This window comes from Pinus tabuliformis, chromosome 9 (assembly GCF_031772625.1).
Source record: "Pinus tabuliformis cultivar Carrire ecotype Pingquan chromosome 9, CPIR1, whole genome shotgun sequence".
Taxonomy (NCBI): domain Eukaryota; kingdom Viridiplantae; phylum Streptophyta; class Pinopsida; order Pinales; family Pinaceae; genus Pinus; species Pinus tabuliformis.
Window position 1 is genome coordinate 1,659,639,700 of NC_142307.1, and position 72,089 is coordinate 1,659,711,788.

Genomic DNA, 72,089 nt, shown 5'->3' on the forward strand with positions numbered 1-72,089 from the left:
TTACGGCTCGAAGTTAGCTTTAGCCAAAAAACTAGAATTTAAAAAAAAATCTCAAAGTTAGCTTTTAACCGAAAAACTAAATATTTTTCTCAATGTTTCTGATTTTCCAAGATCACACTAAGGTGCAGGGAAAAGAGCATACGCATGAGAAAAATCCTTTCTTTCTGTTTCTGATTTGCCCAGATCGCACAGAGTCGCAGGGCAAAGAGCATACGCAGAAATGAAAGGTATAGATCCGGGAAAAAAAAGGCTAAATAAACCGAAACCGAAATAAGCAGAGAGAAAATGACAGTAAACTGCAAAAAAAAAACTGTATACCTCCCGATCTGAAAAATGACGCAGCTAGGGCTACCGGAAACCTTTTCGCGTGAAACGAAAGGGGTTCCTCACTGAAACAGATGCTCCGAACGCAACAGAGCAGTCCTCTCGGCCCGAAAGCAGTCAGAAACAACAGATCTAGGAAACGACAGCCGCATGCAGTTCTACCGGCTTCAGATTTGGATCACCAACGGACGCGGCCCTCAAATAGCTCTGATACCATGTAGGAATTTACAGGGTAAGTTCCTCAGAAAGAATACCAAAAGGACACCGCTCACAACCAGATCTCAAATCAATACACCAGTATTTTTGACGTGGTTAAAACCCTCAGAGTGCAAGGAGGGAAACAGTCCACGGCCTGTCCCAACGTGGGTACAGACAATTTATTAATCAAAGAATGAAAATTTACATAAGCTTCTCTCATGCACGGATTACCCGAACAATGACCCTCCATGCGCTTTAAATAGAACTCATGGACCAATCGGGTGTCAAGCCACGGATCAAGTGTCGGTAATACCGAGGTGAGAGTGAACCGTCGGATCACTACATATCGTGACCGTCGGATTGTAAGTTACAAAATGTACAACGGTAAAGAAACACACTTTACCTAACTCTAACCTAACTCTATACTAGACCAAGTTGAACTTAACTATATCCTATGTGTCGGAATATCCTAACAGTCCTATCTTCTATATGTAGCAACTGGAGCTCATATCTATTCTCGCTGTTGAGGAAGTGGATGAGTCTATTTGCATGTTTTGGCTTATGTCCCAACTCCTCTTTCACTTTCTGGATAGCTTCTGTAGCAATCTTTACCAACTCTATTTTTTCAAAAGTAACATGGATTGATGGCCAAATATCATTGATAGAGTCAGTGATATTGGCCCATAGAATGTCCTTGGCTTGTCGAAGTGGTTTCTCCACTGTTAAATCCTTCTCTAGGATTTGAATCTTTCACCCATTCTTTGGGCCTTTTGTGTTTCTTCTTTCTACTTCACTGGGGCAATTTTGCAGTCTGTTTCCAAAATTGCAACTTTTTCTCTTAACCTGTTCATTTTAGTGGTCTAGATAGACATTTATTCCATGGATTTGACTACTTTTGTTGCTTTCTCTCGTGATGCACCTCCTGCAGATGTAGACTTTGTTGTTGTTGGCAAGGCTTTTGCAAGTGGAGTTGTGGGTGCCAAAAATGCTGCTAGTGTGGATGGCAATGTTGTGGACACTGTGGTGATAACATTTGTTGAAGAAGTGACCACATATGCTTGTTTTAACTGGATCAAAGCATCCAATTCCTTTTCTATCGCTTTTAGTTGGTCATTCAATTTTAGGACCAAGTCCATGAGTTCTTCATGCCCCTGTTGGGCTTCTAGGACTTCCAATGTTTGTGGATGTTGTAGCTGAGGTATTTTTAGTTGTTTCTTCAATGCAACTATGTCATCATTTTTCTTCTTAATAAGCTATTTTGTGGCTTTTATATCCTTGGGATCGTGTCCCAATTCAATCACCAAGACCTATAAGGACTTGATCCTGGTATCCTTGGCCTGTGAGGAGGCCTTCTCTAACTAGAGTTGAGGTGAAATTTTGTTCAGAGAGTTCTGTAGTTGATGGGAAGCTACAGATTTACCTGCTAGGCTGGACTATATCGTCTCCTCACCCTATTTGTGTAGTTCAATATGGTCTATGGGATGAATATCCCTTTCCAACACTCCAAAATCTACCCTTTTGAAATATGATGCTGTCTTTGGCTACTGGGTTGTAGGCTTGACAAAGGTCATCTACAGCTTCACCTATTTAATGTCAAAGGCTAACGTTATCCTTGTTTGATTGGTAGGAGTTAGCTTTAGGTACTGAGCATATGTTTGGGTCATAAGCCTCTCATTTCAAGCTTTGATTTGTATATATCTCTCCTAGATATCTTGGTCTTTGTCAGCAGACACTTTGAAAGAAGACACTTCAGCACTAAGCTACCTTTACAACATCCGAGTCTATGATGTAGAAGGCTCTTGCATGCCTCCAGATGGAGTGGTAGGCCTACTTCTTCCTGCTTCTATATTTGTGACCTTAGGTGAGCCTTCAGTATACTCTTGCTCAGAGGTTGGATTTAGCCTTTTCCTCTTGTTTGATTCTTGTTACAAATCAAAGGTGACCATTCTTGAAGTGGAAGCACCTTCTATATTTCTTTTTTGGATCTTCTCCTTATTCTGAGGAGTCTGCATAACTGCAGGGGTACTCATGGTTCTTTTTGGTTCATCCGGTACCTATAGAAAAGAGTCGTCATCAAGCTTCTTTTCTAAATCAATTAGAGCATTCTCTACATCTACTTTGGTGTTGTCTTGATCTACTAGGGTACCCTCCACCCATTCTGTCTTATTTGCATATGCTTCTATTTCAGGTATAGGATGGTGAATGAAAGTTCCTAGCTTGAACTTTTGTCTCTTCTTTGTGATGAATTCCAAAGGATCATTTATCCAAAAAAAACTTCTTTGCAACTTCATATTCTATAATATCAAGTCTACCTCTTTGCCAAGCTTTCTAGAGTTGCATATGAAGGAGCCTACCTAGTCTTTTATTTTGAAACTGGCCTTCTTCTTGGCATTGTTGAAGTTTACTTCACCTGCATTGACAATTTTCCTATAGTATTCTAATAAAAACAACCTCATTGGGAGGTATCTTGGTAGCTTGTATGGTGCCAACGTGCAACAATAAATCCTGATTATTGTATGGTTATGGTAAAGGTACCAGTCACCAACTTTTTTCTGCTTAGACAATTGAAGGACTATCTTTATATTTGGACTGATTCTAGGAGGAGGGCAACTAGTCAACATTGCTATGATTGGATGTAAAAACACATCAATGAAATCAGAGTAAGGGTATGGAGAATGGTATTGGTGGATCAATGGGGTCCAAAAAATGACTGACCTAGGCTGAACCTTGGTGTCAAGCTTTTGAAGGGTGAATGGGAACTTCTCTAATTGATAATATAAGAAGATATGGTATAAAACTGAGTACCTAAAAACCATTTCATTGTTTATTCTAAGGAATTTCTCATGCATCTTATAAGCTACAAATTGGGAATAGTCATAAACAGTAGTATGAGCCTACCCTGAAGTGTAGATGGACATGAAGGTAAGGATTATTTCATCAATGTACTCACTAGTGGAGTAACCCGAAACACAAGATATCATGGCCAAAATATTCTGGCCCCATGGACAGAAAATGACTAATACATATGGAGGAGAGTCCTTAGGGGTTTGTTTCTCTTCTCTGATGAAGGTTTGGAATAGTTGGTCCATCTTTGCAGAGCTAAGTTTAGGATACAAGTCCAACAAGTCTCCAATTGAGATTGAACTTATGTTTGCTCCTGGTTGGAGCTGCAACATTCCGTTTATGGACATAGCAATGATGGTGAAAAGTATGGTTTGGTTTGGGAACATGGTTTTTGTCTGACTGGGAATGTAATTGGCATGACAGTAATGTACAATCTCTAGGAAAATGTGGACTTGGGGGAACTAGTATTTGGGTAATTTTGACTCCCAAAGGCCATTCTCATCAGCATGGTTTAGGAACTTGTCCCTACTTTGGGAAGGTACTTTGAGTAGGGGTTCTAGGGTAGTGGTATCTTTTATTTAGAAATATTTATCCACCAAAGGAAAGTGGTCTAGGTCTAAATGACGTGTAGTGATAGGACTTACATCCATTGCAATTGGGGTAGCCATACTCAGTTCTTGTGGATTTGAGTGTGGGGGTTGATTTAGAGTTTTTAGGGCAACAAAGGTTTCGCAATTATTTATGGCTCACAGTGTTAAAATTTAAGTAAATTAGATCCTTTTGTTAACTAATAGTGTTACGAGGGTGAATTGACTCTGAATTTGACAATGGAGTAGGAACTCCACGAGTAAAAAGTTGGAATTGGGTGGAATTGACTGTAAATGGTGGTTGAAGGTGGTTGCAGAGGTTCGTACGGTACTAGTATGGACTAATGAATGACTTGGGTTGTCTGCAACATCTGTAGAGCAATGGCAGAGGTTTGTGAGAAATTTGGCTATTTGTAGCAATCGCAATGACTTTCTGATTTCTCAAAGGCAAAATGTGCGAAAAGAGTGAAAATAGGGGTAATCGGGGTTTTATAGGAAAATGGATAATTTTGGCAGGTTCACCAATTGATGAATAGTGACAGTTTTTAGTTGGAAGGGGGAAGTGGTTTGGGAGGTCCATCACACCTATTTTGTGGTGCAGGCAGTATTTGGGAGGGGTTTCCTGATTCCGTTCAGTGTTGGCCATGTAGTGTTCGAGGTCAGGGGGAAAATTGTCTTATCATGTGGGTAAATGGCGAACGTCAGGTTGGCCCGATATGCTTGTGGGGCATTGGATGTGGAGGGGGGATGATCAATGGTGATTGGGAGATGGGAGTTGTGTGGGAATGAATGATGGGACTTAATGGGGGCCCTATGGATTTAATTGCATTGGTTTTGGGATTAGTTTAAGGACTAATCTAGGTTTAGGGGATCGGGCCAGACTGTAATGAGGTATTAGGGACTAAGTGTTACACAGTAATTTGTCACCATTGGTCACTGTCCCTGTTACCCCTGTTTCTGTACATTGGAGGACGCATTCTAGGACCTGTGAGCAGTGACATAGCCTAAAAACACTTGCATTATGTTCCCCTGAGTATGTACTTCATGTTCCCTGAAGACACCTTCTGCAAATTATCCCTGAAAAGTGCCCTTTTTCCATTGGCGCGGGTCCACAGTGTCTTACCCGCGCCAATCACTGAGATCCTCAAAAGGGGGTGCGACCATTGGTGCTCTGTCTTATAACAACACCCGCGCCAACCAAGTTTGGTAATGATTTTTGACAAATGCGCACCCATATGTTTTTTCCCTTCAGATCACGAAGTCTTTTGAGGATAAAATCAATCTGATAGAGGTCGAGAGTCATCATCTATCCTTGACATCTATCCATAGTGGCTTTTCAGAGATAATGTCAATCCACAATGGGTGTCCTGGTGCATTGTATCTTCCTCCCTTCTCCATCTATAAAAGACTGTCCTCATGCATTAGACAAGCTAGTTTTTGAGTAATGCTAGTTGTGATTATGCTTGTCTTGAGTGATAGTAACAGTCTTGAAGCATAGGGAGGTTATGCTGCCGGAATCCTGAGAGAGAGAAGGTCTTTTGCAAGACATACATAGCTGCTCGCCCAACCAGAGGATAGGTTCAACGTCAGAACCTTGGTTGTATCTTTCTCTGCTTATTATTCATTAATAAATGACTACTGTTATGGTTCCAATCTCATTGTTCATCATGATAATGTTTGGTTTATTTCCTTTCTGACTGAAATATAGTTGTATGTTAGTGGATTTTATGCTTGTTCTCGTTTCGTTCTTTGCATGTGCAGGTATCCATACGCGGGGATCGCAAGGATTGTGACCTGCCAGGGCAAGGGAACGGGAGTATCAACTCTTCTTCGACATTAGCGTTGGAATCCAGGTTGGTTCTCGTAATCCACTTTTAATATGCAACTAGGAACTTACATAGTAGCGCGATTTGATTGTTGCTAGTCCCATTTTGGGCTAGTGGGATCGCCTCTGTCCGCAGAGGGGATTTACCTCACAACAATTTGGCGACTCCGCTGGGGAGGAGCTATTTGTTGTTTGATTCATAAACCTTGGACGAAGTCTAAAGCATGGCCAGGCAGCCTTTGAAACGCTATTGCTTTGCATTAGTGGAGTAGATCAATGCCACTTCAGTCGATCTCCGGTTTGGTTTATGAACCGAACGGCTTGGAGTTTGTCTTGCATGTTAGTTTTCTCTTGCTTGTTTGTATAAATGAGCTTTTTGGGTCAGCTTTGAAGTTGTTTTTCTTCTCTTAAGACCTGTCTCAGTACTGTTGACCAGACCCTGGGCTGTTGTATTTATTTTTTGGGTCAGCAAACGCGGTTGGCGCGTTTTTTCCTCTGAAAGTCGCGCCAGTTGGCGCATGTTGCACAACAGCAACTCGCGCCAATTCCTGGATAGCACAAGTTGCAGGCTGACAGTCGCGCCAGCTCTGTGAATTTTGCCAGTGTGTTAGTTGAAAGCTCCTTAAACTCAGATTTTTGTTTTTGTATATCTTTTGCAGCTTCTGGAAGTGTGTTGGACCTCTGTTTGACTGGTTGTTACCTTTATCCTTCAGTTGTTTGCTTATTTCTATCGATTTTGTATCCCATCCCTAGAGTATCTAGTGGCTTTACATGTCGATCCTTTTGTGGGAAGTTGTGGTTTGATTATTCAGTCAACTTTTTGGTTGTTTTCCGCACCTATCTAGTAGTTGTTAAAGTTTGTTATTCCGTGCTTCTGGGCAATTCACTTCTAGCTTGTTTGGATTTTGCTTGAATTCATTTGAACTTAGATCACATGGTTCATTGAAGGTCTCTGCGCTTTTCGTTTTTTTGACAGTTCATCTTGGTATTTCAAATTTGGTTCTCCTTGCATTGAGTGAATTTTGTTTGTTTATGCTTGTTAATATCTCTTGAAATTTGTTTAAATGCATTATGCCATCTTAAAAAGAGAAAAAACAAAAGATCTTTTTGCATTCTGTTAGTTAGCATTTATTGTTATTTGTTGCTTTTAAAAAGAAAAGAAAAGAAAAAGTTTCATTTCTTGTTATTAGCTGCATTAGGATCTTTGTTGTTTGTTTATTGTTCGTTTTGTTTGTTTGAAAATCTCAACTCTCCTGTAGTTAGAATTCATTGAACGAAATGATATAATTTTGGCATATAGTGTGCATTTAGGAAATTTTGAGATATCACATACGGTAGGACCAAAAAACTGAAACTTAATTGAAGATCAACTGTAAAATAAACCGAATGAACCTAACAACGCATTGGAACCTAACACACATATTCTAGAGGTCTAGGCTAGAGACGTGTTCCGGTGTCGTTAAACCTGGTAACTATTGCCTCGCTGATGGTTGGGTGATTCCTCCTGAGAGAAAATAAGTACAAGTACGGACTGAGCTCCCACGTACCATCGCGTATATACGGGAGACCCCACTAGGCTATCATCCTTTATCCCTAGGAAGCCGAGTTTGCCGCCTTACAAGCTGTAATGCACTGAACACAGCATTCGGGAAGATTGACTGCAGTACGGGAAGTCCTTGGTTTTCATCTGATTGCCGAGGTGTATAAGTAGTTTTACGGATTGTTTGGTAAACCTTTTGCCTAGAGTCTCCAGAGTAGTCACTTTTGATCCTTTTCGGACTCCTTAAAAGAAAAGGTGCCTGTGAGCGTCTTGTCACTTCGTGCTCATTAAACATTCGAAGGAGACTAGAGTCATCTTTTGTCCTTTTCTCGACTCTTAAAACATGAAAAGGTCAAGTTGTGTCTTTGCGTCCTAAAATTTATTCGGCCATGATAACATTTACCCAATTAGATTTTGTTTGCGTTAGTTTGAGTAGGGGTTTTGTCTCGGTAGATTCCTTAGGTTTTGTGAAGTTTCATCCTGGCGGAATTACCAATTTCGTCTTCTGCCGAGATACCGGTTGTGAGTCTTCCTGTGGTTCCGAGTATACAACCACTTAGTTCTCGTGCCCAAGGCGACGAGACTTACCAGTTTCATTGGAACCCTACTTGGGAACCTTCTGAGGATAGTGTCCCTTTTTGGGACTATACTTCTCCTAATGTGTCAGTCCCACCTTCTTCCTCTGACATGGAGGATTTGTCCCCTACAACGACTGATGAGTCCGTTGCAACGAGCGGTGAAATTCCCACCGCAACGGACCCTATACTTGTCAGTAGTACTCCCACTACTACAAACCTACCACCAGGTTATAAAGCATTAAGGGATACCTTGCCCTCTGGAACTCCTTTCACGGGTTCTATTTGGTCACCACTCACTTTTCCTACTACGAAGCCTTTTACTCCGCAAAGTCATAGTACATCTGTTACCTCAATCACAACCGCTCCAACGGTCTGTGCAACCTCTTCGACTCCTATTTTTAGTCACCCTTCAGCTTCCTTATTCGGAGTCTTTGATCCCATGACAAATGTCCCAATACAGGGGCCATACGATCTGTTTTTGTCATCTCAACCGGTTGTTGAGGTATCAGTTCCATTGTCAATTGAATGGGGCCCCACCTCTTTTCACGGTGGTCAAGTTTCATCTGCGCAGTCTCCAAGACAACCTCCTCAAGACCAACAAGGGAAATTCTTTCATGGAAACCCTTTCGCTTCTGGTGGTCCTTTTTTCTCTTCTTATGTTCAACCTTCTGGTAACTCAGGTCAGTCTTCTGTTCAACAAGCCCAACCTGGTCTCCAGCAAAGTTATCCTACTCGACAAATTGGTCAATCAATTGTTAACCCAAAGCAACCCAATGTCTAGTATGGTTCAATATCTGGACGAGCTGTTCAACCACATGGCCAGCCTATCGTCTAGTATAGTCAACCTTCTGGGCAAGTTGGTCAGCCTCAAATCCAATTAGGCCAACCAACTGCCCAGCCCACTCAGCCATCTGGTCCGTTAGGACAACCTTCAATTGTGCAACAACAACAACTCCATTCCTAGCAGGTACAATCTTCTGGGTAGGGAGGTCAATCCCAATATCAACAAGGTTATCCTTCCGGCCAGATAGCCCAACCTACAGGACATCTTTCTGGTACTTCTCAACCTGGTTTTTCACCCCAGGTTGGACCCCAGCCCCCGTCTAGTTTCCAAATGCAAGCTGGGGTTCCATCCCAACCACTCTATCAACCTCCGCCTACTCCTCAAACTCAGTTTGGAGTCCAGCCACCCTATGGTTACCAGCAACCTCAAGGGAAACCTTTGTTTGCCCCGTACCAAAATTACCAACAACTGCAGACTAATCCTTATTATTCGCAACCATATGGTGCTTCTACAGGACCGATTGGTAATCCATGGAGCACTGGGGGGAAAAACCAAAATCCTTACGGATAAAACCCTATGGGGCCAAATCTGTCCGGACCAAGCCCTTGGGGGCAACCGCCTGCTGGTTGGAACCCTGGTGCTCCATCCCAACAGTATCCCCAGATGTACTTTAATCCTCAATTACCTTTCTTAGCAACTTTAGAATTACCGGATGTGTCTAAATTGACTAATGATCCTATTCTACATAATCCATATTGGCCTCCGGTTCCAACGAAAATTCCCGGTGACTGTCCAAAATTCGATGGTAAGCCTAATGAGGATCCACAAGCTCATGTCATGACTTATCACCTATGGTGCTCATCCAATTCATGGCTTGATGATTCAATTCGGCTTCGCCTTTTTCAAAGGACTCTCACCGGCTCTGCCGCTAAGTGGTATATTGAGCTCAATCGCGGATCCTTTCAGGATTTTAACTCCTTGGCTATGGCATTCCTCACTCATTTTCAGTTGCCCGTTCGATATGAAACGGGCACACACCTCCTCACGTCTTTAAGACAAACGACGGCTACGCATATCTCTGATCATATCCATGAATGGAGACGGCGTAGACGTATGATCAAATTTTGGATTCCCGACCAGCTTCTTACTGATTGGTTTACGACTTCGTTCGTTCCTCCAATAGCTCGGGACATCGCCATGGGAGCGTGTGTTACTGAAGAGCAAGCTATCGCGCGAGCTCAGTACCTTGACTTGGTTTATTCTCAGTCAGGTACATTGTATGATTATCTGCCTGATGCCCCTAGACCAGGAACATCCAAAGCCCCGCCAACACCAACTGTTGACGGTATTATTGGTACTGTTAGTTCATCCTCAAAGAAAAATTCCGCGAACCCTGCGAAGAAAAAACCACCTGTTTCGAATGAACCCACCTCCCAGGTAATACCCACTTCAAATGTTACTTCCGAGGTCAATGTCGTCCAATCCACCACAGTAGACAAAGCCTCGAAAGCAAAGAAGAAAGGGAAAGCAAAGAATAAGCCAGATCAACCCAAGCAGGAATCCCCTAAACCTCCGCCCGAGGACGGTGCCAAACGCAAACCCAAGTATCCTTGTCTTATCTGTGATGAGGATCACTATACCAAAGACTGCCCGAGGCGGTCCGAAGTTAGTCGTTTGTTGAAAGGCGCTCGCGGGACTCCTGCGGTGCTTAAAGAACCCTTTCCCTCACAGCAAACTCAAAAAACTCAAATGGTGGCTGACCCATCTCAACCTCCCTCTTCCTTCGGTTCTCAAGTGTTTATGGCTGGAACGATACCTATCAATATCAATACTCGCACAAAAGATTACCCGCCATCTACTGGGAAGGAGCCTGAGATACCTTCTAGTGCTCCTCCATTCAGTTTGGGTCCTCTCCACATTGAGAGACCTACAACTGAGACGCCTCTTCGACCCCCTCCAAAAGGAGTACTCCAGAAATCTTCTTACAACCCAAATGCTCGTGCTGCACAGCACTACAATATCGTTGAGGACTTGGCACAGACTCCATCGGCTATGTCCGCCTTAGAAGTTCTCTAGAGCTGCCCTTCTCAGAGGAAGTCCTTGCTATCCGCTATTGGTGGCATAGACCCGGCAGATTCGGATTTAATTACTTTTGACTTGGAACGCCATACCCGGAGACTGCCTCCTCAAATCGCATTCCTTATACAGGTTATCATTGACTCCAAAATGATTCATCGTACAGTCATCGATGAAGGTGCTTCAACTTGCATCATGTCTGTCGCCTGTTGGAAAGCTATTAGATCTCCTACGCTGAGTCAGTCTCCCACAACCTTGGAAGCCTTTGGTGAAAGAGCCTCTCGTCCTTATGGTATACTCCAATGTTTGCCCATCACTTTAGAAGGGAAGACGATCGAAATGGAAGTTGAAGTCGTTGATGCTACTCTTACCTACAACATCCTTCTCAGACGTAGCTGGATATACGCGATGAAAGCTGTTGTTTCATCTCTGTTTCGTATCATCCGTTTCCGTCATCAAGGGAAGATTGTTACTGTAGACTAGCTGTCTTTCTTCACTTCTTCTTCTAAAGGTAACATCCCTTTTGTGGAGCATACTGTTAGGATATTCCGACACATAGGATATAGTTAAGTTCAACTTGGTCTAGTATAGAGTTAGGTTAGAGTTAGGTAAAGTGTGTTTCTTTACCGTTGTACATTTTGTAACTTACAATCCGACGGTCACGATATGTAGTGATCCGACGGTTCACTCTCACCTCGGTATTACCGACACTTGATCCGTGGCTTGACACCCGATTGGTCCATGAGTTCTATTTAAAGCGCATGGAGGGTCATTGTTCGGGTAATCCGTGCATGAGAGAAGCTTATGTAAATTTTCATTCTTTGATTAATAAATTGCCTGTAGTACCCACGTTGGGACAGGCCGTGGACTGTTTCCCTCCTTGCACTCTGAGGGTTTTAACCACGTCAAAAATACTGGTGTATTGATTTGAGATCTGGTTGTGAGCGGTGTCCTTTTGGTATTCTTTCTGTGGAACTTACCCTGTAAATTCCTACATGGTATCAGAGCTATTTGAGGGCCGCGTCCGTTGGTGATCCAAATCTGAAGCCGGTAGAACTGCATGCGGCTGTCGTTTCCTAGATCTGCTGTTTCTGACTGCTTTCGGGCCGAGAGGACTGCTCTGTTGCGTTCGGAGCATCTGTTCCAGTGAGGAACCCCTTTCGTTTCACGCGAAAAGGTTTCCGGTAGCCCTAGCTGCGTCATTTTTCAGATCGGGAGGTATACAGTGTTTCTTTTGCAGTTTACTGTTATTTTCTCTCTGCTTATTTCGGTCTCAGTTTATTTAGCCTTTTTTTTAACCGGATCTATACCTTTCATTTCTGCGTATGCTCTTTGCCCTGCGACTCTGTGCGATCTGGGCAAATCAGAAACAGAAAGGAAGGATTTTTCTCATGCGTATGCTCTTTTCCCTGCACCTTAGTGTGATCTCGGAAAATCAGAAACATTGAGAAAAATATTTAGTTTTTCGGCTAAAGCTAACTTTGAGATTTTTTTTTAAAATTTCTAGTTTTTTGGCTAAAGCTAACTTCGAGCCGCAAGGTTCGTTTTTCTTTGCATATTCGTGTTGGGTTTTGTGTTTTGTGTTTTGTAGGGAAAAAGAGCTTTCTCAAGGCAAGCACGCAAACCAAGGCCCCCCCCCCCCCTCTCTCTCTCTCTCTCTCTCTCTCAAATTTTTTGTATAGATCAATTGGTTCAAAGCTATTTTAAGAGAGTAGAGGTCTTGGGTTCAAGTCTCCATTTTGTGGGGGCGGATTTTTTCATTCCCGCACATTCGCGCACTTTGCCGGCAACGTCAACAATTTTTTTTCAAAAAGCCATAACTTCTTCATCCGGAAGCCTTTTTCAGAGCCGTTTTTTTTAAAACCGCCTATTTTTTCGAGATCTATCCATTGGAACACTTACTTTCAGCATCTTCAGCTTCAGTTTTTTTTTAAAATGGAAAGTCCATGCCAAGTCATTCTTGACAGCACTAACTACTTCCAATGGGTAGCCTACATGGAAGATTTACTTAGAAGTAAAGGTCTCTTCAGAATAGCCACAGACCAAGAGAAGAAACCAAAAGATGAAGACAAGGCGGAAAAATGGGAAAATAGACAAGATCAAGCACGTGGTTTGATAGGGATGTCTATTTCTCCTGATCTTAGATTCCACATTGCAGAACTTGAGACTCCTCATGAAGCATTAGAAAAACTTGCTAAAGTTTTTGGGATTAAAAATGAAATTAGAGCCCATCAACTTGAAAATGAGCTGCTTACTTTGGATCCTAATAATTTTTCTTGCATTGAAGATTTCTTGTCCAAATTCAAGACCCTTAGATATCTCTTGGAAGGTGTTAAAGTTAAGAAAGAAGATGGTAACCTTATTTATTCCATCCTTACTAAGTTGGGACCAGCCTACTCTGTATTTGTTTCCACTTTCCATTCTACAAGGGAAGCTTTCATTTGTCAAGGACAAGACTACAAGGCCCCTTCCTTTGACTCCTTTTGTGATTCCTTAATAAGAGAACAAGAAAAACTCTTACACCTTGGTCTTCTTAATCTTGGAAACTCTTCCACGAAAGCGTTAGCCGCCCAGCAGCAACCAAATTCAAAGAATCCTAAGAAGTCATATCCTCAAAAGAATGGTCCTAAACCATCTCAGCCTCAAAATGAAAGATCATTTCAGCAAAATGATAAGACCAATAAAAACAAATGGAAGAAGACTGATAGACATTGTAACTTTTGTAATCGAGATGGCCACTTAGAATCTAAATGCTTTAAGAAGATGGAAGCCTTGGAAGCCGCAATGAAGAAACATAACATCCATGTGGAGCCTACTTCAACTTCAACTTCCGGAATGGCACTTTCTGCATGTCATTGTCAATCATCTCAGTCTGGTTATGCATTAAATGTATCTTCTTCTTCTTCTCATTCTCATGAGTGGCTCATTGATTCTGGAGCCTCTTGTCACATGGCCAAAAACCAAGCCATGTTTTCTTCTTTAAATGATTGTAACACCAAAAATATATATGTTGGTGATGATAGATCTCTTAATGTTGTAGGGACTGGAACTGTTCATCTAGACAATGGTCAGTTTAATGATGTATTATGTGTTCCAACCTTATCCTGCAACCTTCTATCTGTCTATCAGATAACTCATTCAGGTGAAGGTAAAATTGTTGAATTTTCACCTCATGATGTTGTAATCAAGGATCTAAAAGATCCTAAACAGATTCTAGCTACTGGTCTTGCTGATGATTCCAAAAGGTTGTATAAGTTTCACAACTTTGGGTCATCCAATCTTCCCTCAGTATTTGTTGCTCATAATGATGAAGTGAGCAAACTTTGGCATGAGCGATTTGGTCACTTAAACTATCGCTCCCTTCAGCATCTATGTAAAGAAAATATGGTGACAGGTCTTCCTATGGTATCTTGCAGAGATGGTGTTTGTTCCGGATGTGTACTCGGAAAACATCATCGGGACAGTTTTGACAAACGTGCCTCTTGGCACGCCTCAGCCCCTTTACAGCTTGTGCACAGTGATTTATGTGGTCCTCTTCCTGTTGCTTCATTCTCTGGCTGCAAGTACTTCTTAACTTTCATTGATGATTTCTCCAGACGCACTTGGGTATACTTCTTAAAACTCAAGAGCGAAGTATTTAACACTTTTTTGGCCTTCAAAGCCTTTGTTGAAAAACAATCTGGACATCAAATTCTTAAGCTAAGAACTGATAATGGTGGAGAATATGTTAAAAACACATTCATCAACTTTTGCACCGAAAATGGAATTCAAATGCAACATACTGTTCCATACACTCCACAACAAAATGGTGTAGCTGAAAGGAAAAATCGCACCTTAAAGGAAATGGCTAATTGTATGCTGCAATCTAAAGGACTCAGTCTTAGTTTTTGGGCCGAAGCAATTAATTGTGCAAATTATATAATCAATCGCACTCCTACTAAGGTTCTAGAGAATATCACTCCAGAAGAAGCTTGGAGTTCCATTAAACCAGATGTAAGTCACTTTCGTGTGTTTGGAAGTGAAGCATGGGCCCATATTCCAGATGAAAAGCATAAAGCTTTAGAACCTAAGAGTGAGAAATGTACTTTTGTTGGATATTCTGAAGATGTAAAAGGTTATAGACTTATTCCATTTAAGTCCAAAAATGTTATCATTAGAAGAGATGTAAAATTTGATGAAAATAAATCGGCCTGCGAGCCTAGTCCGGCGGATGTGCCACCTCTTCCTATCTCTTCTACTTTTGAAAACATTTCTTCTTCAGATGATGAAAGCGAGGATGATAATCCTCCCCCACCTTCTCAGGATCCTCAACTTCCAAGATGGGTCCGTGCTACTCGGGATGCAGCAGGTGATCTTGCCGGTGATCCTACAGATCAGCGACGTACACGTTCTCAGTTTGAAAGAGCCTCTTCTTTACTGGCTCAAGCTCCAGTAAATCATGATCCTGACACTTTTGCAGAAGCTTCAGGCCATCCACATTGGGAAGCAGCTATGAATGAAGAATATCATTCATTGATGACAAATGATACATGGGATCTTGTTCCTCTACCAAAGGGACGCAAACTTGTTAGATGTAAATGGGTTTACAGAACCAAGTATGGACCAGATGGGAAAGTTGATAAACATAAAGCTCGTCTCGTTGCTAAGGGCTTTTCACAGGTTGAAGGCATTGACTACACTGAAACCTTCTCCCCTGTTGCCAAAATGAACTCTATCCGCCTTGTTCTTTCCCTTGCTGCCTCTTTAAAATGGGAAGTCCATCAGATGGATGTTAAATCTGCCTTCTTGCATGGGGACTTGCAGGAAGAAATCTATATGGAACAACCCATTGGCTTCATACAAACAGACTCCAGCCTTGTTTGTCGACTTAAGAAATCCCTTTATGGCCTCAAGCAAGCTCCTCGGGCTTGGTATGCCAAAATGGATAGCTTTCTTTTAGAATCTGGCTTTTCTAGGTGTCATTCTGACAATACTGTCTACACCAAGAAAGTGGGCAACTCTCTTATCATCCTTGTTCTTTATGTTGATGATCTTATTCTTACTGGTAGTGATCCCAACCTTATAAACCATGTGAAGTCCAGCCTTAAAAAGAAATTTGAAATGACAGACTTAGGACACTTACACTATTTTCTCGGTCTTCAAGTCTTGCAATCCCAAGAGGGTATTTTCCTTTCCCAGTCCAAGTATGCTTGTGATATTCTTCGTCATTTTCACATGGAAGACTGTAAGCCAGCCCCTTCTCCCTTTCAGTCTGGAGTCAAACTTTCAGTCTCTTGTACTTCTCCTGAAGTTGATGCTACCTTATACCGTCAACTTGTCGGAAAACTCTTGTATTTAACCCATACTCGTCCTGATCTTTCCTTTGCTGTTGGCCTTGTTGCTCGTTTTATGCAAAACCCCCGTGAAAGTCATTGGAAAGCAGCTAAAAGAATACTTCGTTATGTTCGAGGTACAGTACAGTTTGGGATTCATTACAGTGCCAAAGCAGCTCCTCTGTTAGTTGGTTTCACTGATTCTGATTGGGCTGGTGACCCTGATGATCGGAAGTCTACTGCCGGTTATGTCTTCACTCTTGGTTCAGGACCTATTACATGGGCTTGTAAGAAACAGGCTGCCATTTCTCTTTCGTCAGCAGAAGCAGAGTATCGTGGTGCCGTGGAAGCTAGTAAGGAAGCCTTGTGGCTTCGTCAGATCCTATCAGAGTTTGGCTTTGAGCAGCAGCATCCAACCACACTTTGGTGTGATAATCAAAGTGCCATTCAGCTATGCAAAGATCCAGTCCAGCATCAGCGCAGCAAACACATTGAACTACACATGCACTTCATCAGAAAGCTCATTCATGACCATGTTCTTGAAGTGCAATATTGTCCAACAGATGATCAGGTTGCAGACATCTTCACAAAGGCTCTCACAGAGGCGAAGTTCACTAAACTTCGATATATGCTTGGAGTTCAGGAAGTTGTCACTAAGGGGGGATAGGCTCTAGTGCCTCCTTCCTTCTCCTATTGTGTCATATTTGTAAATCCTTCAATCCTATCCCAAGTTGTTCTTAAGGGGGGATGTTAGGATATTCCGACACATAGGATATAGTTAAGTTCAACTTGGTCTAGTATAGAGTTAGGTTAGAGTTAGGTAAAGTGTGTTTCTTTACCGTTGTACATTTTGTAACTTACAATCCGACGGTCACGATATGTAGTGATCCGACGGTTCACTCTCACCTCGGTATTACCGACACTTGATCCGTGGCTTGACACCCGATTGGTCCATGAGTTCTATTTAAAGCGCATGGAGGGTCATTGTTCGGGTAATCCGTGCATGAGAGAAGCTTATGTAAATTTTCATTCTTTGATTAATAAATTGCCTGTAGTACCCACGTTGGGACAGGCCGTGGACTGTTTCCCTCCTTGCACTCTGAGGGTTTTAACCACGTCAAAAATACTGGTGTATTGATTTGAGATCTGGTTGTGAGCGGTGTCCTTTTGGTATTCTTTCTGTGGAACTTACCCTGTAAATTCCTACACATACCTCGAAAATATCTGAGAGTTTGGGAGCCGGACTTTTCAAAGATCCCGCCCTTATCGGTGTTTTTCCGCTCCCGCCTCCTAACATCGCCTCTGTTAATATGATCACTACTTGTTCTGATCCGTGGATCATTCCTCCCACCGAACAAGTAGATTCTTGGGGCGACAAGATGCCGTTGAGTTCTGCCGAACTCAACTACGTCGAAATTATTGCTGCATCGGCTCCCTCTCCCGAACTCGCTCTTTCGAGCACAGTTCTCCATTCATTCGATCCATCCTCAGGGCTTGTAGATGAGACTTCTTTGGATCCTTTGCAAGAAACATTGTCGTCCGATGAAGCCATTATTGAGACTATGTCTCTCGAGGAACTTCCTTGTCATGATTCCCACCATCGTTCCTCGTTTCTCCCTGCACTTCAGGATATTCTAACTTGCCTTGAGCGGTTTTCTCCTTGTCTCCCACTGCAAACACCTGTTCAGATTTATCAAGTGTCTTCTGAAGGGAATATGGAAAATATTACGCAAACCCAGCCCATCGACATCTCTGTCAATCCAGGGGTTGTCTAGCATCTTCATATTGGAGTCACTTGCACTCCCGAGGAGATTCAACTTTATTCTAACCTTTTTCGCGAATTTCGTGACGTTTTTGCATGGTCTTACGAAGAAATGCCCAACATTGATCCTAGCATAGTGGTGCATGAGATAATCACGTACCCAGGTGCTAAGCATGTTCGTCAACGTTTACGCCCTGTACACCCCCGAAAGGCTGCAGCGATTAAGGCCGAGGTAGAGAAGCTTCTTAAAGCCGGTTTCATTTATCCTATTCAACTCACAGATTGGGTTTCGAATATCGTACCTGTGACTAAAAAACAAGGTACAATCCGGGTTTGTGTTGATTATCGGGATATAAATCGAGCCTGTCCTAAAGATAATTTTCCCACACCATTCATTGATCAGATTATTGACGAGTGTGCCGGAAGTGAAATGTATTCTTTCATCGACGGTTTTTCTAACTATAACCAAATCAATATTGCTCCCGCTGATCAACACAAAAATGCCTTTATCTGCCCGTGGGGCACTTTTGGCTATAAGAAGCTCCCTTTTGGTCTTAAAAATGCTGGTGCTACCTTCCAGCGTGCAATGTCCTATGCGTTCCATGACCTTCGACACATTGTACAGCCGTACCTGGATGATCTCCCTACTCATTCAGCTAAATGTCAGGACCACCCTAAGCACCTTCGCGAAATCTTTCTTCGCTGTCGATAGTACCGAATCAGGCTTAATCCTCACAAGTGTGTCTTCTGCGTTGAATCTGGCCGACTTCTCGGGTTTGTTGTTTCCCGAGAGGGCATCCGTTTGGATCCCCTTAAAGTCGAGGCTATAGTGAATCTTCCTGCCCCTGCATCTTTGCAACAATTGCAGAGTTTGCAGGGTAAAGCCAACTTTTTATGTCGTTTCGTTCCAAACTATGCCGAGGTGGCCAAATGTTTTACACGATTACTAAAGCGCGATGTCCCTTTCCATTGGGATTGCACAGCTCAGGAATCTTTTGAGCGTCTCAAGGGCCTCGTTGTTTTTGCCCCATTGCTCCGTTCTCCGAATTATTATCGTGACTACACCTTGTATTTGGTCGCCGCTGACACCACCATCGGCATGGTTCTTGCCCAAACTGACGATGATGACACTGAGCATGTTATCTATTATCTCAGCCGCAACCTTTTAGACACGGAAACTCGATATGCTCATGTCGAGATGTTGGCATTGGGCGTTATTTGTGCTGTCCAACGCTTCCGTCATTATATTCTGCTGCGTACTACTACTGTGATTTCTGATTGCAACCCCATGACGTATATATTGTCACGCCAGTTTCTGGGGGGCAAGTACTCAAAGTGGATTGTTATCCTCCAACAGTTTGACTTGGAATTTACCACTGCCAAGTCCAAGAAATCCCTTGTATTTGCTGAGTTAATTTGCTCTTTGCCATCTTCTTCCCCGACCTCTCACATCGAGGATCAAATTCTGGATGAGACCCTATTCCTCATTAGCACCCTCGATCCATGGTTCGGAGATATAATCACATATCTACAAACGTCCTCCTTTTGCCCGGGCGTGTCCAAAGACGCTCGGCGAAGGATTCGTCATCAATCTCAACCATACCGTATCATTGGCGATACATTATATCGTCTTGGCGCAGACTCTGTTCTCTGCCGTTGTCTTACTCTCGAGGAAGCTGAGAGGGTCTTGAATGACTGCCACTCTGGTGCCTGTGGCAGTCACATGTCCGGATATGCTACTGCCCAAAAAATCCTCCGTTCTGGTTACTTTTGGCCCTCTATCTTTAAAGATTGCATTCTTGCCGTCCGCTCTTGTCATGAGTGCCAGATATACCAACAGAAGATGCGAGCGCCTCCTGCTCCGTTGCACCCTGTTGTCGCCGTCGGCCCTTTTTCCAAATGGGGCATTGATTATATGACCTCTAACCCTCGCTCGGTCGAGGGGCATGGGTTCATTATCGTTGCCATCGATTACTTTACTAAATGGGCCGAGGCGATGCCTACATTAACTGAAGACGGCCACACAGCGGCGCAATTTTTATTTAATCATGTTATTTCGCGATTCGGCGTCCCTCAAGCCATCGTTACTGATCACGGGAAGCATTTCCGTAATCATATGATGTCGGAATTAACAACCCAGCTAGGCTTGCAGCACGATAGTTCAACTCCGTACTACCCACAGTCCAATGGCCAAGTTGAAGCTATCAATAAGGTTTTGGTTACAATGCTTCAACGTACTGTTGGCATGCATAAGTCTAACTGGCATTTGATGTTGTTTCCTGCCTTGTGGGCCAACCGAACCTTTGTGAAGGATGCCACTGGTTTCACTCCATTCCAGCTAGTTTATGGACTAGAGGCTACCCTTCCGATTGAATGTGAAATCCCTTCATTAAAGTTAGCTGTCGAGCTACTTCCCAACACCACTCCGTTAGAAGAACGCCTTCTTTACTTAGAACGGCTGGATGAAACTCGTCGCCTGGCCTCCTTGGCCATCGAAACGCAAAAGAAGCGAGTCAAGACTCACTTCGATCAGACCGTACGTCCACGTTCTTTTGTTGAGGGAGACTTAGTCCTGCTCTATGATCAGGCAAAAGATAAGCTAGGAGCAGGAAAGCTCGAGTCTATGTGGCTAGGCCCTTACATTGTCAAGAAAGTTCTGCAGAAAGGGGCCTACGAGCTGATTGATTATGAAGGAAACCCTCTTGGGAAGCCCCGAAACGGGCTATATCTGAAAAAATACTATCCGTAATGCTGGTACATTTTATTTTGTACATAGATGTACTCTAGCTAGTGTGTTGTGTGTGTGTGTGGCAGTTTTAAAGGTGTAACTGCCACTGATTGTGTTTCTCACTTCTTGTGCAGATGTCGAATACACCTTATGTTGGTTTCGCTGATGGTGCCTGCCGCAGTACTCGCAACTTGTCCTCTGCGGCGTGGGTGATCTACGATCCTCATGGCGAACTGATAGACTGTCAGGGTGTGTGTTTGGGTCATACTACTAACAATGTCGCCGAATACTGTGCTGTAATTGAGCTACTTGCTGAAGCAATTAATCTCGGCATTCGTGCATTGGTAGTGAACCTGGACTCTCAACTTGTCGTCCACCAGCTCAACGGGCAATATTCCGTCAGAGACCATCGTATCCTAAGGTTGTATTTACGTGTGAGATTGTTAGAAAGGAACTTTGATTTTATCACATATCAACATATTCCACGACAATTAAACACATTATCTGATGCATTGGCCAATCATGTATTAGATAGACATTTGCGTAATTTGTAACTAAAACATTATACAAGCAAGCACATGAAAAACACAATAATAAACCATAGGCATATGTATATATATACGTGTGTGTCATAATGTTTGCGCCCTGCGCATTACATAATCCAAAAAATAATACATGTCCAAAACTCATACAGCCGCTGACAACATGTCTCTCAAAAACGTGCAAAAATGAAACCTAGGCGTCTAATCAGGGTGATGCTCATGATAGCATGTCACCGCTCGCACCAAATGTCTCAACAGACGATGGACGCGAGTAGATACTCCCACCGTGTGCCTCTGGTATGCTCTAGGCACATCTGCCAATCTGGCATAATCTGGAATCCCTCGAGTAAGTGCCTCAAGGTTCTGTACTAGATCGTCACCCGCATCACCCTTTGCCTGAGGGTCGGCTGCAGGTTGTGCTCTCCGTGCATTATGAGGCAAGTCAGCTGGTCGCTCTACACCAACATCTGCATACATATATATAGAGGTTGTCAGAGACAGACATGTATTACAAAAAAAAAATAAAAAAATTAAATACATAAAAACGTTAAAAACATAAAGAGTTCTTACCTAGCTCTTTGTCCCAGTCCTCTCCTGCAGGCAATGGGAAATCTGGATCTCCAGTAAAATCCATGCCTGCATAGGGTCAGTCCTCGCTGACAATCATCTGGTGATGGAGCCAGATAAAGAACTCGGGCCTCCAGGCCATCTGCTGGCCCCCTCCTCCTCTGGGCATAAGTTCTGCCCATCGATTCAATCTCGGCTCTCGTGGCACTGGATCTGCCACTATACCCCCCTGTACCTGGAATATCGGCAGTCGCTCCAGGAAGAATGATACTACAATAGATCCATAGCCGAACTGTTTGTTCCCATCACGCTTACACTTGGTAAGCTGCCTTTTGATGTTTGTCGTCACTGCCGTGGCCCAATCAAACAGTGTAGGTTGGAGACACTCAGTTGCCAGCAGCAAATGATTTTTGCTGGCCTCGTGGGGCGCCTGTACCCCAGCTGTCCGTGTAATAGTGAATAAAATCACTCGTAGCACCAGGTCGGGAACCGTGATAATGTCTACTTTGGCACTGTTTGATCCAAACTGTGCCCCAGGACAAACTCTTTCCATTACCTCTCCCATCTTCTCTCCGGAGGGCCTGCTACCAGTCAAGATGGGCCGTGCACCTCGCCGCGATAGACCAGTAATAAAGTAGACATCGGAAACATCTAACTCCAATGTCTGGTCTTTCAGGTGAAATACCTGATCCTCCGTATCCCAAGCATCCACGATGAATCGCAGCAACTCAGGTTGTGCACGTAAGTATGAGGTGAGGAAGAACTTTCTCAAGCCACAGTCTCTCAGAGCATCCATGCATGCATCATCCTCCATTGCCATGGCATCCATGGCATCATGCTCTCTTTCTCTCCATTCTATAGCCATTCTGACGAATCCCTGCAACCACAAAGTTGAAATTTTCATCATTAGATCATTGGTGAAACCAAAACTGAAGAAAATTTGCAATTTCAACGGTCAAATTTGTGGCAATTTTAGGTCGCGCAGTTGGCGCGACTGTTTCCAAAACAGTCGCGCCAAGGTCGCGACCCCTTTGGGTAGAAAATCCCATTGGCGCGATCCCGAGCGGGAAACTCGCGCCAATGGCGCAACCCTATGAAATTGCAAATCCTCTTACAGAGGACTGATCTATGGATGAAAAACTGAAAGAATGGAATGAAAACAAAGCTAAGGATGAGGCCTCTTACCTGCTTCAGACGGCGGCTCGAATGATCTCCTGGATTGATCGCAATCAGCAGTTGAAATTTGCACCCAAAACCCTCCAATGATAAACTCACAAGGTAAAAAGTGAAAAGTAAATTTATTTTTTACCATTTCACTATTTATACCATTTTTTGACCTAACAATACATTAGAAATGATATTTTTTGAGTATTTTTGGAATATTTTTATGTCAAAGTGGGTTTTACGTTGTTTTTTATATGATGACAGGGGTTGGTGCAACTCAAAGCAATGAAACGAGCTCCTTTTCGACTTTTTCAAGCTCGGTAAAACATGAGAAAAGGTTACTTTAAGGTCCACTTTCAGCTCTTTTCTGACCATTTAAAGAGGAAAAAATTGCCGAGTTACTCCTCTTGACTCGTTAAACATTAATAAGGGGCGGTCGTTTTAAGTTCTTTTTGTCGACCGTTAAAACATAAAAAGATTACCGGGTTTTTGTCGTTTCAAACTCGTTAATGGTTACGAAACGACGTGGTTTTGATCGCTTTTTTACTCTTTCAGGTTGAAATCACTATTTATGAAAAGTACTCCTCGATCGTAATGGTCGGGCGGTTCTTTCGGGCATTATTTTATACTTTTTCGGGCCCGAGAGACACAACTTTACGAAAAAGGACACCCCTAGAGTTTCCTTTTCTGCTGTCTTTTCAAACTCTCTAAACATGAAAAGACGCCGAGTTCTTCCTTTGTCAGACTCGTTAAAACCTGATGACATCGGATTTTGTCGAAATGACGTACCACAAGCATATGTTATCCCCATCAAGCTTGTTAAAAATAATTGGGGTACTCGCCAAAAATGGCGGGGGAAAAAAGGAACCATAATTACCGTCGTGTCGGAAGTATGTCGCTCTTGAACATGGCACTTCTCTTCTTTCGTGTCTGGGTGGGGATATCTCATCTCATATTTTTCACTTTCTTCCGTGGAATTGGGTACTCCTATTTGACCTCTCATCTGCTCATTGCCTCGTCATCATGACCTCTGATACATTGATGTCAAATACTGCCAATTCCATTGACATGCCGCCGATATGTTCAAGAGAAGTTGACCTCTGTAAAGAAACAACCTCCCTCTGATAGCTCGCACAATCTTGATTCACAACATTGTTGTGGGGAAAAATGCCTATGCAGGATGATCCTATCCACCTAAGGTGTGACAGTGCCTTAGCAACAAACAGAGACAGCTATTCTAGTATTCTTCCTTTATGAATTAGAATGAAGAGAGATAGATGGACTAACCGGTGTCTTCCGTTTGTCCCTCGATCCAGTTTCTCTTCTCTTTGAGAGTTCTCAGCTACTTGCCCTCTCGCTCGCCCAGCTTCAATAGGTCTCTGCAAGATCACAAGAAGAGAAGACTACACAAGACATGGATTCATATTCATAACTAGTTCAGGATTAGGAATAAACTAAACATACTAATGCAATCATACATCAAAGATACACCAGTATATAGGAGAAACCAAGATAGCTTTTATTGATGAATAACAAGGTTCAGGAAGAGATACAACCAAGAAGGCTCCAATCCAGCATCTCCTTCCCAGCAAATGGAATTCCTATCTTCACCTCCCTTCAAAGCATTAAGCACCCAATGGTTCCAGTCTCAAACCAACAACAATTCTTTGCAATAACAAAATTCCAGCCTCCAGATCTCATGGAGGAGAGATCCATATATAGATGTTTGGAGAGAGGATGAGTCAGCTTGAGATCTGACTAGTCTCCTCTCCCTCTGTCAGTTCTTGATTCCACTTGGAGGTTCTTGCTTCCACTTAGAGATTTGGAACCTCTTACTCATCATAGTCGAATTCACTGAGGCAAGTGTCATTGAGGAAGATTTTGGAAGCTTCCTGGGTTTTGACACCTTGTGGAATGAACTTGCCATTTGTCAACTCTCGTTCAGCGCACTTGGGTAGTGCTTCTACCTGCATTGCAGTGCAGGGAGCCAATGTTGACTTTGACATTCAGCGCAGACAGCTAGTGGAGCCACTGAATTGATCCTGAATTGAGTTGTTTTTGAGCAGTTTCTGGTGGAGAACTTCTGTGAATTGTTGTGGTTTGTTAGCCTTGTTCCTGTAGGGGTAGGAACAACATGTTTAGGGACTTTGGATCCCTTAGATTATTGACATTTCATGCTCAATGCTGTAAGGCACAAAAATGTCTATAACAAACATTATCTCTCTGTCTTGTGTCGATGATGTGGGAAACATTATGGCCCACCTTTGATCAAGGTCACTTCCTGTCGACTTCAGCTCATTATCCAGGAAGCTGATCTAGAGACTCCCTTCCGGTGCCTTGGAGCCTGCATGCCTCAATGGCAGGTTCTTTGTGTTCGACGTGAGGTTTTCATCATTGGCCTCCGATCGAATGATTCTACGGGTGTTCGACATCAGATCACTAATTCACACGCCGTAGATTGTACCTATAGTACCTTGAGGGCCATTCTCATTATTGGTGGTACCTCTCGCGTCTATTAACAGTTTTCAATATTGACTGGTAATCAGACGATGTTCATGCATGTTCGACTTCAGCTCATATATTCACATGCTTGAACTTGTACTTCTGTTCAGGTCAAGATGGAGCGCAAGACCCTGGATTGTGGTTGTTGTAATCCAGGCATGATTCTTGATACATGACTCATTCACTGGATGGCTGCGACCATACCTGAGTCAATTCATTGATCCTAACCAGATGGCTCCGTCCATACTATGGATCTAGATTATCATGTACTCTTTTATGGATGGCTGCGACCATACCACGTACATCATGTATTTGAGCTATCAGTTGTATCTCTCAATGTAGATTCTCAGCGGCAGCTACATGTGTTCTTGTAAAGCATTTGACCCCTCTCTCTCTCAGGCCTCATGCTTTAGGGGGCATCTGTTACACAGTAATTTGTCACCATTGGTCACTGTCCCTGTTACCCCTGTTTCCGTACATTGGAAGACGCATTCTGGGACCTGTGAGCAGTGACATAGCCTAAAAACACTTGCATTATGTTCCCCTGAGTATGTACTCCATGTTCCCTGAAGACACCTTCTGCAAATTATCCCTGAAAAGTGCCCTTTTTCCATTGCCGCGGGTCCACAGTGTCTTACCCGCGCCAATCACTGAGATCCTCAAAAGGGGGTGCGACCATTGGCGCTCTGTCTTATAACAACACCCGCGCCAACCAGGTTTGGTAATGATTTTTGACAAACGTGCACCCATATGTTTTTTCCCTTCAGATCACGAAGTCTTTTGAGGATAAAATCCATCTGATATAGGTCGAGAGTCATCATCTATCCTTGACATCTATCCACAGTGGCTTTTCGGAGATAATGTCAATCCACAATGGGTGTCCTGGTGCATTGTATCTTCCTCCCTTCTCCATCTATAAAAGTCTGTCCTCATGCATTAGACAAGCTAGTTTTTGAGTAATGCTAGTTGTGATTATGCTTGTCTTGAGTGATAGTAAGAGTCTTGAAGCATAGGGAGGTTATGCTGCCGGAATCCTGAGAGAGAGAAGGTATTTTGCAAGACATACATAGCTGCTCGCCCAGCCAAAGGATAGGTTCAACGTCAGAATCTTGGTTGTATCTTTCTCTACTTATTATTCATTAATAAACGACTACTGTTATGGTTCCAATCTCATTGTTCATCATGATAATGTTTGGTTTATTTCCTTTCTGACTGAAATATAGTTGTATGTTAGTGGATTTTATGCTTGTTCTCATTTCGTTCTTTGCATGTGCAGGTATCCATATGCGGGGATCGCAAGGATTGTGACCTGCCAGAGCAAGGGAACGGGAGTATCAACTCTTCTTCGACATTAGCATTGTACTCCAGGTTGGTTCTCGTAATCCACTTTTAATATGAAACTAGGAACTTGTGTAGTAGCGTGATTTGATTGTTGCTATTCCCATTTTGGGATAGTGGGATCGCCTCTGTCCGCAGAGGGGATTTACCTCACAACACTAAGGATGGGCTTTTAATGTCTTTTGTGGGATAAGGGGTAGTAATATAGTTTATAGATAAACTAAGGGGTGGGGCTAATTTATATGAGGGAGTTAAATATATATGGGATAATGGGTTTATCAGGATTTTTAGATATTTAGTTAAAAAGTTAATATGAAGTGAAATGAGTGGAAGGGGTATTGTGCTTAGGTATATGAAATGTTGTGTGTTTTCCATATACCTAGTACTTAGGATAAATGTATTGGTGGCTTTATATACATAAAACATAGTTATAAAGGGGTTTTCCTAGGCAAAAAAAGTGAACCTTAGGGAAAGGGGTTTTGTGAGGGGGATGAATGAATTTTAGGGGAACTTAACACCTTTCTTTCTTAAGTCATCAAGCTGAGGGTCTGGTCCAACCAGAAGTCAGTCAAATTCTTGGAGCCTTTTTGACTTAAAAACTATAGGTATTAATATTTTTATTATGGAAGGAAGTTAGTGAGTGTTATGTGGGTTAAAATGAATGAAGAGATGATAAGTATACCAAAATTGTGAACCATTGATTTTGTTTTTTTTACCACCTATGCATATTTAAATGATGCATTTGGAACAATGACATAAGTTATTTTTGTATCAAATGACATGATATTTCTACAACCTTTCTACTACTTACCCACTTACTCATCCTACCATTTTTTCTTCACTTTATTTGGGTGCATTTATGCTAGCAAACCCTATCAATATTTTTATTTTCTTTACAAAACAAACTATCTAATTCTAACCTTATATCCTCCAAGGGCTCAGATTAAATTGATGAGCTCGTCTTATTCACTCTACCTATCTAATGATTTTCCAAGACTACACTGTTTGGTCATATTTATTCGCTACCTATGTACATAAAATTAGTGGCATTTTGACTTTCACACTTTCATGGTCTCTTTTTGTCTTTTGGGGTTCATATATTTCAATTACTTTCCTACATTTTCATTCTTTTTGTCCTTTGATTATTCTTTGAGGACATATCCTCTTTACATTTTTCTTTTTTTTAATATGGAAAACATTTGCAGAAAACAAAGGCATGTAAAATATTACAAGGCTTAACCTTAGTCAATCAAAATTATGTCTCCTATTGGTATAAGAGCCTAACAGTGGCTCGACATGGGGATGACATTTCTTGGTGAAATGTCAAGATCTCTGTAGATCAGTAGCCTTTGAATTTCTATTGATGTTACCTTGCAAAATTATCCTCTACGACTCTACATTGTTGATACTTATGAAAGAAAATCCTTAAAGATTAGGGCATTCTCTTCTGGCTTCAACCTCAAAAATCACCATCCAATCCAAACTAATATTTTTGAAGAAAAACGAAATATCTACAATGGGAAGTAAAAAATCAGTAGTTAGATTCAAAATAGTGTTTGAACATTCAACCATTCACTGGTCCACATTCTACTTCTGTACCATCCATTTCTCTTCAGAAGAAAGCATTATTACCTCAGAAATCATAAACGACATATGGGCCTTTCCATAGGAAATCAAATTTCCCTTGTTTACATTTATCTTCCCTCTTTGAATCCCATTTTTAGACTTTGTCACCAAGGTAGAAATATTCAGCCTTGGTTCTCTTGCCAAAAATCTTTTTAGTCCTTTTGCAGCATGACTTGAGATCTAATGTATACTTCCTCCCTGCTTTGTTAAAGATGTATTGCTTGGTTGATTCTTCTTTTGATACTATTTGGTTCAATTTGCAACTCTTGAAGCAACTTCATCACCGGTGTTGGCGAGGAGGATGGAAAAACAACTTCCATCCCATAAACTAGTTGGTAGGGAGAGGTACCAATTTATTTCTTAGTGGTTACTCTATCTGCCCATAACACATTTACTAGCTTTTTGTTCCATGTTTTCTTATTGTCCTCTAACAAATTTTTGATGATGTTCACCAGACTTTTGTTTGAGGATTCTACTAGTTCATTTCCTTGAGGATAATAGGTTGTGGAATGACCCAGGGTTATATGATACTTATTGCAGAAATCTATCATTCTTTTGGATTTAAAGGTTGTTTCATTATCAATAATGAGCTTAGTTGGACATCTGTATCTTGATAGAATGTTGGTTTCAAGGAAGGATATGATAATAATGTCAGTGGCTTGCCTTGAAGGTATGACCTCTATCCATTTTGTGAAATAGTCTGTGGTACTGAGGATCCATTTGTATTGGACAGAGGAAGGTGGATGAATTTCACAAGTGAAGTCTAAACCCCATTGTTGAAAAGGTGTTTCAGTAGAGATTGGCTTGAGGGGTAAAGGTAGAAGCTTTTTCTTTCCCTCAAAAATTTGGCATTTGTGACAGGAGGTCACATATATTTTTACATCCAAAAACAAGGTAGGCCAGTAGAAACCAGCTCTAAGGATCTTATCAGCAATGGTTAAGGTGCCTTCCACAGTCACCTACATGAAAATCTTGTAATAATTTGTCATATTTATCTTTTAATAAGTAGTTGAGAAGAATACCTTCATGATTTATCCAAAACAAAGCATTGTCTAATATAATTTTTTTTAAGGATTTCACCTTTAAAAATATTCTTTTTCTCTTAGATAATTTAGGAGGATCTTGTAAATTCAATAAAACACAAATGATATCAGCATACCATGGTGATTCAATAAAGGCCTAGCTAATTAATGGAGTTGCCATCTCCTCTTCATTATCTATTTGTGAAATAAAGTCTATATCCAGGACCTGACAATTTGATTGAGACATGAGCTTGGCTAAACATTGGTCCTTGATTAACTTAGTTGGTTTGATTTCTATGTCATATTCTATAATAGTAGCAACCCATTTTCCCCTCTTTCCATCTAGACCACCCTGAGTTAGGATGTCTTTGACTACTGAATTAGGAACGTAGGCTACTATATGAGAATATAAAATGTACACCATAAAATCCTTAATGGATTTGACCAAAGCAAAGGCTTCTTTTTCCATTATGTTATATTTCAAGGGGGCATCTCTTAGGGCTTTGCTAAAGAAAGAAATAGGTTTTTCATAGCCTGGTCATTTTTCTGCAGTAAAAATGCAACAATTGCATGCTCAGAAGTAAAGGAAAATAAGATGAAATCTCTGTCGAATTTTGGGTTGATCAAAACTAGTGTTTTAGTTAAGACTAGTTTAATGTCTTCAACGGATTTTTTAGCCTCAACAATCCATTTAATGGTCGAATCTTTTTTCAACATATTGCTCAGTGATCTAATTAATTTTTCTAGATTAGAAATAAATCTTCCAAGAAAGTTAATTTTCGCCAAGAAAGCTTGTAATTCCCTAATGTTCCCTGGATTTTGTATCTGTAAGATGGCTTCTATTCTTACAGGGTCTATTCGGATACCATCTTTTGAAATTATATGACCTAGTAACTTTCCTTCTTCTAACCCAAACAAAGACTTCCTGGGGTTTAAAAATTCCATATTTCTTGCGTTTAATTAAAACCCGCCTTAGATGATCCAAATGTTGGCTATCAGATTTTGAAAACATAGTAATGTCATCTAGGTATATCAAAAGGAAGTCATGAATTTCTTTGGCAAAGGCTATATCCATAACCCTTTGGAAAGTGGCTCCTGCATTCATTATTCCAAAGGGTATTTTGACACACATGAATGTGCCCCAAGGAGTAGTGAATGCAGTCTTGGCTTGGTCATCAGGATGAACTAAGATCTGATTGTAACCAGAAAACCCATCCAATAGTGAGATTTTGGTTGATCCAACTACCCTTTGCAAAAGATGATCCATTTTGTGGAGAGGGTAATTGTCTTTAAGTGATACTCTATTGAGGTTCCTAAGGTCCACATAGAGTCTGATCTCTCTAGTCTTCTTCTTAGTTGGTACCAAGTTTGAAACCCAATCAGAAACTCTGATTGTTACAATTATCTTAGCATCATACATTCTCTGGATTTCCTTTTAAGTTGAAGGTAATAGGATAGGATTTATCATTCAAAGTTTTTTTCTAAAAGGTTTTTGATTTTTGTTTACAGGGATTGTGTGTTTTATGATGCTGATGTCATAGGATTTTAGGTACTCATAACTCCAAGCAAAGACATCCTGAAATTCTTTTAATAACTCAATGTATTTTACTCTTTCAGTGGGAGGTAATGATTTAGAAAGTTTGATAAATTTTGGATTTTCATCAGTGCCTATATTACACTCTTTTATATCAGATTTGAAAGGTTCCATTTTAGGCTTTCTAGGAACATCATTTGAATTAAACAAATCTTCCAAGGGGGTTAATCATTTAGGAAAGAAATTGTCTTTTAAGGTTGATTACTTCTGTGTGTTCATTAATTATTTCACCAATCTTAGCTTGCTCTATGTCTTCTACATCATATTTTGTAAATTTAGTGGGATGAAATCTATCCATCTCTTCACCTTCTATCTCATGTATTTTTATTTTGTTTCTAATTTTAGGATCTATTGATGTGTCAGTATCTATAATGCTATTTACAAATTCTTCTTCTGAGATTAAGAAGTTGTTTATCTATTTTTCATCAGCGAATATTTTCTAGTTCTTCAAATTATCTGGAATTGCAGGTCTATGCCTAACTTCAGTAGTGTGCTGATGGTTAGGTTGAAAGGGTAACTTGTAGGTGTTGGCAAACATTGGTAAACTATGAGCCTGTATATTATGTTTTCTAGTAATTAGAACGACCTTGGTTTCTAAGAAAATGTTTAGTATTACTACAATGGTTCCTCTGTAACAACTTAATATAGGGTCTTTAGTCATATATGCAACATTAATTTGTTTATAACTAGTTTAGAGTCTCCCATGATAGGAACTCTTACAAATCCTAGATTCCTAACTAATTTAAGACCTAAAATTAGTGCTTCATACTCGGCCATATTGTTAGTACATTTAAAATTTAGTTTGTATGCATGGCCTTCTAAGTGATCATTCTCCGAATTGTATATCCAAACTCCTACTCTTGCTCCAAACTTATCAACTGACCCATCAAACTGAAGATGCCACAAAATCTCATGTTCATAATTCACATCATCCATTTCCACAAAGTTTTCCTCATCTTCACTACCTTGTTTAGTGGGAAATTCTGAAGTTTGGACAATTTCCTCTTGTTTTGAAACTGAAATTTCTTTTGGTTCTATATCAACATTGTCTAAAAGAGTTTCTTGTGTTTGATCAACATTATACAGGATAAAATACTCAATTTCAGAATGCACAGAGTAGATAGGAATGTTTTGAGGCCGATCCTGGCTACCCACCATGTATTTCATTAAAGTTTCTCAGTACAGCTTCTTCGGTTGTCCAAAAATGGAAATTGTTGCATATGACATATCAAGTTGTAAAGATCCATGAATTTTGGCTCTCCATGATCTGGATAACAGCATGCCATACTTTGGTGGGATGTCAGCAACCACAATATTAATAAGGATGCTCTTGGCAGGATATTGAACTAAGGTAACACACAGGCCTTTAATCAACCGTAGACATTTTACTTGACTTGAGTCATGTTGGATACCTATAGTAATAGGTTTCATATTTCATGATTGATTATTGAAAATCCAAATATGCTCTGCTTTGTTACTACAAAGATCCCATATTTCCAGGAAATCAGAGGTGTATGAAATACTTCAAATATTGAGGACCTTATTACAAATTTTGTGGATGATTCAACAGTTCAAGCTGGATCATGCCATGTTTCAATTTTGAGTTATAGAATAGAGAAAGAAGTCTGTCCAAATAGCTTAATCGTGGCAGATAAGTAGTTCAGGTAGAGAAACAAAGGTTCCCAAAAGCCTAATCTGGGACCTTGGAAGAGATAAGGGTAGAAGCAGATAGAGTAAAAAATGAAAAAGCCAAAGAAAAGAAAGGGCAATTGAGGGTTGCAAGTCTAAGTGCCCCTCCAAGAAGAAACTAAAAAATGTTAGGTGAAATAGTTGGGTAGGCAGTTGTGGTTGCAGAAAGGACAGGTTCACCATTACATAGTTGTCAAAGATATTTTGCCAAGGCAATGGACATATCAGCAAAAAAGGTGGTGAATTTCATGGATTCACAGCAGAGAGCATCACTAACTTCACTTTTTCCCCTCTACTCCATCATTAACATCCCCTTTCTCAAAGATTCCCCTCCTTCACTTTACTAACTCCTAAATCTACTATTTAACTCCCTTATTCTACCCCTTGCCCTAATAGTAATAACACTAAGGTGTATAAAGCCCTAAATGTTATATATTCCCTCCCCTAGGCATAATAGCCGAGAAATCTGCAAAGAGGGATCATAGTGGCATCTGGCCACCATGGTGAACCTATCTCCGATACTCTCCCTTTGCTGCAGATCATTTCCCCTCAAAAAATACCTTTGCATGGGTAAAAACCCCTCTCTAAACCCCTCTAGCCCACAAACCCTCCGCAAACCTTATAAAAGGCAAAATTCCGCCTTCAGCACGCCCCCAAATGCAAGCGCGGGTGGTCAGAAGTTGAAACATTTGAAAACCATGTCAAAAAACCCACAAACAGTTAATATTTCCGCCGCCCTATCCGCCGTGCACCTTACACCTCCGCCAGCCGTCGGATCAAGCCTTCCAGATCCGACGGCCCACAACAATATCGGAGCGCTATCCACGTCCGCACGTTAACTCCCGAGAACATGACGTTGCGCCTCGTCACTCCTCCGCCACGCGTCGCCCGATGGACCATCTCGGAGCTCCCTCTGACACCCTGGGCGCCGTACTCTAACCGCCCCGAGAAACCGTGACGGTTAGAGCCTTAACCATGACCGTCACGGTTTCACCTCCGCCCGTCCCCGTTGACCTGTCTGCCACGTCTCGTACCCGCCTCCACCACGCGTCCAGCTCACCGCTGACTGGACTGCCACCTCACCCCCGTTGACCTGTCGTCTTCCACCACGTCCTCCCCGATGACGTCAGCTGACGTCACATCACCGTGACCCACCAATGACGTCATGCTGACGTCATCGTAAAAAAAAGCGCCAAATGGGTAAAAATCTCATATTAACCAAATTTCACGCGTTTTTTCACCATTTCATCGTTTTGTCTGCTGAACTCTCTGTTTAACCGTTTCTGCCCGGATTTCCGCCAACCTGTAAATTCAACAAAGGTGACCACTCCAGCAACTGCAGTACACCTTATCACGACTTCTGCACGTCGAGTTACAGGTATTTACCCTGCCCTGCCCTCCATACGACCTGCATTCTGCTCTAAACTGCTCACAGGCATAATAGGACCGTAAAACAGACTTTTTCACCGCTAGAACCGGGTTATACCTCCACCATTGTCTCTGTGAAGTCCAAAAATTCCCTGCAGAGTTGTAACAAACTGCAATTCATCTGAAAACCCCTCGTCCTGCGTTTTCTCGGCTAATGCCCCGCTGAATACCTCTGAATTACTACCAGGAGCTAAATTGGGCCCCAAAAGAGTCTCTGTAACCAATTACCAGCAGTATTTCAATTTCTAGCTGGTAAATTCCCCTCTGACAGTTCAGAAAATCAAGTTTTTACCACAGAGGGCAATCTGCAGTCTGTCTTTGCCAACTCACTTGTCAAATTGCAATAGTTTATCCCTTCACAAGCTATGGAGACTCCCATTGCTCTCAATATTAAGCCTATCAATGCCCCCCACCAAGAATTAGCATGGAAGCCCCTGGCAGACATGGATTACCAGATGTTGGACTGGTTTCCTATGGGAACTAAGTATAATATCCAGATGTTAAATGAACTGAGAGCCCAGCACATGAGTGGAGCAGATATCCTGGGAATTTGGGAATCAAATTTGCCCATATACAACCTTCCCCAAGTTAATCCCATGCCAGAGCTTATCTACAGTTGCCAAGAGTGCTATGACCCCAGCCAAAGGGCAGTCATTAGCCCCACAGGCCTAGTCCTGTTTCAGATCACTCCAGAGAGTATAAATCAGATGCTGCATTTCCATACAGCCAAGAAATTGACCCCTCTTTCCATGCAAGATTTGATAAAGAGAGGAAATAACCTGTCTAATGACCAGATTGTGAAGATTAACCAGCTATTTGTCACACCTAGCTCTGAAGCAGTCAGAACCCCTCCCATTGGGTACCAATACCTGAATGAGTTGGGCAGGATGATGGTGGACTTGATTGGATATGTCCTGGGATTCAGAGGACTGGAAGATGTAGATGACAGCATATTGGCCATGCTGTCCATATTTGCCCCGGGTAAGCCTCCAGCTATCCACTATGATTATGCAACTTATATAGTTGAGAAGATTCATGACCAGTTCATGAATTTGAAGAGGGAGAGGCTGTTCAGATACACCTCCTACATATACCATCTGTTCTTGTTCAACCAGCCAGCTACCTTCTCTGTCCCTTTGAGGCCACTCAACGCCCAAGGAACCCCAAGATCAGTTGTTTTTTGGACCCCTGTGTTCCATTGTACCTCAGTATCACCTTATACATACTGTGAGTTTATTGATTTATTTGTTCATCCAGCCCTAACAGTGCTGCAAGGTGCCCCTCCTCCTAGACTGACCGATGACATGAAGAGAATTCTTCATTTGAACAAGCTTTACAACATCGGCAACTGGTACTTCTACCAGAATCACACAGTCATTAGGGTGTATGGATGTGAATTAAATCCATTTAGGCTGCCAAGGTACGTTCCCATGAGACTGTTTACCTTAGAATATTTCAGGCAATTTGGGAACTCAGATTACCTACACTTTCAGAGTAGAAACAAGAAATCACAGTTGAAAGTGAGAAATCAGCTAGGTCCCTTCTTATACAACAGGAAGGAGGAAGGCTGGAAAGAGGCAGACAGGATCCTGGAAGGACTCCAGTTGAAAACTAGTTTTGAGTGGATTCCATATGACCCTAACCACTCTATTTCCCTCAGGAGGATCAGGTATAAGTTAGGCAACTATGCTCATGCAAGATTACCTGAAATTGAAAAATATGCAAATGCACCAGATTGGGAAGAGGGCACATTAGTAGAGCAAATGACTAATGAAGAAATACTTGAGCAAGAGGCTAGAAATGTCCAAAAACAAGCTGACTTGGAAACTTGTGGACAGGTGCCTATTTCCTACAGGACGCAAATTGGGGCAGCCACCACAACACCAGCAACACAACAGCGAACTGCCGAGCAGATAACCCAAGCAGCAAGCAAAGACAAAGGCAAACAGGTGGAACAGCCACCTATATTAACAGAAGAACAGGTTGATACATTGCTACAGCAGCAAGAAGAAATGGAACAGCAGGAGTTGGGGCAGCAACAAGATAAACCACAAACTAGTGGGCAGCAGCCATTACAGCAAGATAAAGAGACAGATTTGCCCGGTTCTACAGAACAGCAGCCCCAAACAGAGTTGCCTCCAAGAACAGACATCAATGTGGACAACTCAGTCCTCCAAACACCTCAGAAGGAGGACTTAACCAGAAAGAGAGAGAGAGAGACTCCCCAGACTTCATCCTTTATCAGAGGAGAGAAGAGACAAAGATTGAATGACTCCCAAGAGGAGGACATAGCAATAAGGCAGGCCATGGGCATGGGCCCACCCAGTGGAGAACTCTCGGCCAGCTCATCTCAAAGAGGACCAGATATGACAATGGGAGGAGAGGTCAGCTCTTCTGGCCAGCATAGAGAGGGGCACTCAAGTATAAAGCAGCAGTTCATAGAAATCAAGAGAAGGAGTGATCCCATAAAAGTGCAACTCTATGATCACTTGTTAAAACTAGCTCCCAGCAACCAGCAGAGACTAATGTCTGCTTTTGATGTGAGTGAGGGCAAAATGATAATGAGCCATTTCATGCCCACAACTCTACATCCTCAGTCCACCTCAGACTATTTGAGAACAAATATGGAAGTTCTGGCTAAGGACATTCACCCCATGGATAAGATAGAGTTACACAAACAAACGGGTGAAATGGTGTATGCCTCCCTGGCAGATGAGACACTGGAAAATTACAAGTTAAAGAGCAGCCTAGACAATACATCATCCCAGCTAGAATTGGAACGAGCATCCTCACAGGCCAAGGACAACAGGATCAAATCCTTGGAGGAGGTAATCATAGATATTGGACATGATCCCAAGGATGTCAAAGGCATCCAAGAACTGCTGAAAATAAGGGATGCAGACATGGCAGCCCTAAGAAAGAAAATCAAACTCCCGGCCACCATCCATCCACAAACAGATGAAGTTGCCCAGCAACGGCAAGAAAAAGATACCACAGACCTGCTGGTATCCTTATACAAAGAGCTGGTTAGGACTCAAGACCAGCTAGGACAAACTGAAGCTGCAAAGGCAGCACTACAAGAAGCCATGAAACAGAAAGGGGAAGGTCAATCCTCCCAGCCTCCTCCATTAATAATAAATCTTGAGGAAGCACCTCCGATCATCACTCCTCCTCCTCAGCAAACAGGAGCTACAGCACCATCCACAGCCCCCACAACAACATCAGAGCAAGCTGCTAGCTTAGACATGCAGAAGCTACAAGCAGAGATCCGAGCTATGGAAGCTCAAATGAAAGAGCTGGATGGGCTCAAACAGAACTTGGCTAATGTTAATGAGAAATTTGATAAAAGCAAACAAAATGAGGCAGCCAAGGAGAGAGAGGTGAAAACCCTTAAGAGAAGGATTGCTGAGCTGGAAAAAGAGCTTGCATTGGAAAAGGTAACTGCTCAGATGAAAGCAGTATTATGGAGCAACATTGGAAGATCCATTGCCAACCAGTGGCAATATATTGAGACTATGGATGAGCAAATGGTGCTCATCACCAAAGCAAACAAGGAGATACAGAGAGCCAGGGCAAGCCTTGGACACATGCCAGAAGCAGCTACCAGGATGATCAATATCCTGAATTACAAGACCAGCACTCAATTGGCTACCATGGGAATCAACAACAGGACAGAAACAATTGCCATAGCCAAGAGAGTTGTTACATTGAGAAACTTGGTTGGGACCCTGGAGAGGAGAACACAGGACATGCAGACAGAAATTAACAAATTCCTGGAGAAATTTGTAACACTGCAGAACAGAGGCCTCCCCAACATTTTGAGCAGCGTGGGAAGACTGCTCACCCTGGACAACTATAACAAGAGAATTGATGCCCATGCAGTAGCAGAGATTGCAAAATCTCCAGGCACTTCAGCAGACACAGGGCCAGCCACAGGGCAAATGGTGTATGACAGGGTGGAAAACCTGTTTTTTCTCATGAATGAGATAGAGCATCTGTTTGATACACCACCCAATTTCTTCAAATTCACAGAAGAAGATGAGACTCTAGGCGCAATTTTGGCACATCAACTGCCCACACAGGATGTCTGGAGGCATTTGACCCAGACAATTTTGACAGGCCAGAACCAATAGCGCAGAAGGAAAAAGGCAGACACGCGCAGTGGCAATTTTGGGAATTAAATTTACAGAAAAAGCAGAGGCTGAGCCAACTCAGCCAGACCAGTCACTCACCACCAGCAGCAGTCAAAGTCACAGCTGACAGGTCCGAGACATAGTGTACCAGCCTACAGTCGGGTTTTCTATGCATTAACTCCAAATATTCAGACCGACTTAGCTATTCTTATAAAGCTAAATATCTTCTGACAGAGCATTAAAATGCCTGTACTGTGTATTAAATGTGTAATAAATTTTTGACATAATATCTTAAAGAGTTGGTGAGAATGTAAAGACTGAGATAACGCAGAACTCAGATATTTCTGTAGACCACCGCTAGTATATATACACCCTTCACAGATGCTGAAGGGGTTGCTGGAATTTTCTCTTGGATAACTTCCATCTGCTGTAATATTTTCAGAGAATTAATACAAAGGAGGAATGGAACTTCCAGAAGTTTGGTGTATTTGATGTCTTGTGGTGAAGGATGCATGTTACAGGATTCCATGGGTGTTGCATAAAACTATAAGTATTCACAAATCTCTTTGTCATGTGTTTTGAGTCTTTTGTTCTCTTTGTTGTTCTAATGTTTTACACTTGATAGCAAGGTGAAAGGATAGTACCAGGATTTAACCATGTTTACCCTGGACTCAAACTGAGCTATTATATATGTTTTCCTCATATACAGTGAAAGAATTGTAATTCTTAGTTGCTGCAATTCGAAACTGTATTTTTATTGTAACAGTCATTTTCAGGGATTCAACTATTGCCCCTGTGACCTCTGTTTTCTCTTGTCTCCTGTCATTACCCAAAAAATATGTTTTAATGAAGCACTCAAAAGGCCCTGTACGTTCCATCCTTCATCTTACAGTTTCAAACACACCAAGCCACAGACTCCATTGCCCAATGATATTCAACATATCTGAAAACTACATCACTAAAGTCTAAGGGAATTACATCAACCGAAACACAAACATAACCTGTACTCAATACCTAGCCTAAAACACCATCACTGTAGATATAAATCATAAAGAGAGAGCCCTCTCTGATCACTGTTTGGCTAGAAACAGTGATTAAAAGATTGGTTAGTGGTTACCCCGGCCGTATTCCCTTGGGAGTCATAGGGAACAACCTGGGTGTTAACATAATTGGCGACTCCGCTGGGGATAAGACTATTCAATCACTATCTATCTTCCAAAGCTTTCATCAAGCCTGAAGCTAGCCAAGACATCTTAGGACTGTTTCTCTAATACAGGGGCAGTCTTAGGGAAGAGCTAACTAGGGAAACTTATCCTAGCCTTGAAACATATATAGTCATTCCAGAGTTCTTATTTTGCCCTTGTAAATACAAAACTTCTGTATAAAGTTCTGAAAGAACACTTAGAAGCTGGCTCCTAAAAGAAACCCAAGGCATACTAGGGCACACCCTGACCCTGATCAACCCATCATTGTTGATAACCCAAATATCATCCCAAAGAACATAAGGAAACAGCACAAGCAGGATAAACCTGCTGATTCAGATATAAGGTCAGACCAACCCATCCTCATTCCAACTCCTTGCAAATTCCTTTTTCGTTCCACACCCAACTCCCCTAGTTCATCTTCAACCCCTCAAAGTCCTACCTTTCCATCTTCACCATCTGCACATACTCACTCAACCAGTTCTCCCTTGTTATCCATCCTATTAACCCCAGTACACCTGTAATCCCAGTTGTCCCATTTGTTCCTATCAACCCTATTAACCCTATAAACATGGCTAACAGATATGCACCATTGCAGATTCCAGCCAATGCTCCGGCTCTACCCCAAGACTACCAAACTAGACTCTCATTTTTTGACTCCCATGGCCCTTTGACAGCCATCCAGCATGCTAAAAAGATGCAAGACCACTTTGAGACCTATGAAATAGATGATGACAGTGTTAGAATGAGAATTTTTGTCCAAAGCCTAACTGGGGATGTCAGAACTTGGTTTAGATCCTTGAATGCAAATTCCATTGCAACCTCTGAAGTTCTATACCAGGAATTTACCAACAGATGGGAGAAAAAGAGAGATCCACACCATATACTTGGTGAATATAACACTATTAAAAGAGGTCCCCAAGAAACGGTGTTGGAATATTGTGCTAGGTTTAACAACATATACAATGCTATTCCCCAGAACTTAAGGCCCCCTCCTGATTTGGCCCTTTATAACTTCCCTGATGGTTTTGACTCTGATATGGCCTATCAGTTGAGAGAAAGAGACCCTCCAACCCTTGCAGAAGCCCAAAGAGTTGCAGTCACTGTAGAGGCCAACCTAATTGCCAAAAGAAACAGGGCAAAGCTGGAAAAGAAAACTGGCTTCAAAGAAGAACCCTCGGGTTTTGACCAAAAGCTAGATGCAATTCTAAATAGCATGAAGAGGTTGGGGGAGAGAGTGGAATCAGTAGAAAGAAAATCATCATGGGAGGCACCACAAAACAATCCTCCTAGAAACCCAAATTTCAGGAGAGTCCAGAACCCCAATATAGGGAAGACTAATGCTGACCAAGATATCAGACCCCCTTTTCAAGAAAACTATGCAGAAACTTCTTCTGCAAATCAGCTAAATGAAGACCCCGAAATCAATCTAATAGGTCTGGATGGCAAAAGTCATGTATTCTTAACCCAAGAAGACCATGAGGAGGATGAAAGCAATACATTTCAAACTAAGTCAGGGGAATCCTTTGATTTCAAACAAGGATATGACACTGCTGTCTATGAAGTCCACAAACAATACAAACTAAGGAGTAGGACTGTAAATGTAAATCAACCCGAAAAGATAAAAGAAAAACAGCAAACCAAAGAAAGCTCAGTCACTGAACCTGATCATGTGCCAAACTTGCCTACAAAGGAAGTAGTGGTTGAAGAGGTTACTGAACCACTGTCACCATCAAAACAACCCATGGCAACCTTATCCTCTGAGCCTAACCCAAATATTTCCCCTCAAGATATCAATATTAGGGGCAGGTTCCAAAATCAAGATGAAATCCCACCAGAAGATGTAATAAACAAAGAAAGAACTGCTACCGTGATCCCAAATTGCAAATTGACAAACCCTTTGACCTAGGAGTAGAGATTGGCAAGTTAAAGGTAGCAATTCCCCTCTCAGAGCTAGCAAAGCATGACATGTACAAACAACAGATTAAAAAGTCCCTTCAGCTCACCAATAGCAAAGATGATGTAAATGTGTTAGATGACACTCTAGAGTTACTATTTGGTCCAGAGGTAGATGGAAAAACAGTAGTCACAGGGGTTTTACCGTTTTATGTCAGCTTACATGTACATGACAAAATTCTGCACAATGCAATGTTTGACTCAGGAGCCTCTCATAACCTGATGCCAAAAGCAGTCATGGAAAGATTAAACTTAGATATCACAAGACCATACAAAGACTTGTTTTCTTTTGATTCTAGTCAAGTCAAGTGCCTGGGTCTAATTAAGGATTTGTGTGTGTCTCTGGTCCAATTCCCCAACAAAACCATTTTGATGGATGTTGTTGTTGCTGATATCCCACCCAAGTATGGGATGCTATTATCAAGATCATGGGGAGCAAAGCTTCAAGGCTCCCTGCAATTAGACATGTCATATGCAACCATCTCTGTCTTTGGACAACCAAAAAGACTTTATAGGGAAACACTCATGAAGTATATGGTTAGCAGTGAAGAGAAACCCCAAAATTTCCCAATATATGCAGTTCATTCAGACATAGACTCTTACATCCTCTTTAATGACAGCATAGGCCTCTCGGACAGTCACATTAGCACGGAGACATTTAAACCAGAACAAAACATCATTCTGACAAGTAGCACCTGTAAAACAGCAATCAGTACAACAAAACACTTTAGCTCTCCCCTAGGGGTCAAAGATGGTCAGGCAAATGATGAAGCTATCCTAGAAAACAAATGGGAGAAGAAACCCCAACTCATGCTCACACTACCACCCCATGAACAGAACCTCAAACCTCCTGAACAGCAAAGCATCTTGTGGGTCTTAGAATTTGATGGCTCGGTTAACAAGCTAGGAGCAGGAGCTGGAGTATGGATACATAACAAAGAGAAAGGCTACGCAACAGGCAAGGCCTACAGATTGAATTTTAGATGCACCAACAACATGGCAGAATATGAAGCTCTATTACTAGGCCTCAAGATTGCAAAATCATTACAAGCACCTAGCCTCTCCATCATGGGAGACTCTGATCTGGTCATTCAACAAGTAAAAGGCAATTTTTTCACTAATGACAAGAGGTTGAGATCCTACAGGGCTGCTGTAATCGAAATATTAGAGACCTTTCATGAGTTTGCTATCACAAAAATTCCAAGGGGCCATAACCTCCATGCACATAGCTTGGCAACATTTGCCAGCACTTTCAAATTCCCACTGGAACCTAATAATTGTTTCACAGCTGAGGTCAGGTACAGACCCTCTATTCCAAACAATGTCAAAGAGTGGCAAGTATTTGAGAATGACATGCAAATAAACAATTTTTTAACCCTACAACAGGAGTTCACAGGATTAAATATTGATCTTGAGACAGCAAGTCAATCACAAATATTTAATGAAGCATGTCAACCACAAATACAGTTTCAACAATCTGCTCACCCAATGTCACCTAGGACAGCAAAACAACTACTCAGCCCAACCATTTTTAACAATGAAAACATTCAACAAATTAAACAAATGGACTGTGAAGAGATGAGTAACATTGAAACTGAAATCATACAACTCAAAGACAACTTCCTCCCAGTGGGCCTTACCCCATTAGAGGATATTTTTGACTCAAATGACATCCCTAGGAAGCCAAAGATGCAGCCATTAGATGCAAGAGTTGAAGAATGTAATATTGGCACTATGGAAAAGCCTAAGATAGTCAAGCTGTCCGCCTCTTTGCCCCCCGATCAAAAGCCCAAATATGTTGATCTCTTTAAAGAATTCCAAGATGTCTTTGCCTGGGGTTATGAAGACTTGAAGTCTTATGATACCTCTGTTATACAGCACACCATTCCCCTCAAGCCTAATCAAAAACCATTCAAACAAAAATTGAGAAGAATCAATCCTGTGCTTCTTCCTTCCATTGAAAAGGAGTTACATAAAATGTTCAAAGCCGGTATCATAGCACCAATCAGATTCTCTGAATGGATTTCAAATCTAGTCCCTACCAGAAAGAAAACTGGTGAAATCAGACTTTGTGTAGACTTAAGGAATCTGAATCAAGTTTCACTCAAAGATAACTACCCTTTACCAAAAATGGACCACATCCTCCAAAGAGTAGTAGGAGCCTCAAGGATATCACTGCTTGATGGATTCTCAGGCTTCAATCAAATTTTAGTGCACCCTGATGATCAAGACAAAACTGCATTTACTACCCCATGGGGAACTTTCAAGTATGTGAAAATGCCCTTTGGATTGAAGAATGCAGGGGCAACATTTCAAAGAGCAATGGACATTGCTTTTGCAAAAGAAATTCATGATTTCTTGGTCATTTACTTAGATGATCTTACACCCTTCTCAAAATCTGACCAAGAACATTTGAAACATTTAAGACAGATTTTCATAACATGCAGAAAATATGGCATCTCCTTAAACCCCAAGAAGTCTTTATTTGGTTTGGAAGAAGGGAAACTCTTAGGACACATCATTTCAAAAGATGGCATTAGAATTGATCCAGACAGGATACAAGCAATCCTACAAATTCCCCACCCTAGGAATGTTAAAGAGTTGCAAGGATTCTTAGGAAAACTCAACTTTTTAAGAAGGTTCATCCCAAATTTAGCAGAATTGATCAGACTACTAAACAATATGCTAAAAAAAGACTCAAAGGTCAAGTGGACTGTGGAAGCAAAGCAAGCCTTTGAAAGCATAAAACTGGCTTTAACCCAAACCCCGGTATTAACTAATCCTCAGTTTGATAGAGACTTTATCATTTTTTCTTTTTCCTCCCAGCATACTATTGCTGCTGTATTATTGCAGAAAGATGACCAAGGGAATGAAAAGCCCATTGCTTTTTTCAGCAGAGCTCTTAGAGAGGCTCCTTTGAAGTATCAAATAATGGAAAAACAAGCCTATGCCTTAATCAAAGCTATCAAAGATTTTAGGATTTACATCCTTTACTCTCATGTTGTGGCTTATGTACCAAGTCCTATTGTCAAAGACATTCTCACCCAAGAAAACCTAGAGGGTAGAAGAGGAAAATGGATTGCAAACATACTTGAATTTGACATTGAAATAAAACCTACAAAGTTGATTAAAGGGCAAGGTTTGGCTAAGTTAATGACAGAATCAAATTTCCAAGCCTTAGATATCAACCAACTGGACAGTGAAACAGAGCTGGCGACTCCAAAGATCAATGTAGCCTTTGAACAATCTCCATGGTACTCTGATATCTGTTATGTGTTACAAAACCTGTGTGCTCCCCCAGGACTGTCCAGAACTAAGTCTAGGTTCCTAAAAATGAAAACATCCAAATTTTGTGTGTTAGATGAGAATCTACTCTGGAAAAACCATGAAGGTATTTTGCTGCACTGTCTTCTTGAGAATGAAACTGATAAAATTATGCAAGAATTCCATGCTGGAGACTGTGGTGGACATCTATACTGGAAGTCCACTGTAGACAAAATATTAAGGGCCGGTTATTACTGGCCCACCATGTTCTCAGATGTGAAGAAATTCACAACATCATGCCACAAGTGCCAGCTGTTTGAAGGCAGAAGACAGTTGCTGCCACTTCCTTTGAGGCCCATTTCAACAGAAAGACCTTTTCAACAATGGGGCTTGGATTTCATTGGAGAGATTCATCCCTCATCTTCAGGACAACACAGATGGATTTTGACTGCAACAGACTACTTCACCAAGTGGATTGAAGCTGCCCCATGCAGACAAGCAAATGACTCAGTGATCATTCAATTTTTAGAAAACAATATACTGGCTAGATTTGGCTGCCCAGAGAAGATAATAACAGACAATGCTGCTGCCTTCAAATCCAAGAAAATGATAAATTTCTGTCATAAATTTCACATTACTTTGGGCCATTCTACAACTTACTATCCTCAGGGAAATGGTCTTGCTGAATCATCAAACAAAAGTTTGATAAACATCATAAAGAAAGTGCTAGAAGAGAACAAAAAGAACTGGCACAAGAAGCTAGTAAATGCTTTATGGGCAGACAGATTAACCACCAAAAGATCAATTGGGACCAGCCCATATGAGTTAGTTTATGGATTAGAGGCCAGATTTCCCTCATCACTAGGGGTGCCAGTTATGAAACTTCTACAAGAAAGTCAAGCAGAGCCAAATGATATGCAAAGAAGGATCAACCAGATAATCTGTTTGCAGCAGACCAGAGAACAAGTTTTCAGCAGAGTGCAAATACTACAGGAAAAACTTAAAAAGGCCTTTGACAGAAGAACCAAAGCAGAAGATTTCAATATGGGAGACAAAGTTCTAAAGTGGGATGCAAGAAGAGAAGAGAAAGGGAAACATGGGAAATTTGATTCTTTGTGGAAAGGACCATTTGCTGTCCAAGCAGTGCAAGGTAATAACACTTATTTCCTTAAAAGTTTGACTGTAACTGAACTGGATGAAGGTCCTGTCAATGGCAGGATGCTGAAGCACTATTATGATGGTCCACTATGATAAGGATCCAAAGGTTCATTGTATATATTCAGGCCTATATATGTTTTCTATTTTTAGTTTGTAAGAAGAGGTTTTCCAAGTGTTGCACCTAGCAGCAATAGGCACATAGAACCAGAGGTTCCCCATCAAAAAGCACACAATTTTGACAGGTTACATGTATCAGAGCTCAAAGATTAAGATGGACAATCGAGCAACAAGGCAATCTGACCTGCTGTTCTTGGTCTTTCAAAAGAAAAACCATCCCCATGTGGAGCCACTGTTGGATACCTATAGTAATAGGTTTCATATTTCATGATTGATTATTGAAAATCCAAATATGCTCTGCTTTGTTACTACAAAGATCCCATATTTCCAGGAAATCAGAGGTGTATGAAATACTTCAAATATTGAGGACCTTATTACAAATTTTGTGGATGATTCAACAGTTCAAGCTGGATCATGCCATGTTTCAATTTTGAGTTATAGAATAGAGAAAGAAGTCTGTCCAAATAGCTTAATCTTGGCAGATAAGTAGTTCAGGTAGAGAAACAAAGGTTCCCAAAAGCCTAATCTGGGACCTTGGAAGAGATAAGGGTAGAAGCAGATAGAGTAAAAAATGAAAAAGCCAAAGAAAAGAAAGGGCAATTGAGGGTTGCAAGTCTAAGTGCCCCTCCAAGAAGAAACTAAAAAATGTTAGGTGAAATAGTTGGGTAGGCAGTTGTGGTTGCAGAAAGGACAGGTTCACCATTACATAGTTGTCAAAGATATTTTGCCAAGGCAATGGACATATCAGCAAAAAAGGTGGTGAATTTCATGGATTCACAGCAGAGAGCATCACTAACTTCACTTTTTCCCCTCTACTCCATCATTAACATCCCCTTTCTCAAAGATTCCCCTCCTTCACTTTACTAACTCCTAAATCTACTATTTAACTCCCTTATTCTACCCCTTGCCCTAATAGTAATAACACTAAGGTGTATAAAGCCCTAAATGTTATATATTCCCTCCCCTAGGCATAATAGCCGAGAAATCTGCAAAGAGGGATCATAGTGGCATCTGGCCACCATGGTGAACCTATCTCCGATACTCTCCCTTTGCTGCAGATCATTTCCCCTCAAAAAATACCTTTGCATGGGTAAAAACCCCTCTCTAAACCCCTCTAGCCCACAAACCCTCCGCAAACCTTATAAAAGGCAAAATTCCGCCTTCAGCACGCCCCCAAATGCAAGCGCGGGTGGTCAGAAGTTGAAACATTTGAAAACCATGTCAAAAAACCCACAAACAGTTAATATTTCCGCCGCCCTATCCGCCGTGCACCTTACACCTCCGCCAGCCGTCGGATCAAGCCTTCCAGATCCGATGGCCCACAACAATATCGGAGCGCTATCCACGTCCGCACGTTAACTCCCGAGAACATGACGTTGCGCCTCGTCACTCCTCCGCCACGCGTCGCCCGATGGACCATCTCGGAGCTCCCTCTGACACCCTGGGCGCCGTACTCTAACCGCCCCGAGAAACCGTGACGGTTAGAGCCTTAACCATGACCGTCACGGTTTCACCTCCGCCCGTCCCCGTTGACCTGTCTGCCACGTCTCGTACCCGCCTCCACCACGCGTCCAGCTCACCGCTGACTGGACTGCCACCTCACCCCCGTTGACCTGTCGTCTTCCGCCACGTCCTCCCCGATGACGTCAGCTGACGTCACATCACCGTGACCCACCAATGACGTCATGCTGACGTCATCGTAAAAAAAAGCGCCAAATGGGTAAAAATCTCATATTAACCAAATTTCACGCGTTTTTTCACCATTTCATCGTTTTGTCTGCTGAACTCTCTGTTTAACCGTTTCTGCCCGGATTTCCGCCAACCTGTAAATTCAACAAAGGCGACCACTCCAGCAACTGCAGTACACCTTATCACGACTTCTGCACGTCGAGTTACTGTTGGCATTATGATTCAGGTGTTGTCCTTGATGGCAAACCCATTCAGGGGATAAATCAAGAAGGACGCAGGAAATATGTTCAGCACGTGCGTCCCCGCAGGTATACCATACAGAACCCGCGTCCAGGGACGCAGGCCAGCCGTTCAGGAGGTGCGTCCGCCCAGTGCACACATTTCAAGGCAGAGAAATGCACGTGGGGGTTTCTTGTGTGGTATCTAGCCGACGGTTTTGTGTTTCTATGATGTCGGCTCGTGGTATTGTTCCATGTTTTGGGGAGAAGCTTGCCTATATAAAGCAGAGGAATTCATTTGGATGAGGCATCATCTTTGTTGATCATCTCTTGGTGTGATCTAGTCCATATCTTTAAGGGTAAATCTTCTAAAGGACTACGATCTATATGGCGCATGATCAGATCTGTGGATCTGAGTGTTTGGGTTGGTTCTGAAGTCCTCTTATCTTCTATATCTAAAGGGACGCAGATTCAGTGAAGGGAAAGTGCGCCGGGACGCAGTACAGTAAAGGATCAGGTGCGTCTCTGAAGCGAAGGACGCGGCTCGACTGTGGTATTGGGTGCGTCTCTGAAGCAAAGGACGCGGCGCGACTGTGGTATTGGGTGCGTCCCTGAAGCAAAAGACGCGGCGCGATAGTGTTGATGTGTGCGTCGGTCGCAGACAAGCAAAAGTAACAGTGCGTCTGCACGCAGAACAGCATAAGGTATACTGCGTCCAGTCGCAGGCCACAGAAAGAAAATATGCGTCCCTGTCTCAAGATGATCTGTTAACTGTATATTTCTGTTCATAAGGTGTTCTGGGTTGTTTCAGTAATTACTGATCTGATATCTGTAGTAGACTGTATCTGTTGTATACTTGTTGATCATTTTGAAAAAGAAGTAGGGGGTTGTAGCTCCCTTCCAGGAGAAGTCTGGAAAACGAGAAAGAGTTGTAGCTCTTTGCAGGTTGCAGCCTGCGTGCTGGTAAAGGACTGCACCAGTACAAAATCATTGTAAAAAGAATTTCTTGAAAGAAGATAGAGACATTATTGCAGCAGGTGGTTTTTCTCCCGCATTGGGTTTCCACCTTACATCTTGTGTTCCTTGATGTGACTGTCTATTTTCTTTATTCATGCTCATTGTTTTATGGTACTGATATGCAAGAATATTTCAAAAGATCAAATAAGGAAGATTTGGTAAATTGCTAGATAATACTGATTCCCCCCCCCCCCTCAGTATTATTTCCAACAATTGGTATCAGAGCAGGTCCTTCAAAACAGCTTGATCGCTTGAAGGTAGATCGTTCATCATGAGCAACTACGAGAGAGAAGCATCAATCAGGCCACCCGTCTTCGATGGGACAAACTTCAATTATTGGAAGGTAAGAGTTACTGCATATCTTCAATCTCTTGGTACAGAAGTTTGGAACATTGTAGAATCAGGCTATGCCTTTCCTTCAGTTACTCCTACAGATCCAGCTGAGAAAAAGCAGTATGAAACAAATGCAAAAGCAGTCAGTACTCTATTAGGAAGTATATCTCAAACAGAGTTCATGAAGGTCATGCACTTCAAATCAGCAAAAGAGATATGGGACAAAATGATCACTAGCTATGAAGGAGATGAACAGGTAAAAGAAGCTAAACTTCAAACTCTCAGGATTCAATATGAGACTCTCAAGATGTATAATGATGAAAGTGTGGCTAATTATTTTCTTCGAGTAGATGAGATTGTTAATTGTATGAAAAATTTGGGTGAAGAAATAAAAGAGACTATAGTAGTTCAAAAGATTCTAAGATCTTTATCTCCCAAATTTGAATCTAAAGTATCTGCAGTAGAAGAAAAGGAAAATCTCCGTGTTCTCACTATGTCTCAGCTGCATGGAATTCTAACTGCTTATGAAATGAGAAAGGGAGGTCCATCAGACAGAAGGGAAGCTGCTTTTAAAGCATCAGGCAAAGAAGATCACTATGAAGCATGTCATGTTCCAGAAGAAGAGGAAGAAGAATCAAACTTTGTCAGAAATCTTCAAAGGGGTTCTGGAAGGTTCAGAGGTAAGCTACCTTTCAAATGTTTTGCTTGTGGAAGAGTAGGTCATTATGCTGCAAAATGCTCTTATAAGGATAAAGGAAAGGAACCAGTTAGATGGAACAAGAAACAGGGTACAAATAAGAAAAGCTACTACACCCATGAAGATAGCGATGGCTTATCAAACAGTGATGAAGATGAACAAGGTAACAAATATAGATTGTTAATGGCATTTGAAGATGATAATTATGAGGATGCTATAGATGTGGATAACCTTTATGATGAAATTACTAGACTCAAGAGATGTATAGAAGAAAAGAACATGATTATTGATACTCTACAATTTCAGATTGATGAAAAGGAAAAACATCTTGAAAAATTAGAAGGTGAAATTGTTGGTCTTAGAAAAGAAATTGAGAAAACAAAAACTATTAATCTCAAGTTTGTCAAAGGATCTGAAACGTTGAATGAGATTATCAGTGTGCAGCGATCTCCTCTAAATAAGACAGGTCTGGGCTACAATGGAGAAACTTCTCAAGCTTCCACTTCAAAAAGTTATCTTGATGCAGCAAGAAGAAATGAGCAAGAACACAAGGAAGATCATCAGGTAAAGCAGGGACGAACTTCAAACTATCAGGGGCAATCCAGCTTAAGGGTGAACAAAAGCCACAACCAGCCACAGGTAAAACCTTCTCAATTTGGTTCAAGAATAGATGAAAATAGAAATTACAATCAGTCGGCTGGTAGATTCAATAATCGCAGAAACTTCTTCAATGGACAATGCTTTTCTTGCCATAACTTTGGTCACAAAGCAGCCCAATGTGTTGCGTATAAAACAATCATGACTAGGGAAGCTCAAAAACAAAGAAGCATGACAGGGAATACAAAAAGGACCTATAACAATTTTTCAGCTCTTGAAAATGAAGTTGAATGCTCTATTTGCAATAATTTTGGACATGAAGATGTTGAATGTAGAAACAGGTTTCCGGAAAGAAAGGTACAAGAACAAAAAAGGGAACAAACCTCAGGCACCAAAACATGGAAAATAAAGGAACCTCAAACAGAAAGATGTGGGATAGCATTCTATGCAGAAGGACAAGAAAATCTATGGTACATTGACAGTGGATGTTCAAAGCACATGACAGGTGATAAAGAAAAACTTGAATCTTATTCTAATTTAGAAAAGGGAAAGAAAGTCTCTTTTGGAAATGATACTCCTGCAACTATAAAAGGAAAAGGTATTGCTCCTTTAAAAGAAGATGTTAAGGCTGGAAATGTTTTGTTTGTTGATGGACTAAAGCATAATCTTCTAAGTGTAAGCCAGATGTGTGATCAAAGAACCGAGGTTATATTCAGATCAAATGGATGTCTTGTTCGTGATCTTGATACAGGTAAAACAGTTCTCAAAGGAAAAAGAACTTCAAATAATCTATACATTTTTGATGAAGAACAAAAACAATGCTATTTAAGCAAGGATGAAGAGCACTGGTTATGGCATCGAAGATTGGGACATCTAAGCTTCTCACAAATAAGGAAAGCTTGCAAATATCAGGCAGTTCGCGATCTTCCAGATATCAAAATTCCTGACAACACCATGTGCAGATCATGTCAGTTTGGAAAACAGACTAGAACTAACTTTCCAGAGAAAGAAGGATCAGCCAGTATGCCTCTTGAGCTAGTACATACAGATGTATGTGGACCATTCAGAAAAAGAACACCTAGAGGAGAGGAATACTTGATATTATTTATTGACGATTTCTCCAGGTTTGTTTGGTTAGGACTTATGAAGCACAAAGATGAAGCTTTCGAAAAATTCAAATCCTTCAAAGCCTTGGCTGAAAATGAATCAGGTCACAAGATTAAGTGCCTCAGATCCGACAGAGGTGGAGAATTTACTTCAAATGAATTTTTCGATTTCTGTGATGAACATGGAATAAGGAGAGAATTTTCTACAGCTAGAACTCCTCAGCAAAATGGAGTAGTGGAAAGAATGAACAGAACAGTCCAGCAAATGGCTCGTGCTATGCTTGATGAATCAGGAACTCCTGCAACCTTCTGGGGTGAAGCTGCACATGCGGCAGTTATTATTCTCAACAAGACAAATGTCCAAATGAACAGCACTCAAACTCCTCATGAGCTCTGGAGTGGTAAAACTCCTTCAGTAAAGCACTTCAAAATCTTTGGGAGCAAATGCTATATCAAAAATACTGAGGAGCAGCTTGGCAAACTTGATCCTAGAGCAGATGAAGGAATTCTTCTTGGCTACTCTCCACATAGCAAAGCATACAAATGCTACAATAAAAGACTTGGCAGAATTGTTGAAAGCATTGATGTAGTGGTTGATGAAAAAGGATACATTCCTAGGCAAATACATCGTGAAGACATTGAAGAAGATGAAAGCTACCCTCAAAGACAGAATGATGAAGAAGAAGAACCGCAAGAACAATTTCAAGACGGACCTCACGAAGAAGCAGTAGAAAGAACAAGAATAGAAGAAAAGACTCCATCCAGATATGTTCAAAAGAACCATCCAGAATCTCAGATCATGGGACAAAAGGAAGCAGGTATACAAACTAGAAGAACAGTTGCAGAAGCTTCAAGTTATTTGGCATTACTCTCCTCTACTGAACCACAAAATGTGAAAGAAGCATGCAAAGATGAATGTTGGGTGAAAGCAATGGATGAAGAACTTGAGCAAATCGAAAAGAACAATACTTGGGAGCTGGTTCCTAGACCAAAGGATAAGAATGTTATCGGAACAAAATGGGTTTTCAAAAATAAATTGAATGAAAATGGAGAAGTAATTAGAAACAAAGCCAGACTTGTTTGTAAAGGGTATGCACAGCAAGAAGGGATAGACTTTGAAGAAACTTTTGCTCCTGTTGCAAGACTTGAGGCCATCCGAATGTTTCTTGCTCTCTCAAGTTGTCAAAACTTCAAAGTATTTCAAATGGATGTGAAATCAGCTTTTCTGAATGGAGACTTGGATGAAGAAGTGTACATTGAACAACCAGATGGTTTCATTCTTGGAAACGATCCAAATCTTGTATGCCGATTAAAAAAGGCTCTCTATGGTCTCAAACAAGCTCCAAGGGCTTGGTACTACCGGTTGGACAAATATCTTCATCAACAAGGTTTTTCAAAAGGTTCAGCAGATAGCAATCTTTATATAAAAGTTGAAAATGACAAATTACTAATACTTGTTGTGTATGTAGATGACATTATTTTTGGCAGTAATGAAGAAGCTATGAGTCAAAGCTTTGCCTCAGTCATGCAGAAAGAATTTGAGATGTCCTTGCTAGGAGAACTGACATACTTTCTTGGTTTGCAAATCCAACAAAAGAAAGGAGGAATCCTTTTATCTCAAACCAAGTATCTCAAGCAGATTTTGAAGAAATATGGCATGGAAGATGCAAAACCAGTATGTACACCCATGGTTACAGGATGTAGTCTCAGTGCAAATGACGAATCTGCAGCAGTTCATCAACCAACCTACAGATCTATGATTGGAAGTTTACTATATTTGACAGGTACCCGACCAGACATCATGCATGCAGTTGGAATAGTTGGAAGGTTTCAGGCAAATCCAAAGGAGACTCATCTTCAAGCAGTAAAGAGAATCTTCAAATATCTTCAAGGGACTCAAAATTATGGCCTATGGTATCCTAGAGATACAGATCTCACTCTTCATGCTTATACAGATGCAGATTGGGCCGGAAGCGTGGATGACAGGAAAAGCACAAGTGGTGGTGCATTCTTTATGGGTTCTAGACTGGTATCTTGGTTCAGCAAGAAACAAAGTTCAATTGCCTTGTCTACAGCTGAAGCGGAATATGTTGCGGCTGCATCTTGTTGCACCCAACTTCTTTGGATGATGCAGACTTTGCAGGATTATCAAATCACTTGTACACCTCCTATTCCTATCTTATGTGACAACACAAGTGCAATCAGCATCTCAAAGAATCCGGTTATGCATTCAAAAACCAAGCACATACCAATCAAGTACCATTTTCTCCGGGAACAAGTACTTGAACAGAAGGTCAAGTTGGAGTATGTTCCTTCTAAGGAACAAGTTGCTGATATTTTCACCAAACCGTTGCCCAGGGACACCTTTGAATACCTCAGGCAAAAGCTGGGGGTTGTTGATGCATCATCTTACTGTTGATCATCTTCCTATTGGTGGTATAGGCTCAGGGGGAGCACATAATGCATTGTTGGCATTATGGAGAAGGAGATCTTGGAAATAGCTGCAATATGTCTCTATCTCCTTCATGATGGATTTCTGGTTACAAATCTGGAGATGCATGAGCATAGGGGGAGCATACCCTTTGCCCTTGATGTCAAAGGGGGAGAATGAAGCTGAAGATTATGTGGTTGCCATCAAGTCCAAAGGGGGAGATTGTTGGCATTATGATTCAGGTGTTGTCCTTGATGGCAAACCCATTCAGGGGATAAATCAAGAAGGACGCAGGAAATATGTTCAGCACGTGCGTCCCCGCAGGTATACCATACAGAACCCGCGTCCAGGGACGCAGGCCAGCCGTTCAGGAGGTGCGTCCGCCCAGTGCACACATTTCAAGGCAGAGAAATGCACGTGGGGGTTTCTTGTGTGGTATCTAGCCGACGGTTTTGTGTTTCTATGATGTCGGCTCGTGGTATTGTTCCATGTTTTGGGGAGAAGCTTGCCTATATAAAGCAGAGGAATTCATTTGGATGAGGCATCATCTTTGTTGATCATCTCTTGGTGTGATCTAGTCCATATCTTTAAGGGTAAATCTTCTAAAGGACTACGATCTATATGGCGCATGATCAGATCTGTGGATCTGAGTGTTTGGGTTGGTTCTGAAGTCCTCTTATCTTCTATATCTAAAGGGACGCAGATTCAGTGAAGGGAAAGTGCGCCGGGACGCAGTACAGTAAAGGATCAGGTGCGTCTCTGAAGCGAAGGACGCGGCTCGACTGTGGTATTGGGTGCGTCTCTGAAGCAAAGGACGCGGCGCGACTGTGGTATTGGGTGCGTCCCTGAAGCAAAAGACGCGGCGCGATAGTGTTGATGTGTGCGTCGGTCGCAGACAAGCAAAAGTAACAGTGCGTCTGCACGCAGAACAGCATAAGGTATACTGCGTCCAGTCGCAGGCCACAGAAAGAAAATATGCGTCCCTGTCTCAAGATGATCTGTTAACTGTATATTTCTGTTCATAAGGTGTTCTGGGTTGTTTCAGTAATTACTGATCTGATATCTGTAGTAGACTGTATCTGTTGTATACTTGTTGATCATTTTGAAAAAGAAGTAGGGGGTTGTAGCTCCCTTCCAGGAGAAGTCTGGAAAACGAGAAAGAGTTGTAGCTCTTTGCAGGTTGCAGCCTGCGTGCTGGTAAAGGACTGCACCAGTACAAAATCATTGTAAAAAGAATTTCTTGAAAGAAGATAGAGACATTATTGCAGCAGGTGGTTTTTCTCCCGCATTGGGTTTCCACCTTACATCTTGTGTTCCTTGATGTGACTGTCTATTTTCTTTATTCATGCTCATTGTTTTATGGTACTGATATGCAAGAATATTTCAAAAGATCAAATAAGGAAGATTTGGTAAATTGCTAGATAATACTGATTCCCCCCCCCCCCTCAGTATTATTTCCAACAGTTACAGGTATTTACCCTGCCCTGCCCTCCATACGACCTGCATTCTGCTCTAAACTGCTCACAGGCATAATAGGACCGTAAAACAGACTTTTTCACCGCTAGAACCGGGTTATACCTCCACCATTGTCTCTGTGAAGTCCAAAAATTCCCTGCAGAGTTGTAACAAACTGCAATTCATCTGAAAACCCCTCGTCCTGCGTTTTCTCGGCTAATGCCCCGCTGAATACCTCTGAATTACTACCAGGAGCTAAATTGGGCCCCAAAAGAGTCTCTGTAACCAATTACCAGCAGTATTTCAATTTCTAGCTGGTAAATTCCCCTCTGACAGTTCAGAAAATCAAGTTTTACCACAGAGGGCAATCTGCAGTCTGTCTTTGCCAACTCACTTGTCAAATTGCAATAGTTTATCCCTTCACAAGCTATGGAGCCCCCCATTGCTCTTAATATTAAGCCTATCAATGCTCCCCATCAAGAATTGGCATGGAAGCCCCTGGGAGACATGGATTACCAGATGTTGGACTGGTTTCCTATGGGAACTAAGTATAATATCCTAATGTTAAATGAGTTGAGAGCCCAGCATATGAGTGGAGCAGATATTCTGGGAATTTGGGAATCAAATTTGCCCATATATAACCTCCCCCAAGTTAATCCCATGCCAGAGCTTATCTACAGTTGCCAAGAGTGCTATGACCCCAGCCAAAGGGCAGTCATTAGCCCCACAGGCCTAGTTTTGTTTCAGATTACTCCAGAGAGTATTAATCAGATGCTGCATTTCCACACAGCCAAGAAATTAACCCCTCTTTCCATGCAAGATTTGATAAAGAGAGGAAATAACCTATCCAATGACCAGATTGTGAAGATTAACCAACTGTTTGTCACACCTAGCTCTGAAGCAGTCAGAACCCCTCCCATTGGGTACCAATACCTGAATGAGTTGGGCAGGATGATGGTGGACTTAATTGGATATGTCCTGGGATTCAGAGGACTGGAAGATGTAGATGACAGCATATTGGCCATGCTGTCCATATTTGCCCCGGGTAAGCCTCCAGCTATCCACTATGATTATGCAACTTATATAGCTGAGAAGATTCATGACCAGTTCATGAACTTGAAGAGGGAGAGGCTGTTCAGATACACCTCCTACATATACCATCTGTTCTTGTTCAACCAGCCAGCTACCTTCTATGTCCCTTTGAGGCCACTCAACGCCCAAGGAACCCCAAGATCAGTTGTTTTTTGGACCCCTGTGTTCCATTGTACCTCAGTATCACCTTATACAAACTGTGAGTTTATTGATTTATTTGTTCATCCAGCCCTAACAGTGCTGCAAGGTGCCCCTCCTCCTAGACTGACCGATGACATGAAGAGAATTCTTCATTTGAACAAGCTTTACAACATCGGCAACTGGTACTTCTACCAGAATCACACAGTCATTAGGGTGTATGGATGTGAATTAAATCCATTTAGGCTGCCAAGGTACGTTCCCATGAGACTGTTTGCCTTAGAATATTTCAGGCAATTTGGGAACTCAGATTACCTACACTTTCAGAGTAGAAACAAGAAATCACAGTTGAAAGTGAGAAATCAGCTAGGTCCCTTCTTATACAACAGGAAGGAGGAAGGCTGGAAAGAGGCAGACAGGATCCTGGAAGGACTCCAGTTGAAAACTAGTTTTGAGTGGATTCCATATGACCCTAACCACTCTATTTCCCTCAGGAGGATCAGGTATAAGTTAGGCAACTATGCTCATGCAAGATTACCTGAAATTGAAAAATATGCAAATGCACCAGATTGGGAAGAGGGCACATTAGTAGAGCAAATGACTAATGAAGAAATACTTGAGCAAGAGGCTAGAAATGTCCAAAAACAAGCTGACTTGGAAACTTGTGGACAGGTGCCTATTTCCTACAGGAGGCAAATTGGGGCAGCCACCACAACACCAGCAACACAACAGCGAACTGCCGAGCAGATAACCCAAGCAGCAAGCAAAGACAAAGGCAAACAGGTGGAACAGCCACCTATATTAACAGAAGAACAGGTTGATACATTGCTACAGCAGCAAGAAGAAATGGAACAGCAGGAGTTGGGGCAGCAACAAGATAAACCACAAACTAGTGGGCAGCAGCCATTACAGCAAGATAAAGAGACAGATTTGCCCGGTTCTACAGAACAGCAGCCCCAAACAGAGTTGCCTCCAAGAACAGACATCAATGTGGACAACTCAGTCCTCCAAACACCTCAGAAGGAGGACTTAACCAGAAAGAGAGAGAGAGAGACTCCCCAGACTTCATCCTTTATCAGAGGAGAGAAGAGACAAAGATTGAATGACTCCCAAGAGGAGGACATAGCAATAAGGCAGGCCATGGGCATGGGCCCACCCAGTGGAGAACTCTCGGCCAGCTCATCTCAAAGAGGACCAGATATGACAATGGGAGGAGAGGTCAGCTCTTCTGGCCAGCATAGAGAGGGGCACTCAAGTATAAAGCAGCAGTTCATAGAAATCAAGAGAAGGAGTGATCCCATAAAAGTGCAACTCTATGATCACTTGTTAAAACTAGCTCCCAGCAACCAGCAGAGACTAATGTCTGCTTTTGATGTGAGTGAGGGAAAAATGATAATGAGCCATTTCATGCCCACAACTCTACATCCTCAGTCCACCTCAGACTATTTGAGAACAAATATGGAAGTTCTGGCTAAGGACATTCACCCCATGGATAAGATAGAGTTACACAAACAAACAGGTGAAATGGTGTATGCCTCCCTGGCAGATGAGACACTGGAAAATTACAAGTTAAAGAGCAGCCTAGACAATACATCATCCCAGCTAGAATTGGAACGAGCATCCTCACAGGCCAAGGACAACAGGATCAAATCCTTGGAGGAGGTAATCATAGATATTGGACATGATCCCAAGGATGTCAAAGGCATCCAAGAACTGCTGAAAATAAGGGATGCAGACATGGCAGCCCTAAGAAAGAAAATCAAACTCCCGGCCACCATCCATCCACAAACAGATGAAGTTGCCCAGCAACGGCAAGAAAAAGATACCACAGACCTGCTGGTATCCTTATACAAAGAGCTGGTTAGGACTCAAGACCAGCTAGGACAAACTGAAGCTGCAAAGGCAGCACTACAAGAAGCCATGAAACAGAAAGGGGAAGGTCAATCCTCCCAGCCTCCTCCATTAATAATAAATCTTGAGGAAGCACCTCCGATCATCACTCCTCCTCCTCAGCAAACAGGAGCTACAGCACCATCCACAGCCCCCACAACAACATCAGAGCAAGCTGCTAGCTTAGACATGCAGAAGCTACAAGCAGAGATCCGAGCTATGGAAGCTCAAATGAAAGAGCTGGATGGGCTCAAACAGAACTTGGCTAATGTTAATGAGAAATTTGATAAAAGCAAACAAAATGAGGCAGCCAAGGAGAGAGAGGTGAAAACCCTTAAGAGAAGGATTGCTGAGCTGGAAAAAGAGCTTGCATTGGAAAAGGTAACTGCTCAGATGAAAGCAGTATTATGGAGCAACATTGGAAGATCCATTGCCAACCAGTGGCAATATATTGAGACTATGGATGAGCAAATGGTGCTCATCACCAAAGCAAACAAGGAGATACAGAGAGCCAGGGCAAGCCTTGGACACATGCCAGAAGCAGCTACCAGGATGATCAATATCCTGAATTACAAGACCAGCACTCAATTGGCTACCATGGGAATCAACAACAGGACAGAAACAATTGCCATAGCCAAGAGAGTTGTTACATTGAGAAACTTGGTTGGGACCCTGGAGAGGAGAACACAGGACATGCAGACAGAAATTAACAAATTCCTGGAGAAATTTGTAACACTGCAGAACAGAGGCCTCCCCAACATTTTGAGCAGCGTGGGAAGACTTCTCACCCTGGACAACTATAACAAGAGAATTGATGCCCATGCAGTAGCAGAGATTGCAAAATCTCCCAGCACTTCAGCAGACACAGGGCCAGCCACAGGGCAAATGGTGTATGACAGGGTGGAAAACCTGTTTTTTCTCATGAATGAGATAGAGCATCTGTTTGATACACCACCCAATTTCTTCAAATTCACAGAAGCAGATGAGACTCTAGGCGCAATTTTGGCACATCAACTGCCCACACAGGATGTCTGGAGGCATTTGACCCAGATAATTTTGACAGGCCAGAACCAATAGCGCAGAAGGAAAAAGGCAGACACGCGCAGTGGCAATTTTGGGAATTAAATTTACAGAAAAAGCAGAGGCTGAGCCAACTCAGCCAGACCAGTCACTCACCACCAGCAGCAGTCAAAGTCACAGCTGACAGGTCCGAGACATAGTGTACCAGCCTACAGTCGGGTTTTCTATGCATTAACTCCAAATATTCAGACCGACTTAGCTATTCTTATAAAGCTAAATATCTTCTGACAGAGCATTAAAATGCCTGTACTGTGTATTAAATGTGTAATAAATTTTTGACATAATATCTTAAAGAGTTGGTGAGAATGTAAAGACTGAGATAACGCAGAACTCAGATATTTCTGTAGACCACCGCTAGTATATATACACCCTTCACAGATGCTGAAGGGGTTGCTGGAATTTTCTCTTGGATAACTTCCATCTGCTGTAATATTTTCAGAGAATTAATACAAAGGAGGAATGGAACTTCCAGAAGTTTGGTGTATTTGATGTCTTGTGGTGAAGGATGCATGTTACGGGATTCCATGGGTGTTGCATAAAACTATAAGTATTCACAAATCTCTTTGTCATGTGTTTTGAGTCTTTTGTTCTCTTTGTTGTTCTAATGTTTTACACTTGATAGCAAGGTGAAAGGATAGTACCAGGATTTAACCATGTTTACCCTGGACTCAAACTGAGCTATTATATATGTTTTCCTCATATACAGTGAAAGAATTGTAATTCTTAGTTGCTGCAATTCGAAACTGTATTTTTATTGTAACAGTCATTTTCAGGGATTCAACTATTGCCCCTGTGACCTCTGTTTTCTCTTGTCTCCTGTCATTACCCAAAAAATATGTTTTAATGAAGCACTCAAAAGGCCCTGTACGTTCCATCCTTCATCTTACAGTTTCAAACACACCAAGCCACAGACTCCATTGCCCAATGATATTCAACATATCTGAAAACTACATCACTAAAGTCTAAGGGAATTACATCAACCGAAACACAAACATAACCTGTACTCAATACCTAGCCTAAAACACCATCACTGTAGATATAAATCATAAAGAGAGAGCCCTCTCTGATCACTGTTTGGCTAGAAACAGTGATTAAAAGATTGGTTAGTGGTTACCCCGGCCGTATTCCCTTGGGAGTCATAGGGAACAACCTGGGTGTTAACATAATTGGCGACTCCGCTGGGGATAAGACTATTCAATCACTATCTATCTTCCAAAGCTTTCATCAAGCCTGAAGCTAGCCAAGACATCTTAGGACTGTTTCTCTAATACAGGGGCAGTCTTAGGGAAGAGCTAACTAGGGAAACTTATCCTAGCCTTGAAACATATATAGTCATTCCAGAGTTCTTATTTTGCCCTTGTAAATACAAAACTTCTGTATAAAGTTCTGAAAGAACACTTAGAAGCTGGCTCCTAAAAGAAACCCAAGGCATACTAGGGCACACCCTGACCCTGATCAACCCATCATTGTTGATAACCCAAATATCATCCCAAAGAACATAAGGAAACAGCACAAGCAGGATAAACCTGCTGATTCAGATATAAGGTCAGACCAACCCATCCTCATTCCAACTCCTTGCAAAGTCCTTTTTCGTTCCACACCCAACTCCCCTAGTTCATCTTCAACCCCTCAAAGTCCTACCTTTCCATCTTCACCATCTGCACATACTCACTCAACCAGTTCTCCCTTGTTATCCATCCTATTAACCCCAGTACACCTGTAATCCCAGTTGTCCCATTTGTTCCTATCAACCCTATTAACCCTATAAACATGGCTAACAGATATGCACCATTGCAGATTCCAGCCAATGCTCCGGCTCTACCCCAAGACTACCAAACTAGACTCTCATTTTTTGACTCCCATGGCCCTTTGACAGCCATCCAGCATGCTAAAAAGATGCAAGACCACTTTGAGACCTATGAAATAGATGATGACAGTGTTAGAATGAGAATTTTTGTCCAAAGCCTAACTGGGGATGTGAGAACTTGGTTTAGATCCTTGAATGCAAATTCCATTGCAACCTCTGAAGTTCTATACCAGGAATTTACCAACAGATGGGAGAAAAAGAGAGATCCACACCATATACTTGGTGAATATAACACTATTAAAAGAGGTCCCCAAGAAACGGTGTTGGAATATTGTGCTAGGTTTAACAACATATACAATGCTATTCCCCAGAACTTAAGGCCCCCTCCTGATTTGGCCCTTTATAACTTCCCTGATGGTTTTGACTCTGATATGGCCTATCAGTTGAGAGAAAGAGACCCTCCAACCCTTGCAGAAGCCCAAAGAGTTGCAGTCACTGTAGAGGCCAACCTAATTGCCAAAAGAAACAGGGCAAAGCTGGAAAAGAAAACTGGCTTCAAAGAAGAACCCTCGGGTTTTGACCAAAAGCTAGATGCAATTCTAAATAGCATGAAGAGGTTGGGGGAGAGAGTGGAATCAGTAGAAAGAAAATCATCATGGGAGGCACCACAAAACAATCCTCCTAGAAACCCAAATTTCAGGAGAGTCCAGAACCCCAATATAGGGAAGACTAATGCTGACCAAGATATCAGACCCCCTTTTCAAGAAAACTATGCAGAAACTTCTTCTGCAAATCAGCTAAATGAAGACCCCGAAATCAATCTAATAGGTCTGGATGGCAAAAGTCATGTATTCTTAACCCAAGAAGACCATGAGGAGGATGAAAGCAATACATTTCAAACTAAGTCAGGGGAATCCTTTGATTTCAAACAAGGATATGACACTGCTGTCTATGAAGTCCACAAACAATACAAACTAAGGAGTAGGACTGTAAATGTAAATCAACCCGAAAAGATAAAAGAAAAACAGCAAACCAAAGAAAGCTCAGTCACTGAACCTGATCATGTGCCAAACTTGCCTACAAAGGAAGTAGTGGTTGAAGAGGTTACTGAACCACTGTCACCATCAAAACAACCCATGGCAACCTTATCCTCTGAGCCTAACCCAAATATTTCCCCTCAAGATATCAATATTAGGGGCAGGTTCCAAAATCAAGATGAAATCCCAGCAGAAGATGTAATAAACAAAGAAAGAACTGCTACCCGTGATCCCAAATTGCAAATTGACAAACCCTTTGACCTAGGAGTAGAGATTGGCAAGTTAAAGGTAGCAATTCCCCTCTCAGAGCTAGCAAAGCATGACATGTACAAACAACAGATTAAAAAGTCCCTTCAGCTCACCAATAGCAAAGATGATGTAAATGTGTTAGATGACACTCCAGAGTTACTATTTGGTCCAGAGGTAGATGGAAAAACAGTAGTCACAGGGGTTTTACCGTTTTATGTCAGCTTACATGTACATGACAAAATTCTGCACAATGCAATGTTTGACTCAGGAGCCTCTCATAACCTGATGCCAAAAGCAGTCATGGAAAGATTAAACTTAGATATCACAAGACCATACAAAGACTTGTTTTCTTTTGATTCTAGTCAAGTCAAGTGCCTGGGTCTAATTAAGGATTTGTGTGTGTCTCTGGTCCAATTCCCCAACAAAACCATTTTGATGGATGTTGTTGTTGCTGATATCCCACCCAAGTATGGGATGCTATTATCAAGATCATGGGGAGCAAAGCTTCAAGGCTCCCTGCAATTAGACATGTCATATGCAACCATCTCTGTCTTTGGACAACCAAAAAGACTTTATAGGGAAACACTCATGAAGTATATGGTTAGCAGTGAAGAGAAACCCCAAAATTTCCCAATATATGCAGTTCATTCAGACATAGACTCTTACATCCTCTTTAATGACAGCATAGGCCTCTCGGACAGTCACATTAGCACGGAGACATTTAAACCAGAACAAAACATCATTCTGACAAGTAGCACCTGTAAAACAGCAATCAGTACAACAAAACACTTTAGCTCTCCCCTAGGGGTCAAAGATGGTCAGGCAAATGATGAAGCTATCCTAGAAAACAAATGGGAGAAGAAACCCCAACTCATGCTCACACTACCACCCCATGAACAGAACCTCAAACCTCCTGAACAGCAAAGCATCTTGTGGGTCTTATAATTTGATGGCTCGGTTAACAAGCTAGGAGCAGGAGCTGGAGTATGGATACATAACAAAGAGAAAGGCTACGCAACAGGCAAGGCCTACAGATTGAATTTTAGATGCACCAACAACATGGCAGAATATGAAGCTCTATTACTAGGCCTCAAGATTGCAAAATCATTACAAGCACCTAGCCTCTCCATCATGGGAGACTCTGATCTGGTCATTCAACAAGTAAAAGGCAATTTTGTCACTAATGACAAGAGGCTGAGATCCTACAGGGCTGCTGTAATCGAAATATTAGAGACCTTTCATGAGTTTGCTATCACAAAAATTCCAAGGGGCCATAACCTCCATGCACATAGCTTGGCAACATTTGCCAGCACTTTCAAATTCCCACTGGAACCTAATAATTGTTTCACAGCTGAGGTCAGGTACAGACCCTCTATTCCAAACAATGTCAAAGAGTGGCAAGTATTTGAGAATGACATGCAAATAAACAATTTTTTAACCCTACAACAGGAGTTCACAGGATTAAATATTGATCTTGAGACAGCAAGTCAATCACAAATATTTAATGAAGCATGTCAACCACAAATACAGTTTCAACAATCTGCTCACCCAATGTCACCTAGGACAGCAAAACAACTACTGAGCCCAACCATTTTTAACAATGAAAACATTCAACAAATTAAACAAATGGACTGTGAAGAGATGAGTAACATTGAAACTGAAATCATACAACTCAAAGACAACTTCCTCCCAGTGGGCCTTACCCCATTAGAGGATATTTTTGACTCAAATGACATCCCTAGGAAGCCAAAGATGCAGCCATTAGATGCAAGAGTTGAAGAATGTAATATTGGCACTATGGAAAAGCCTAAGATAGTCAAGCTGTCCGCCTCTTTGCAATTCCTGATCATCTTGGGTCATAAAAACAGCTCCTTCATCATCTAATCCCATCAGGTTAATCTATGTGTCTTGCTCTCAGCTTTCAGGATGGGATGTTTCTGCATAATTTTCTTGGAAAGGAGGCCTAATACTCTGATCACATCCAATTTTTCTAGTGTTTTGGTTTTGGTTTTTCCTAAAGTTTAGGTTTCTAACTAGAGGTGCCTGTTGATTATCCCACTGGGTTTCTTGTCTATATTCTCTATTATATCCATTAGATTTTCCATGCCTTTCGATAAGCTATCTATTTTAATCTCAAAGGGTGAATGCTTGTCTTTAGTTGTTCCTCTTCTTTCATTCCTAACTCTAGCTCTTTTAGCTAATAAATTAGCCTATACACTTACATCCACTCTTTGCATATCTTCTAGAGTTGGGGAGCTTCTTTCCCTGAGTTGTGATGCCATGTCTATGTCAAAACCATCAAGGAACTTTATTAACGCTAAGTCAGATAGGTGTCTAAGATTAACTAGAATTGCATTATATGTATTGTTAAATCTGGAGCAGTCATTTTGAATAGTCTCATTGGGTTCTCTCCTAATATTTTCATATTCTGAAAAGATCTGTAGGGGATTCTTTTATTTTCCCATATATTCAAAATTTACCAATGAAATACTTCTAAACTATCAATACTATTATCAGGCAGTGATCTAAACCATTTCCTAACATCACCAGCTAAAGTCTGAGCAAATAGTCTCATTTGGACATCCACAATATCAATTTCATGAAGTTCAAAGTAGTCTGTCATTTTATTAACATTGTGTTGCATGGGGTAGTTTCATATAACATCAAATTGGACGATTTTACTTTGGTATTCTGTTGGCATGGCACCAAGTGGAGCAGGTAAGACAAGGGAAACATATCTATTTCCCATGGCTATAAGCTGGGAAGGGATAATATGTGGGGTTGAAACACTAGAAGATAATATAGTAGTGGAGGATGAACTAGGACTGGTGAGTGGTAAATGAGTTGTACTAGGTTGGTAAGGGAGTGATGGTATGAATGGTGGTGGGGAATGGACTTCTGAAGTTGAAGGGAATAATGGTGAACTAAGAGTAGTGGAAAATTGTTCAGAAAGCTGAGGGATGTTGGCAGTACTAAGGGATGATTGTGGTGAATTTAGAATGTATTCCTCAGTTGATTTGTTGGCTTTTTGAACTTTAAGATCTGTAATAAACTCAGGATCTAGGACAGTGTCACAACTTTCACTTTCAGACTTTAACTTAAATAATGACAAATCAAATTTCTCATCAAAGGGAAGATCTTCTAAAAAAAATAATTCATCAGGGAATGAATTAGCTTTAACTAAGGGTGTGTGACTAGCTGAAATTTCTTCTGTTTTGGATTTTCTTGAGATCAGGTTGGGATTATCAAATACTACGAGAGGTTTTAGATCAGGGTTAGTCCTAGTATAATGATTTCTCATTGAAGCCAAAATTACAAAATTGTTCTAATTGTTTTCTTTTTGTGAGAAATAAATTCTAATAAATTACTTTAAGAGGCTCAAAATACGGAATTCAAAATTTCTTAAATATTTATTAGGACTGAGGGTTCTCCCCAGCAGAGTCACCTCTATGTTATCACTTGGAATTGTTCCCTAGAAGTTATCAAAAGAAGGAAAAGTCAGAGGTAACCAGAAACCAATCTTTTAAGTATAGGCTCTAGCCAATCTATGACTCAGAGAGGGTTTTCTCTATATGTTTTAGCCTTGTTCGCTGAGATTTTAGGCTAGTACTTAAATTTTAGGGTGTTTTGGATTTGTATTGGAAGTTGGATGGTGGAATCCTTACACAGATGGATATAGTGATGTCTCTAGCTATTGGGCTATGGAGTCAAAGCAGGCTAGAAGAACTCAAATTAAATCATTAAAGGGAGTGTTCAATGGGCAAGCTAGCATAGTGAAGCACAAATTTTTAGGTCAAATGGGTGAAATGATATTAACTAGGGTGAGAGAGCACTTAAGAATCCTCAAACTAGGATTAAAAGTAGGAACAAAGGATGATCATGAGAAAAGGGCACTTAATAATCCTTTACTATAGACTAGAGGGAAACTACTTGAACTAAGGAGCAATCAAGAATTCCTTAACTTAGGTAAATTAGCAAAAAACATAAGAAATGCATAATAGTCAAAACAGTGTGAAGTGAAGCAAGTTCTAAGATGTCATTCCATATTATAGCATTTAGATTTCAAATAAATTTAAGATTATGGAAAAACTTTTAAAGAAAAGTGACAACATAAAAGAAGATACTTGTTTGTATTTCGCATTACACATGAATCCAATGAAATGTCTTTTCTTTATTCAATAGTCATGCTTGTTGGTCCAATAATGATACAATAGCTTACAGTCTTTGATCAAGAAAACTATAGAAATGTCTAAGAATCCACCCTACAAAATTCAATTTGTGAAGTATTTATACAAAAAATTATTACAAAATATCTCAAAACAACTTGAGGTTTAATCTAGAAAATACAAATATCTTCTTGCAAGAAGATAGAGACAGCTAATGAACTGTTTCATGTTCTACCTTCTATTATGGTTGTGTTGCCCTTTATTTTTGAAGTGTTAGCCTTTTAATCTAGCTTGTACTTGTGGAGTTTCACGTTGGAGTCTTCTTTACTTTCATCTTTCAATTGATACTCTTTAACCCTGATACTCTTTGACCCTATTGTGCTGTTTTTACCTGTTTTACCTTGTTGTTTTGTCTTTACTGTATAGTAAAATTCTGCAGTAAATTTATCACAATAAATCTTTCATTTTCTCCCACCATTTCACATCAGTTAACTTTACATTCATCATTCTCCTGTAAATTTGATTAGCTTCAGTATGTTTAGCAAAATTGGGCTTGGTGAGGAATAAATGTTTAACCTCATGTTCAAGGAAATACATGTTCTCAAATGTGTCCTATAACACTTTGCCTATTGTCAAGGCTTTTATGTAGAAAGAACTGGCTTGTTCCTTAGCGAATTTTCTAAGTCTATCACCATAGTCCAATTGTGTCATGAGTTTGTCATTGATAACCATAGGACTGGGCAGACCTTTCTCCCTCAAAATCTGGAATTTATCCATGAATCTATCGATGGCTACCTGCATATTGTGGCACTTTTCTTCCAAATTAAGCATAAGGTTCTTTTTGGAAAGGACCTTCCTTATTTATAAAATGGTAGCAGCCTTATCTTCTATATTTAGCTCTTGAAATTCTTGCTTTTGATGAAGTGGATGAGTCTATTTGCATCTTCTATCTTATCTCCCAACTCCTCTTTCAATTTCTAGAGAGCTTTTGTAGTTATCTTTACCAAATATGTTTGTTCAAAAATAACTTGGATTGATGGCCTCATTGATAGAGTCAATGATATTGGCCCACAACATTTCCTTGGTTTATCCAAGTGGTTTCTCTAGTGTTAAATCCTTCTCTAGTATTTTGATTCTTTCACCCATTCTTTGGGCCTTTAGTGTTTCTCTGTTCTGCTTCAGTTGAGCAAGTTTGCAGTCTGTTTCAAAACTTGCAATATTTTCTCTTAACATGTTCATTTCAAAGGCCTGGATAGACATCTCTTCCATGGATTTGGCTAATTTTGTTGCCTTCTCTCCTGATGCACCCCCTGCTGATGTAGACTCTATTGTTGCTGGAAAGGCTTTTGAAAGTGGAGCTGTGGGTGCCAAAAATTTTGCTAGTGTGGATGGCACTGCTGTGGAGACTATGGGGATAACATTTGTTGAAGAAGTGGTCAAATCTTCTTGTTTTGATTGGACCAAATCATCTAATTCCTTTTCTATCTCTTTTAATTAGTCATTCAATTTCAAGACAATGTCCATGAGTTCTTCTTGCCCCTGTTGGGCTTCTAGTACTTCCAATATCTGTGGATGTTGTAGCTGAGGTATTTTTAGCTATTTCTTCAATGCAACTATGTCATCATTTTTCTTCTTAATAAGCTATTATGTGGCTTTTATATCCTTGGGATCGTGTCCCAATTCAATCACTAAGTCCTCGAAGGACTTGATCGTGTTATCCTTGGCCTGTGAGGAGGACTCCTCTAAATGGAATTGAGCTAAGATGGTGTTCAAAGTTTTGTAGCTGATGGGTAGCTATGGCTTTACCTGTCAGGGTGGAGTATATCATATCTCTAGCCTATTTGTGTAGTTCAATCTGGTCTATGGGATGAATATCCCTTGCGAACACTTCAAAATCTACCCTTTTGAAATTTGAAGTTGTCTTTGGCTACTGGGTTGTAGGCTTCGAAAAGGTCATCTGCAGTTTCACCTCTTTAATGTCAAAGGTTGACATTAGCCTTGTTTGATTGGTAGGAGTTAGCCTCAGGTACTAAGCATATGTTTGGGCCTTAAGCCTCTCATTTCTAGCTTTGATTTCTTTATATCTTTCCTTGATATCTTTGTCTTTGTCAGTAGGCATTCTAAAAGAAGACACTTCAAAACTGAGCTACCTTTCGAACATCTGAGTTTATGATGTGGAAGGCTCTTGCATGCCTCTAGATGGAGTGGTAGGACTACTTCTTTTTGCTCCTGTATTTGTGACCTCAATTGAGTCTTCAGTATACTCTTGCTCAAAGGTTGGATTTAGCCTTTGCCTCTTGTTTGATTCTTGTTGCAAATAAGGGGTGACCATTCTTGAAGTGGAAGCCCCTTCTCTGTTTCTTTTCGGGATCTTCTGCTCATTCTGAGGAGTCTACATAATTGGAGGGGTACTCATGGTTCTTTAGACTAGTTCTTCTAGTACTTGCAGACAAGAGTTGTCAAGCTACTTTTCTAAATCAATTAGAGCATTCTCTACATCTACTCTGGTGCTTTCTTGGTCTACTAAGGTACCCTCCACCCATTCTTCCTGATTTGCATATGCTTCTATTTTAAGTATGGGATGGTGAATGAAAGGTTCTAGCTTGACCTTTTGTCTCTTCTTTGTGATGAATTACAAAGGATCATATCTCTAGAAAAAACTTCCTTGGAACATCATATTCTGTAATATCAAGTCTGCCTCCTTGCCAGCCTCTCTAGAGTTGCATATGAAGGGGCCTAGTTGGTATTTTATTTTGAAATTGGCCTTCTTCTTGGCATTGATGAAGTTTACTTCATCTGCATTGATAATTTTCCTATAGTATTCTAATGAAAACAACCTCATTGGGAGGTATCTTGGTAGCTTGTATGGTCTTTGCATGTAACCATAAACCCTGATTTTTGTATGTTTCTGGTAAAGGTATCAGTCACCAACTTTGGTTTGCTTAGAAAATTGAAGGACTCTCTTTATTTTTGGATTGGTTCTAGGTGGAGGGCTTCGAGTCAACATTTCCATGACTGAATGTACAAATAAACCAATGAAATCAAATTACGAGTATGGAGACTAGTATTGGTGGATCAATGGGGTCCAGAAAATGACTGACCTGGGCTGACCCTTAGTGTCAGGCTTTTGAAAGGTGAATGGGAACTTCTCTGATTGATAATATAACAACATATGGTATAAAACTGAGGAGTACTTAAAAAACCTTTCATTTTTCATTCTAAGGAATTTCCCATGCATCCTATCAGCTATAAATTTGGCATAGTCATAAATGATAGCAGGAGGCTGCACTAGAGTGTAGATGGACATGAAGGCAATGATTATTTCATCAATGTACTCACTGGTGTAGTAACCCAAAACATAGGATATCATGGCCACAATATTATGGCCCCATAGAGTGAAAATGATAGATACATATGGAGGGGAGTCCTTAGGGATGTGTTTCTCTTCTCTGATGAAGGTTCAGAATAGTTGGGCCAACTTTGTAGAGCTATGTTTGGGATACAAATCCAACATGTCTCCAATTGACAGGGGAGTTATGTTTGGTCCTGGTTGGAGCTACAAGATTTCATTTATAGACTCAACAGTCATGGTGAAAAGTATGGTTTGGTTTGGGGACATGACTACTCTCTAATTGGGAAGGTAATTGCCATGATAGTAATGGACAATCTCTAGGAAAATGTGGACTTGGGGGAGCTAGTATTTCGGTAAATTTGACTCCCAAAGGCCAATATCATCAACATGGTTTAGGAACTTGTCCCTACTTTGGCAATGTACATTGATGGGGGGTTCTAGGGTAGTGGTATCTTTTATTTGGAAACATTTATCCACCAGAGGAAGGTGGTCTAGGTCTCAATGAGGTCTAGTAATGGAAATTACATCCATTGCAATTGGGGTAGCCATACTTAGTTCTTGTGGATTTGAGTGTGGGGGGTGATTAAGAGTTTTTAGGGCAATGGAGGTTTTGCAGTTGTTTATGGCTCACAGTGTTAAAATTTAAGTAAATTATATCTTTCTTCTTAACTCACAGTGTCATAAGGGTGAATTGACTTTGAATTTAATAATGGAGTAGGAATTCCACAGTTAAATACCTGGAATTGGGCGAAATTGACTGTAAATGGTGGTTGAAGGCGGCTGCAGAGGTTTGTATGGTATTGGTATGGACTAATGAACGAGTTGGGATGTATGTAGTGTCTACGGAGTAATGGTGGATTTTTGTGAGCAATTTGGCTATTTGTACGGGTTGCATTGACATTTTGAGTTCTCAAATGAAAAATGCGCAAAAAGAGTGAAAAGAGGGGTAATCGGGTTGTTATTGGAAAATGGTTAATTTTTGCAGGTTCACCAATTGATGAATAGTGATGGTTTTCATTTGGAAGGGGGAAGTGGTTTGGGAGGTCCATCGCACTTCTTTTGTCGTTCAGGCGGTATTCAGGAGCAGTCGCTCGATTCCATTCAGCATTGGCCACCACGTACTGTCGGGGGTTAGGGGGAAAACCACATTATCGTGCGGGTAAAGGGCAGACATCGGGCTGGCCCAATATGCTTGTGGGGTATTGGACATGGAGGGGGGACGATCTACAATGATCGGGAGATGGGAGTTGTGTAGGAATGGATGATGGGATTTAATGGGGGGCCGCGGGATTTAATTTTTGTGGTTCCAGGATTAGTTTAAGGATTAATCCAGGTTTATGTGATCACGCCAGACTGTAATGAGGGATTAGGGACTGAGGGCAGTATTTTAATGTTTTTTGCGAGATAGGGGGTAGTAATATAGTTTATATATAAACTAAGGGGTCGGGTTAACTTATATGAGGGAGTTAAATATATATGGGATAATGGGTTTATCAAGATTTTTACATATTTAATTAAAAAGTTAATATTAAGTGAAATGAGCGGAAGGGGTATTGTGCTTAGGTATATGAAATGTTGTGTGTTTTCCATATACCTAGTACTTAGGATTAGTGTATTTGGTGGGTTTTTGTATAGAAAACTTGTTTATAAAGGGGTTTTCCTAGGCAAAAAAACTTAATCTTAGGAAAAAGGGGTTTTGTGAGGGGGACGGATGAATTATAAGGGAATTTAATAACTTTCCTTCTTAACTCATCAATCTGAGGGTCCGGTCTCACCAGAAGTTAGAGAAATGCTCTAAGCCTTTTTGACTTAAAAACTATAGGTATTAATATCTTTATTATGGAAGGGAAGTTGTGAGTATTATGGGGGTTAAAA